Below are 72,089 nucleotides of genomic sequence, written 5' to 3'. Positions count from 1 at the left end.
ACTGTTTCAGGGCAAGAGATTGTGTTTTAGACTAAAAGGGAATGCATTATAAGAAGAATCTTTACTTTGAAACTGTTCTTTACCTTTTTCACACTATGAAACAGCTTTGTATTCACCTTAAACACTGTTTCAGGGCAAGAGATTGTATTTTAGACTAAAAGGGAATGCATTATAAGAAGAATCTTTACTTTGAAACTCTGTTCTTTACCTTTTTCACACTACGAAACAGCTTTGTATTCAGCTTAAATACTGTTTCAGGGCAAGAGATTGTGTTTTACACTAAAAGGGAATGCATTATAAGAAGAATCTTTACATAGAAAGTCTGTCCTTTACCCTTTTCACACTACGAAACAGCTTTGTATTCACCTTAAACACTGTTTCAGGGCAAGATGATTGTGTTTTAGACTAAAAAGGAATGCATTATAAGAAGAATCTTTACTTTGAAACTCTGTTCTTTACCTTTTTCACACTACGAAACAGCTTTGTATTCACCTTAAACACTGTTTCAGGGCAAGAGATTGTGTTTTAGACTAAAAGGGAATGCATTATAAGAAGAATCTTTACTTTGAAACTGTTCTTTACCTTTTTCACACTATGAAACAGCTTTGTATTCACCTTAAACACTGTTTCAGGGCAAGAGATTGTGTTTTAGACTAAAAGGGAATGCATTATAAGAAGAATCTTTACATAGAAAGTCTGTTCTTTACCTTTTTCACACTACGAAACAGCTTTGTATTCACCTTAAACACTGTTTCAGGGCAAGAGATTGTGTTTTAGACTAAAAGGGAATGCATTATAAGAAGAATCTTTACTTTGAAACTCTGTTCTTTACCTTTTTCACACTACGAAACAGCTTTGTATTCACCTTAAACACTGTTTCAGGGCAAGAGATTGTGTTTTAGACTAAAAGGGAATGCATTATAAGAAGAATCTTTACTTTGAAACTGTTCTTTACCTTTTTCACACTATGAAACAGCTTTGTATTCAACTTAAACACTGTGTCAGGGCAAGAGATTGTATTTTAGACTAAAAGGGAAAGCATTATAAGAAGAATCTTTAATTTGAAACTCTGTTCTTTACCTCTTTCACACTATGAAACAGCTTTGTATTCAACTTAAACACTGTCAGGGCAAGAGATTGTGTTTTAGACTAAAAGGGAATGCATTATAAGAAGAATCTTTACTTTGAAACTCTGTTCTTTACCTTTTTCACACTATGAAACAGCTTTGTATTCAACTTAAACACTGTTTCAGGGCAAGAGATTGTGTTTTAGACTAAAAGGGAATGCATTATAAGAAGAATCTTTACATAGAAAGTCTGTTCTTTACCTTTTTCACACGACGAAACACCTTTGTAAACACTGTTTCAGGGCAAGAGATTGTGTTTTAGACTAAAAGGGAATGCATTATAAGAAGAATCTTTACTATGAAACTGTTCTTTACCTTTTTCACACAATGAAACAGCTTTGTATTCACCTTAAACACTGTTTCAGGGCAAGAGATTGTGTTTTAGACTAAAAGGGAATGCATTATAAGAAGAATCTTTACTTTGAAACTCTGTTCTTTACCTTTTTCACACTATGAAACAGGTTTGTATTCAACTTAAACACTGTTTCAGGGCAAGAGATTGTGTTTTAGAATAAAAGGGAATGCATTATAAGAAGAATCTTTACTTTGAAACTCTGTTCTTTACCTTTTTCACACTATGAAACAGCTTTGTATTCACCTTAAACACTGTTTCAGGGCAAGAGATTGTGTTTTAGACTAAAAGGGAATGCATTATAAGAAGAATCTTTACTTTGAAACTGTTCTTTACCTTTTTCACACTAGGAAACAGCTTTGTATTCACCTTAAACACTGTTTCAGGGCAAGAGATTGTATTTTAGACTAAAAGGGAATGCATTATAAGAAGAATCTTTACTTTGAAACTCTGTTCTTTACCTTTTTCACACTATGAAACAGCTTTGTATTCAACTTAAACACTGTGTCAGGGCAAGAGATTGTGTTTTAGACTAAAAGGGAATGCATTATAAGAAGAATCTTTACTTTGAAACTCTGTTGTTTACCTTTTTCACACTATGAAACAGCTTTGTATTCAACTTAAACACTGTGTCAGGGCAAGAGATTGTATTTTAGACTAAAAGGGAATGCATTATAAGAAGAATCTTTACTTTGAAACTCTTCTTTACCTTTTTCACACTATGAAACAGCTTTGTATTCACCTTAAACACTGTTTCAGGGCAAGAGATTGTGTTTTAGACTAAAAGGGAATGCATTATAAGAAGAATCTTTACTTTGAAACTGTTCTTTACCTTTTTCACACTATGAAACAGCTTTGTATTCACCTTAAACACTGTTTCAGGGCAAGAGATTGTGTTTTAGACTAAAAGGGAATGCATTATAAGAAGAATCTTTACATAGAAAGTCTGTCCTTTACCCTTTTCACACTACGAAACAGCTTTGTATTCACCTTAAACACTGTTTCAGGGCAAGATGATTGTGTTTTAGACTAAAAAGGAATGCATTATAAGAAGAATCTTTACATAGAAAGTCTGTTCTTTACCTTTTTCACACTACGAAACAGCTTTGTAAACACTGTTTCAGGGCAAGAGATTGTGTTTTAGACTAAAAGGGAATGCAATATAAGAAGAATCTATACTTTGAAACTCTGTTCTTTACCTTTTTCACACTACGAAACAGCTTTGTATTCAGCTTAAACACTGTTTCAGGGCAAGAGATTGTGTTTTACACTAAAAGGGAATGCATTATAAGAAGAATCTTTACATAGAAACTCTGTTCTTTACCTTTTTCACACTACGAAACAGCTTTGTATTCACCTTAAACACTGTTTCAGGGCAAGAGATTGTGTTTTAGACTAAAAGGGAATGCATTATAAGAAGAATCTTTACATAGAAAGTCTGTTCTTTACCTTTTTCACACTACGAAACAGCTTTGTATTCAACTTAAACACTGTCAGGGCAAGAGATTGTGTTTTAGACTAAAAGGGAATGCATTATAAGAAGAATCTTTACTTTGAAACTCTGTTCTTTACCTTTTTCACACTATGAAACAGCTTTGTATTCAACTTAAACACTGTTTCAGGGCAAGAGATTGTGTTTTAGACTAAAAGGGAATGCATTATAAGAAGAATCTATACTTTGAAACTCTGTTCTTTACCTTTTTCACACTACGAAACAGCTTTGTATTCAACTTAAACACTGTTTCAGGGCAAGAGATTGTGTTTTACACTAAAAGGGAATGCATTATAAGAAGAATCTTTACATAGAAACTCTGTTCTTTACCTTTTTCACACTACGAAACAGCTTTGTATTCACCTTAAACACTGTTTCAGGGCAAGAGATTGTGTTTTAGACTAAAAGGGAATGCATTATAAGAAGAATCTTTACTTTGAAACTCTGTTCTTTACCTTTTTCACACTATGAAACAGCTTTGTATTCAACTTAAACACTGTTTCAGGGCAAGAGATTGTGTTTTAGACTAAAAGGGAATGCATTATAAGAAGAATCTTTACTTTGAAACTGTTCTTTACCTTTTTCACACTATGAAACAGCTTTGTATTCACCTTAAACACTGTTTCAGGGCAAGAGATTGTGTTTTAGACTAAAAGGGAATGCATTATAAGAAGAATCTTTACTTTGAAACTCTGTTCTTTACCTTTTTCACACTATGAAACAGGTTTGTATTCAACTTAAACACTGTTTCAGGGCAAGAGATTGTGTTTTAGAATAAAAGGGAATGCATTATAAGAAGAATCTTTACTTTGAAACTCTGTTCTTTACCTTTTTCACACTATGAAACAGCTTTGTATTCACCTTAAACACTGTTTCAGGGCAAGAGATTGTGTTTTAGACTAAAAGGGAATGCATTATAAGAAGAATCTTTACTTTGAAACTGTTCTTTACCTTTTTCACACTATGAAACAGCTTTGTATTCAACTTAAACACTGTTTCAGGGCAAGAGATTGTGTTTTAGACTAAAAGGGAATGCATTATAAGAAGAATCTTTACTTTGAAACTGTTCTTTACCTTTTTCACACTATGAAACAGCTTTGTATTCACCTTAAACACTGTTTCAGGGCAAGAGATTGTATTTTAGACTAAAAGGGAATGCATTATAAGAAGAATCTTTACTTTGAAACTCTGTTCTTTACCTTTTTGACACTATGAAACAGCTTTGTATTCAGCTTAAACACTGTTTCAGGGCAAGAGATTGTGTTTTACACTAAAAGGGAATGCATTATAAGAAGAATCTTTACATAGAAAGTCTGTCCTTTACCCTTTTCACACTACGAAACAGCTTTGTATTCACCTTAAACACTGTTTCAGGGCAAGATGATTGTGTTTTAGACTAAAAAGGAATGCATTATAAGAAGAATCTTTACTTTGAAACTCTGTTCTTTACCTTTTTCACACTACGAAACAGCTTTGTATTCACCTTAAACACTGTTTCAGGGCAAGAGATTGTGTTTTAGACTAAAAGGGAATGCATTATAAGAAGAATCTTTACTTTGAAACTGTTCTTTACCTTTTTCACACTATGAAACAGCTTTGTATTCACCTTAAACACTGTTTCAGGGCAAGAGATTGTGTTTTAGACTAAAAGGGAATGCATTATAAGAAGAATCTTTACATAGAAAGTCTGTTCTTTAGCTTTTTCACACTACGAAACAGCTTTGTATTCACCTTAAACACTGTTTCAGGGCAAGAGATTGTGTTTTAGACTAAAAGGGAATGCATTATAAGAAGAATCTTTACTTTGAAACTCTGTTCTTTACCTTTTTCACACTACGAAACAGCTTTGTATTCACCTTAAACACTGTTTCAGGGCAAGAGATTGTGTTTTAGACTAAAAGGGAATGCATTATAAGAAGAATCTTTACTTTGAAACTGTTCTTTACCTTTTTCACACTATGAAACAGCTTTGTATTCAACTTAAACACTGTGTCAGGGCAAGAGATTGTATTTTAGACTAAAAGGGAATGCATTATAAGAAGAATCTTTAATTTGAAACTCTGTTCTTTACCTCTTTCACACTATGAAACAGCTTTGTATTCAACTTAAACACTGTCAGGGCAAGAGATTGTGTTTTAGACTAAAAGGGAATGCATTATAAGAATAATCTTTACTTTGAAACTCTGTTCTTTACCTTTTTCACACTATGAAACAGCTTTGTATTCAACTTAAACACTGTTTCAGGGTAAGAGATTGTGTTTTAGACTAAAAGGGAATGCATTATAAGAAGAATCTTTACATAGAAAGTCTGTTCTTTACCTTTTTCACACTACGAAACACCTTTGTAAACACTGTTTCAGGGCAAGAGATTGTGTTTTAGACTAAAAGGGAATGCAATATAAGAAGAATCAACACTTTGAAACTCTGTTCTTTACCTTTTTCACACTACGAAACAGCTTTGTATTCAGCTTAAACACTATTTCAGGGCAAGAGATTGTGTTTTACACTAAAAGGGAATGCATTATAAGAAGAATCTTTACATAGAAACTCTGTTCTTTACCTTTTTCACACTACGAAACAGCTTTGTATTCACCTTAAACACTGTTTCAGGGCAAGAGATTGTGTTTTAGACTAAAAGGGAATGCATTATAAGAAGAATCTTTACTTTGAAACTCTGTTCTTTACCTTTTTCACACTACGAAACAGCTTTGTATTCACCTTAAACACTGTTTCAGGGCAAGAGATTGTGTTTTAGACTAAAAGGGAATGCATTATAAGAAGAATCTTTACTTTGAAACTGTTCTTTACCTTTTTCACACTATGAAACAGCTTTGTATTCAACTTAAACACTGTGTCAGGGCAAGAGATTGTATTTTAGACTAAAAGGGAATGCATTATAAGAAGAATCTTTAATTTGAAACTCTGTTCTTTACCTCTTTCACACTATGAAACAGCTTTGTATTCAACTTAAACACTGTCAGGGCAAGAGATTGTGTTTTAGACTAAAAGGGAATGCATTATAAGAATAATCTTTACTTTGAAACTCTGTTCTTTACCTTTTTCACACTATGAAACAGCTTTGTATTCAACTTAAACACTGTTTCAGGGTAAGAGATTGTGTTTTAGACTAAAAGGGAATGCATTATAAGAAGAATCTTTACATAGAAAGTCTGTTCTTTACCTTTTTCACACTACGAAACACCTTTGTAAACACTGTTTCAGGGCAAGAGATTGTGTTTTAGACTAAAAGGGAATGCAATATAAGAAGAATCAACACTTTGAAACTCTGTTCTTTACCTTTTTCACACTACGAAACAGCTTTGTATTCAGCTTAAACACTGTTTCAGGGCAAGAGATTGTGTTTTACACTAAAAGGGAATGCATTATAAGAAGAATCTTTACATAGAAACTCTGTTCTTTACCTTTTTCACACTACGAAACAGCTTTGTATTCACCTTAAACACTGTTTCAGGGCAAGAGATTGTGTTTTAGACTAAAAGGGAATGCATTATAAGAAGAATCTTTACTTTGAAACTCTGTTCTTTACCTTTTTCACACTATGAAACAGCTTTGTATTCAACTTAAACACTGTTTCAGGGCAAGAGATTGTGTTTTAGATTAAAAGGGAATGCATTATAAGAAGAATCTTTACTTTGAAACTGTTCTTTACCTTTTTCACACTATGAAACAGCTTTGTATTCACCTTAAACACTGTTTCAGGGCAAGAGATTGTGTTTTAGACTAAAAGGGAATGCATTATAAGAAGAATCTTTACTTTGAAACTCTGTTCTTTACCTTTTTCACACTATGAAACAGGTTTGTATTCAACTTAAACACTGTTTCAGGGCAAGAGATTGTGTTTTAGAATAAAAGGGAATGCATTATAAGAAGAATCTTTACTTTGAAACTCTGTTCTTTACCTTTTTCACACTACGAAACAGCTTTGTATTCACCTTAAACACTGTTTCAGGGCAAGAGATTGTGTTTTAGACTAAAAGGGAATGCATTATAAGAAGAATCTTCACTTTGAAACTGTTCTTTACCTTTTTCACACTATGAAACAGCTTTGTATTCAACTTAAACACTGTTTCAGGGCAAGAGATTGTGTTTTAGACTAAAAGGGAATGCATTATAAGAAGAATCTTTACTTTGAAACTGTTCTTTACCTTTTTCACACTATGAAACAGCTTTGTATTCACCTTAAACACTGTTTCAGGGCAAGAGATTGTGTTTTAGACTAAAAGGGAATGCATTATAAGAAGAATCTTTACATAGAAAGTCTGGCCTTTACCCTTTTCACACTACGAAACAGCTTTGTATTCACCTTAAACACTGTTTCAGGGCAAGATGATTGTGTTTTAGACTAAAAAGGAATGCATTATAAGAAGAATCTTTACATAGAAAGTCTGTTCTTTACCTTTTTCACACTACGAAACAGCTTTGTAAACACTGTTTCAGGGCAAGAGATTGTGTTTTAGACTAAAAGGGAATGCAATATAAGAAGAATCTATACTTTGAAACTCTGTTCTTTACCTTTTTCACACTACGAAACAGCTTTGTATTCAGCTTAAACACTGTTTCAGGGCAAGAGATTGTGTTTTACACTAAAAGGGAATGCATTATAAGAAGAATCTTTACATAGAAACTCTGTTCTTTACCTTTTTCACACTACGAAACAGCTTTGTATTCACCTTAAACACTGTTTCAGGGCAAGAGATTGTGTTTTAGACTAAAAGGGAATGCATTATAAGAAGAATCTTTACATAGAAAGTCTGTTCTTTACCTTTTTCACACTACGAAACAGCTTTGTATTCAACTTAAACACTGTCAGGGCAAGAGATTGTGTTTTAGACTAAAAGGGAATGCATTATAAGAAGAATCTTTACTTTGAAACTCTGTTCTTTACCTTTTTCACACTATGAAACAGCTTTGTATTCAACTTAAACACTGTTTCAGGGCAAGAGATTGTGTTTTAGACTAAAAGGGAATGCATTATAAGAAGAATCTTTACATAGAAAGTCTGTTCTTTACCTTTTTCACACTACGAAACAGCTTTGTAAACACTGTTTCAGGGCAAGAGATTGTGTTTTAGACTAAAAGGGAATGCAATATAAGAAGAATCTATACTTTGAAACTCTGTTCTTTACCTTTTTCACACTACGAAACAGCTTTGTATTCAGCTTAAACACTGTTTCAGGGCAAGAGATTGTGTTTTACACTAAAAGGGAATGCATTATAAGAAGAATCTTTACATAGAAACTCTGTTCTTTACCTTTTTCACACTACGAAACAGCTTTGTATTCACCTTAAACACTGTTTCAGGGCAAGAGATTGTGTTTTAGACTAAAAGGGAATGCATTATAAGAAGAATCTTTACTTTGAAACTCTGTTCTTTACCTTTTTCACACTATGAAACAGCTTTGTATTCAGCTTAAACACTGTTTCAGGGCAAGAGATTGTGTTTTAGACTAAAAGGGAATGCATTATAAGAAGAATCTTTACTTTGAAACTGTTCTTTACCTTTTTCACACTATGAAACAGCTTTGTATTCACCTTAAACACTGTTTCAGGGCAAGAGATTGTGTTTTAGACTAAAAGGGAATGCATTATAAGAAGAATCTTTACTTTGAAACTCTGTTCTTTACCTTTTTCAAACTATGAAACAGGTTTGTATTCAACTTAAACACTGTTTCAGGGCAAGAGATTGTGTTTTAGAATAAAAGGGAATGCATTATAAGAAGAATCTTTACTTTGAAACTCTGTTCTTTACCTTTTTCACACTATGAAACAGCTTTGTATTCACCTTAAACACTGTTTCAGGGCAAGAGATTGTGTTTTAGACTAAAAGGGAATGCATTATAAGAAGAATCTTTACTTTGAAACTGTTCTTTACCTTTTTCACACTATGAAACAGCTTTGTATTCAACTTAAACACTGTTTCAGGGCAAGAGATTGTGTTTTAGACTAAAAGGGAATGCATTATAAGAAGAATCTTTACTTTGAAACTGTTCTTTACCTTTTTCACACTATGAAACAGCTTTGTATTCACCTTAAACACTGTTTCAGGGCAAGAGATTGTATTTTAGACTAAAAGGGAATGCATTATAAGAAGAATCTTTACTTTGAAACTCTGTTCTTTACCTTTTTCACACTACGAAACAGCTTTGTATTCAGCTTAAACACTGTTTCAGGGCAAGAGATTGTGTTTTACACTAAAAGGGAATGCATTATAAGAAGAATCTTTACATAGAAAGTCTGTCCTTTACCCTTTTCACACTACGAAACAGCTTTGTATTCACCTTAAACACTGTTTCAGGGCAAGATGATTGTGTTTTAGACTAAAAAGGAATGCATTATAAGAAGAATCTTTACTTTGAAACTCTGTTCTTTACCTTTTTCACACTACGAAACAGCTTTGTATTCACCTTAAACACTGTTTCAGGGCAAGAGATTGTGTTTTAGACTAAAAGGGAATGCATTATAAGAAGAATCTTTACTTTGAAACTGTTCTTTACCTTTTTCACACTATGAAACAGCTTTGTATTCACCTTAAACACTGTTTCAGGGCAAGAGATTGTGTTTTAGACTAAAAGGGAATGCATTATAAGAAGAATCTTTACATAGAAAGTCTGTTCTTTACCTTTTTCACACTACGAAACAGCTTTGTATTCACCTTAAACACTGTTTCAGGGCAAGAGATTGTGTTTTAGACTAAAAGGGAATGCATTATAAGAAGAATCTTTACTTTGAAACTCTGTTCTTTACCTTTTTCACACTACGAAACAGCTTTGTATTCACCTTAAACACTGTTTCAGGGCAAGAGATTGTGTTTTAGACTAAAAGGGAATGCATTATAAGAAGAATCTTTACTTTGAAACTGTTCTTTACCTTTTTCACACTATGAAACAGCTTTGTATTCAACTTAAACACTGTGTCAGGGCAAGAGATTGTATTTTAGACTAAAAGGGAATGCATTATAAGAAGAATCTTTAATTTGAAACTCTGTTCTTTACCTCTTTCACACTATGAAACAGCTTTGTATTCAACTTAAACACTGTCAGGGCAAGAGATTGTGTTTTAGACTAAAAGGGAATGCATTATAAGAATAATCTTTACTTTGAAACTCTGTTCTTTACCTTTTTCACACTATGAAACAGCTTTGTATTCAACTTAAACACTGTTTCAGGGCAAGAGATTGTGTTTTAGACTAAAAGGGAATGCATTATAAGAAGAATCTTTACATAGAAAGTCTGTTCTTTACCTTTTTCACACTACGAAACACCTTTGTAAACACTGTTTCAGGGCAAGAGATTGTGTTTTAGACTAAAAGGGAATGCAATATAAGAAGAATCAATACTTTGAAACTCTGTTCTTTACCTTTTTCACACTACGAAACAGCTTTGTATTCAGCTTAAACACTGTTTCAGGGCAAGAGATTGTGTTTTACACTAAAAGGGAATGCATTATAAGAAGAATCTTTACATAGAAACTCTGTTCTTTACCTTTTTCACACTACGAAACAGCTTTGTATTCACCTTAAACACTGTTTCAGGGCAAGAGATTGTGTTTTAGACTAAAAGGGAATGCATTATAAGAAGAATCTTTACTTTGAAACTCTGTTCTTTACCTTTTTCACACTATGAAACAGCTTTGTATTCAACTTAAACACTGTTTCAGGGCAAGAGATTGTGTTTTAGATTAAAAGGGAATGCATTATAAGAAGAATCTTTACTTTGAAACTGTTCTTTACCTTTTTCACACTATGAAACAGCTTTGTATTCACCTTAAACACTGTTTCAGGGCAAGAGATTGTGTTTTAGACTAAAAGGGAATGCATTATAAGAAGAATCTTTACTTTGAAACTCTGTTCTTTACCTTTTTCACACTATGAAACAGGTTTGTATTCAACTTAAACACTGTTTCAGGGCAAGAGATTGTGTTTTAGAATAAAAGGGAATGCATTATAAGAAGAATCTTTACTTTGAAACTCTGTTCTTTACCTTTTTCACACTACGAAACAGCTTTGTATTCACCTTAAACACTGTTTCAGGGCAAGAGATTGTGTTTTAGACTAAAAGGGAATGCATTATAAGAAGAATCTTTACATAGAAAGTCTGTTCTTTACCTTTTTCACACTACGAAACAGCTTTGTAAACACTGTTTCAGGGCAAGAGATTGTGTTTTAGACTAAAAGGGAATGCAATATAAGAAGAATCTATACTTTGAAACTCTGTTCTTTACCTTTTTCACACTACGAAACAGCTTTGTATTCAGCTTAAACACTATTTCAGGGCAAGAGATTGTGTTTTACACTAAAAGGGAATGCATTATAAGAAGAATCTTTACATAGAAACTCTGTTCTTTACCTTTTTCACACTACGAAACAGCTTTGTATTCACCTTAAACACTGTTTCAGGGCAAGAGATTGTGTTTTAGACTAAAAGGGAATGCATTATAAGAAGAATCTTTACATAGAAAGTCTGTTCTTTACCTTTTTCACACTACGAAACAGCTTTGTATTCAACTTAAACACTATCAGGGCAAGAGATTGTGTTTTAGACTAAAAGGGAATGCATTATAAGAAGAATCTTTACTTTGAAACTCTGTTCTTTACCTTTTTCACACTATGAAACAGCTTTGTATTCAACTTAAACACTGTTTCAGGGCAAGAGATTGTGTTTTAGACTAAAAGGGAATGCATTATAAGAAGAATCTTTACTTTGAAACTGTTCTTTACCTTTTTCACACTATGAAACAGCTTTGTATTCACCTTAAACACTGTTTCAGGGCAAGAGATTGTGTTTTAGACTAAAAGGGAATGCATTATAAGAAGAATCTTTACTTTGAAACTCTGTTCTTTACCTTTTTCACACTATGAAACAGGTTTGTATTCAACTTAAACACTGTTTCAGGGCAAGAGATTGTGTTTTAGAATAAAAGGGAATGCATTATAAGAAGAATCTTTACTTTGAAACTCTGTTCTTTACCTTTTTCACACTATGAAACAGCTTTGTATTCACCTTAAACACTGTTTCAGGGCAAGAGATTGTGTTTTAGACTAAAAGGGAATGCATTATAAGAAGAATCTTTACTTTGAAACTGTTCTTTACCTTTTTCACACTATGAAACAGCTTTGTATTCACCTTAAACACTGTTTCAGGGCAAGAGATTGTATTTTAGACTAAAAGGGAATGCATTATAAGAAGAATCTTTACTTTGAAAATGTTCTTTACCTTTTTCACACTATGAAACAGCTTTGTCTTCACCTTAAACACTGTTTCAGGGCAAGAGATTGTGTTTTAGACTAAAAGGGAATGCATTATAAGAAGAATCTTTAGATAGAAAGTCTGTCCTTTACCCTTTTCACACTACGAAACAGCTTTGTATTCACCTTAAACACTGTTTCAGGGCAAGATGATTGTGTTTTAGACTAAAAAGGAATGCATTATAAGAAGAATCTTTACTTTGAAACTCTGTTCTTTACCTTTTTCACACTATGAAACAGCTTTGTATTCAACTTAAACACTGTTTCAGGGCAAGAGATTGTGTTTTAGACTAAAAGGGAATGCATTATAAGAAGAATCTTTACTTTGAAACTCTGTTCTTTACCTTTGTCACACTATGAAACAGCTTTGTATTCACCTTAAACACTATTTCAGGGCAAGAGATTGTGTTTTACACTAAAAGGGAATGCATTATAAGAAGAATCTTTACATAGAAACTCTGTTCTTTACCTTTTTCACACTACGAAACAGCTTTGTATTCACCTTAAACACTGTTTCAGGGCAAGAGATTGTGTTTTAGACTAAAAGGGAATGCATTATAAGAAGAATCTTTACATAGAAAGTCTGTTCTTTACCTTTTTCACACTACGAAACAGCTTTGTATTCAACTTAAACACTATCAGGGCAAGAGATTGTGTTTTAGACTAAAAGGGAATGCATTATAAGAAGAATCTTTACTTTGAAACTCTGTTCTTTACCTTTTTCACACTATGAAACAGCTTTGTATTCAACTTAAACACTGTTTCAGGGCAAGAGATTGTGTTTTAGACTAAAAGGGAATGCATTATAAGAAGAATCTTTACTTTGAAACTGTTCTTTACCTTTTTCACACTATGAAACAGCTTTGTATTCACCTTAAACACTGTTTCAGGGCAAGAGATTGTGTTTTAGACTAAAAGGGAATGCATTATAAGAAGAATCTTTACTTTGAAACTCTGTTCTTTACCTTTTTCACACTATGAAACAGGTTTGTATTCAACTTAAACACTGTTTCAGGGCAAGAGATTGTGTTTTAGAATAAAAGGGAATGCATTATAAGAAGAATCTTTACTTTGAAACTCTGTTCTTTACCTTTTTCACACTATGAAACAGCTTTGTATTCACCTTAAACACTGTTTCAGGGCAAGAGATTGTGTTTTAGACTAAAAGGGAATGCATTATAAGAAGAATCTTTACTTTGAAACTGTTCTTTACCTTTTTCACACTATGAAACAGCTTTGTATTCACCTTAAACACTGTTTCAGGGCAAGAGATTGTATTTTAGACTAAAAGGGAATGCATTATAAGAAGAATCTTTACTTTGAAAATGTTCTTTACCTTTTTCACACTATGAAACAGCTTTGTCTTCACCTTAAACACTGTTTCAGGGCAAGAGATTGTGTTTTAGACTAAAAGGGAATGCATTATAAGAAGAATCTTTAGATAGAAAGTCTGTCCTTTACCCTTTTCACACTACGAAACAGCTTTGTATTCACCTTAAACACTGTTTCAGGGCAAGATGATTGTGTTTTAGACTAAAAAGGAATGCATTATAAGAAGAATCTTTACTTTGAAACTCTGTTCTTTACCTTTTTCACACTATGAAACAGCTTTGTATTCAACTTAAACACTGTTTCAGGGCAAGAGATTGTGTTTTAGACTAAAAGGGAATGCATTATAAGAAGAATCTTTACTTTGAAACTCTGTTCTTTACCTTTGTCACACTATGAAACAGCTTTGTATTCACCTTAAACACTGTTTCAGGGCAAGAGATTGTGTTTTAGACTAAAAGGGAATGCATTATAAGAAGAATCTTTACTTTGAAACTCTGTTCTTTACCTTTTTCACACTATGAAACAGCTTTGTATTTAACTTAAACACTGTGTCAGGGCAAGAGATTGTATTTTAGACTAAAAGGGAATGCATTATAAGAAGAATCTTTACTTTGAAACTCTGTTCTTTACCTTTTTCACACTATGAAACAGCTTTGTATTCAACTTAAACACTGTGTCAGGGCAAGAGATTGTGTTTTAGACTAAAAGGGAATGCATTATAAGAAGAATCTTCACTTTGAAACTCTGTTCTTTACCTTTTTCACACTATGAAACAGCTTTGTATTCAACTTAAACACTGTTTCAGGGCAAGAGATTGTGTTTTAGACTAAAAGGGAATGCATTATAAGAAGAATCTTTACTTTGAAACTCTGTTCTTTACCTTTTTCACACTATGAAACAGGTTTGTATTCAACTTAAACACTGTTTCAGGGCAAGAGATTGTGTTTTAGAATAAAAGGGAATGCATTATAAGAAGAATCTTTACTTTGAAACTCTGTTCTTTACCTTTTTCACACTATGAAACAGCTTTGTATTCACCTTAAACACTGTTTCAGGGCAAGAGATTGTGTTTTAGACTAAAAGGGAATGCATTATAAGAAGAATCTTTACTTTGAAACTGTTCTTTACCTTTTTCACACTATGAAACAGCTTTGTATTCACCTTAAACACTGTTTCAGGGCAAGAGATTGTATTTTAGACTAAAAGGGAATGCATTATAAGAAGAATCTTTACTTTGAAACTCTGTTCTTTACCTTTTTCACACTATGAAACAGCTTTGTATTCAACTTAAACACTGTGTCAGGGCAAGAGATTGTGTTTTAGACTAAAAGGGAATGCATTATAAGAAGAATCTTTACTTTGAAACTCTGTTGTTTACCTTTTTCACACTATGAAACAGCTTTGTATTCAACTTAAACACTGTGTCAGGGCAAGAGATTGTATTTTAGACTAAAAGGGAATGCATTATAAGAAGAATCTTTACTTTGAAACTCTTCTTTACCTTTTTCACACTATGAAACAGCTTTGTATTCACCTTAAACACTGTTTCAGGGCAAGAGATTGTGTTTTAGACTAAAAGGGAATGCATTATAAGAAGAATCTTTACTTTGAAACTGTTCTTTACCTTTTTCACACTATGAAACAGCTTTGTATTCACCTTAAACACTGTTTCAGGGCAAGAGATTGTGTTTTAGACTAAAAGGGAATGCATTATAAGAAGAATCTTTACATAGAAAGTCTGTCCTTTACCCTTTTCACACTACGAAACAGCTTTGTATTCACCTTAAACACTGTTTCAGGGCAAGATGATTGTGTTTTAGACTAAAAAGGAATGCATTATAAGAAGAATCTTTACATAGAAAGTCTGTTCTTTACCATTTTCACACTACGAAACAGCTTTGTAAACACTGTTTCAGGGCAAGAGATTGTGTTTTAGACTAAAAGGGAATGCAATATAAGAAGAATCTATACTTTGAAACTCTGTTCTTTACCTTTTTCACACTACGAAACAGCTTTGTATTCAGCTTAAACACTGTTTCAGGGCAAGAGATTGTGTTTTACACTAAAAGGGAATGCATTATAAGAAGAATCTTTACATAGAAACTCTGTTCTTTACCTTTTTCACACTACGAAACAGCTTTGTATTCACCTTAAACACTGTTTCAGGGCAAGAGATTGTGTTTTAGACTAAAAGGGAATGCATTATAAGAAGAATCTTTACTTTGAAACTCTGTTCTTTACCTTTTTCACACTATGAAACAGCTTTGTATTCACCTTAAACACTGTTTCAGGGCAAGAGATTGTGTTTTAGACTAAAAGGGAATGCATTATAAGAAGAATCTTTACTTTGAAACTCTGTTCTTTACCTTTTTCACACTATGAAACAGCTTTGTATTCAACTTAAACACTGTTTCAGGGCAAGAGATTGTGTTTTAGACTAAAAGGGAATGCATTATAAGAAGAATCTTTACTTTGAAACTCTGTTCTTTACCTTTTTCACACTATGAAACAGCTTTGTATTCAACTTAAACACTGTGTCAGGGCAAGAGATTGTGTTTTAGACTAAAAGGGAATGCATTATAAGAAGAATCTGTACATAGAAACTCTGTTCTTTACCTTTTTCACACTACGAAACAGCTTTGTATTCACCTTAAACACTGTTTCAGGGCAAGAGATTGTGTTTTAGACTAAAAGGGAATGCATTATAAGAAGAATCTTTACTTTGAAACTCTGTTCTTTACCTTTTTCACATTATGAAACAGCTTTGTATTCAACTTAAACACTATTTCAGGGCAAGAGATTGTGTTTTAGACTAAAAGGGAATGCATTATAAGAAGAATCTTTACTTTGAAACTGTTCTTTACCTTTTTCACACTATGAAACAGCTTTGTATTCACCTTAAACACTGTTTCAGGGCAAGAGATTGTGTTTTAGACTAAAAGGGAATGCATTATAAGAAGAATCTTTACTTTGAAACTCTGTTCTTTACCTTTTTCACACTATGAAACAGCTTTGTATTCAACTTAAACACTGTTTCAGGGCAAGAGATTGTGTTTTAGACTAAAAGGGAATGCATTATAAGAAGAATCTTTACTTTGAAACTGTTCTTTACCTTTTTCACACTATGAAACAGCTTTGTATTCACCTTAAACACTGTTTCAGGGCAAGAGATTGTGTTTTAGACTAAAAGGGAATGCATTATAAGAAGAATCTTTACATAGAAAGTCTGTTCTTTACCCTTTTCACACTACGAAACAGCTTTGTATTCACCTTAAACACTGTTTCAGGGCAAGGGATTGTGTTTCAGACTAAAAAGGAATGCATTATAAGAAGAATCTTTACATAGAAAGTCTGTTCTTTACCTTTTTCACACTACGAAACAGCTTTGTAAACACTGTTTCAGGGCAAGAGATTGTGTTTTAGACTAAAAGGGAATGCATTATAAGAAGAATCTTTACATAGAAAGTCTGTTCTTTACCTTTTTCACACTACGAAACAGCTTTGTATTCAGCTTAAACACTGTTTCAGGGCAAGAGATTGTGTTTTACACTAAAAGGGAATGCATTATAAGAAGAATCTTTACATAGAAACTCTGTTCTTTACCTTTTTCACACTACAAAACAGCGTTGTATTCACCTTAAACACTGTTTCAGGGCAAGAGATTGTGTTTTAGACTAAAAGGGAATGCATTATAAGAAGAATCTTTACTTTGAAACTCTGTTCTTTACCTTTTTCACACTATGAAACAGGTTTGTATTCACCTTAAACACTGTTTCAGGGCAAGAGATTGTGTTTTAGACTAAAAGGGAATGCATTATAAGAAGAATCTTTACTTTGAAACTGTTCTTTACCTTTTTCACACTATGAAACAGCTTTGTATTCACCTTAAACACTGTTTCAGGGCAAGAGATTGTATTTTAGACTAAAAGGGAATGCATTATAAGAAGAATCTTTACTTTGAAACTCTGTTCTTTACCTTTTTCACACTATGAAACAGCTTTGTATTCAACTTAAACACTGTGTCAGGGCAAGAGATTGTGTTTTAGACTAAAAGGGAATGCATTATAAGAAGAATCTTTACTTTGAAACTCTTCTTTACCTTTTTCACACTATGAAACAGCTTTGTATTCACCTTAAACACTGTTTCAGGGCAAGAGATTGTGTTTTAGACTAAAAGGGAATGCATTATAAGAAGAATCTTTACTTTGAAACTGTTCTTTACCTTTTTCACACTATGAAACAGCTTTGTATTCACCTTAAACACTGTTTCAGGGCAAGAGATTGTGTTTTAGACTAAAAGGGAATGCATTATAAGAAGAATCTTTACATAGAAAGTCTGGCCTTTACCCTTTTCACACTACGAAACAGCTTTGTATTCACCTTAAACACTGTTTCAGGGCAAGATGATTGTGTTTTAGACTAAAAAGGAATGCATTATAAGAAGAATCTTTACATAGAAAGTCTGTTCTTTACCTTTTTCACACTACGAAACAGCTTTGTAAACACTGTTTCAGGGCAAGAGATTGTGTTTTAGACTAAAAGGGAATGCAATATAAGAAGAATCTATACTTTGAAACTCTGTTCTTTACCTTTTTCACACTACGAAACAGCTTTGTATTCAGCTTAAACACTGTTTCAGGGCAAGAGATTGTGTTTTACACTAAAAGGGAATGCATTATAAGAAGAATCTTTACATAGAAACTCTGTTCTTTACCTTTTTCACACTACGAAACAACTTTGTATTCACCTTAAACACTGTTTCAGGGCAAGAGATTGTGTTTTAGACTAAAAGGGAATGCATTATAAGAAGAATCTTTACATAGAAAGTCTGTTCTTTACCTTTTTCACACTACGAAACAGCTTTGTATTCAACTTAAACACTATCAGGGCAAGAGATTGTGTTTTAGACTAAAAGGGAATGCATTATAAGAAGAATCTTTACTTTGAAACTCTGTTCTTTACCTTTTTCACACTATGAAACAGCTTTGTATTCAACTTAAACACTGTTTCAGGGCAAGAGATTGTGTTTTAGACTAAAAGGGAATGCATTATAAGAAGAATCTTTACTTTGAAACTGTTCTTTACCTTTTTCACACTATGAAACAGCTTTGTATTCACCTTAAACACTGTTTCAGGGCAAGAGATTGTGTTTTAGACTAAAAGGGAATGCATTATAAGAAGAATCTTTACTTTGAAACTCTGTTCTTTACCTTTTTCACACTATGAAACAGGTTTGTATTCAACTTAAACACTGTTTCAGGGCAAGAGATTGTGTTTTAGAATAAAATGGAATGCATTATAAGAAGAATCTTTACTTTGAAACTCTGTTCTTTACCTTTTTCACACTATGAAACAGCTTTGTATTCACCTTAAACACTGTTTCAGGGCAAGAGATTGTGTTTTAGACTAAAAGGGAATGCATTATAAGAAGAATCTTTACTTTGAAACTGTTCTTTACCTTTTTCACACTATGAAACAGCTTTGTATTCACCTTAAACACTGTTTCAGGGCAAGAGATTGTATTTTAGACTAAAAGGGAATGCATTATAAGAAGAATCTTTACTTTGAAAATGTTCTTTACCTTTTTCACACTATGAAACAGCTTTGTCTTCACCTTAAACACTGTTTCAGGGCAAGAGATTGTGTTTTAGACTAAAAGGGAATGCATTATAAGAAGAATCTTTAGATAGAAAGTCTGTCCTTTACCCTTTTCACACCACGAAACAGCTTTGTATTCACCTTAAACACTGTTTCAGGGCAAGATGATTGTGTTTTAGACTAAAAAGGAATGCATTATAAGAAGAATCTTTACATAGAAAGTCTGTTCTTTACCTTTTTCACACTACGAAACAGCTTTGTAAACACTGTTTCAGGGCAAGAGATTGTGTTTTAGACTAAAAGGGAATGCAATATAAGAAGAATCTATACTTTGAAACTCTGTTCTTTACCTTTTTCACACTACGAAACAGCTTTGTATTCAGCTTAAACACTGTTTCAGGGCAAGAGATTGTGTTTTACACTAAAAGGGAATGCATTATAAGAAGAATCTTTACATAGAAACTCTGTTCTTTACCTTTTTCACACTACGAAACAACTTTGTATTCACCTTAAACACTGTTTCAGGGCAAGAGATTGTGTTTTAGACTAAAAGGGAATGCATTATAAGAAGAATCTTTACATAGAAAGTCTGTTCTTTACCTTTTTCACACTACGAAACAGCTTTGTATTCAACTTAAACACTATCAGGGCAAGAGATTGTGTTTTAGACTAAAAGGGAATGCATTATAAGAAGAATCTTTACTTTGAAACTCTGTTCTTTACCTTTTTCACACTATGAAACAGCTTTGTATTCAACTTAAACACTGTTTCAGGGCAAGAGATTGTGTTTTAGACTAAAAGGGAATGCATTATAAGAAGAATCTTTACTTTGAAACTGTTCTTTACCTTTTTCACACTATGAAACAGCTTTGTATTCACCTTAAACACTGTTTCAGGGCAAGAGATTGTGTTTTAGACTAAAAGGGAATGCATTATAAGAAGAATCTTTACTTTGAAACTCTGTTCTTTACCTTTTTCACACTATGAAACAGGTTTGTATTCAACTTAAACACTGTTTCAGGGCAAGAGATTGTGTTTTAGAATAAAATGGAATGCATTATAAGAAGAATCTTTACTTTGAAACTCTGTTCTTTACCTTTTTCACACTATGAAACAGCTTTGTATTCACCTTAAACACTGTTTCAGGGCAAGAGATTGTGTTTTAGACTAAAAGGGAATGCATTATAAGAAGAATCTTTACTTTGAAACTGTTCTTTACCTTTTTCACACTATGAAACAGCTTTGTATTCACCTTAAACACTGTTTCAGGGCAAGAGATTGTATTTTAGACTAAAAGGGAATGCATTATAAGAAGAATCTTTACTTTGAAAATGTTCTTTACCTTTTTCACACTATGAAACAGCTTTGTCTTCACCTTAAACACTGTTTCAGGGCAAGAGATTGTGTTTTAGACTAAAAGGGAATGCATTATAAGAAGAATCTTTAGATAGAAAGTCTGTCCTTTACCCTTTTCACACCACGAAACAGCTTTGTATTCACCTTAAACACTGTTTCAGGGCAAGATGATTGTGTTTTAGACTAAAAAGGAATGCATTATAAGAAGAATCTTTACTTTGAAACTCTGTTCTTTACCTTTTTCACACTATGAAACAGCTTTGTATTCAACTTAAACACTGTTTCAGGGCAAGAGATTGTGTTTTAGACTAAAAGGGAATGCATTATAAGAAGAATCTTTACTTTGAAACTCTGTTCTTTACCTTTTTCACACTATGAAACAGCTTTGTATTCACATTAAACACTGTTTCAGGGCAAGAGATTGTGTTTTAGACTAAAAGGGAATGCATTATAAGAAGAATCTTTACTTTGAAACTCTGTTCTTTACCTTTTTCACACTATGAAACAGCTTTGTATTCAACTTAAACACTGTGTCAGGGCAAGAGATTGTATTTTAGACTAAAAGGGAATGCATTATAAGAAGAATCTTTACTTTGAAACTCTGTTCTTTACCTTTTTCACACTATGAAACAGCTTTGTATTCAACTTAAACACTGTGTCAGGGCAAGAGATTGTGTTTTAGACTAAAAGGGAATGCATTATAAGAAGAATCTTCACTTTGAAACTCTGTTCTTTACCTTTTTCACACTATGAAACAGCTTTGTATTCAACTTAAACACTGTTTCAGGGCAAGAGATTGTGTTTTAGACTAAAAGGGAATGCATTATAAGAAGAATCTTTACTTTGAAACTGTTCTTTACCTTTTTCACACTATGAAACAGCTTTGTATTCAACTTAAACACTGTGTCAGGGCAAGAGATTGTGTTTTAGACTAAAAGGGAATGCATTATAAGAAGAATCTTTACTTTGAAACTCTTCTTTACCTTTTTCACACTATGAAACAGCTTTGTATTCAACTTAAACACTGTGTCAGGGCAGAGATTGTGTTTTAGACTAAAAGGGAATGCATTATAAGAAGAATCTTTACATAGAAACTCTGTTCTTTACCTTTTTCACACTACGAAACAGCTTTGTATTCACCTTAAACACTGTTTCAGGGCAAGAGATTGTGTTTTAGACTAAAAGGGAATGCAATATAAGAAGAATCTTTACTTTGAAACTCTGTTCTTTACCTTTTTCACACTATGAAACAGGTTTGTATTCAACTTAAACACTGTTTCAGGGCAAGAGATTGTGTTTTAGAATAAAAGGGAATGCATTATAAGAAGAATCTTTACTTTGAAACTCTGTTCTTTACCTTTTTCACACTATGAAACAGCTTTGTATTCACCTTAAACACTGTTTCAGGGCAAGAGATTGTGTTTTAGACTAAAAGGGAATGCATTATAAGAAGAATCTTTACTTTGAAACTGTTCTTTACCTTTTTCACACTATGAAACAGCTTTGTATTCACCTTAAACACTGTTTCAGGGCAAGAGATTGTGTTTTAGACTAAAAGGGAATGCATTATAAGAAGAATCTTTACTTTGAAACTCTGTTCTTTACCTTTTTCACACTATGAAACAGGTTTGTATTCAACTTAAACACTGTTTCAGGGCAAGAGATTGTGTTTTAGAATAAAATGGAATGCATTATAAGAAGAATCTTTACTTTGAAACTCTGTTCTTTACCTTTTTCACACTATGAAACAGCTTTGTATTCACCTTAAACACTGTTTCAGGGCAAGAGATTGTGTTTTAGACTAAAAGGGAATGCATTATAAGAAGAATCTTTACTTTGAAACTGTTCTTTACCTTTTTCACACTATGAAACAGCTTTGTATTCACCTTAAACACTGTTTCAGGGCAAGAGATTGTATTTTAGACTAAAAGGGAATGCATTATAAGAAGAATCTTTACTTTGAAAATGTTCTTTACCTTTTTCACACTATGAAACAGCTTTGTCTTCACCTTAAACACTGTTTCAGGGCAAGAGATTGTGTTTTAGACTAAAAGGGAATGCATTATAAGAAGAATCTTTAGATAGAAAGTCTGTCCTTTACCCTTTTCACACTACGAAACAGCTTTGTATTCACCTTAAACACTGTTTCAGGGCAAGATGATTGTGTTTTAGACTAAAAAGGAATGCATTATAAGAAGAATCTTTACTTTGAAACTCTGTTCTTTACCTTTTTCACACTATGAAACAGCTTTGTATTCAACTTAAACACTGTTTCAGGGCAAGAGATTGTGTTTTAGACTAAAAGGGAATGCATTATAAGAAGAATCTTTACTTTGAAACTCTGTTCTTTACCTTTTTCACACTATGAAACAGCTTTGTATTCACATTAAACACTGTTTCAGGGCAAGAGATTGTGTTTTAGACTAAAAGGGAATGCATTATAAGAAGAATCTTTACTTTGAAACTCTGTTCTTTACCTTTTTCACACTATGAAACAGCTTTGTATTCAACTTAAACACTGTGTCAGGGCAAGAGATTGTATTTTAGACTAAAAGGGAATGCATTATAAGAAGAATCTTTACTTTGAAACTCTGTTCTTTACCTTTTTCACACTATGAAACAGCTTTGTATTCAACTTAAACACTGTGTCAGGGCAAGAGATTGTGTTTTAGACTAAAAGGGAATGCATTATAAGAAGAATCTTCACTTTGAAACTCTGTTCTTTACCTTTTTCACACTATGAAACAGCTTTGTATTCAACTTAAACACTGTTTCAGGGCAAGAGATTGTGTTTTAGACTAAAAGGGAATGCATTATAAGAAGAATCTTTACTTTGAAACTGTTCTTTACCTTTTTCACACTATGAAACAGCTTTGTATTCAACTTAAACACTGTGTCAGGGCAAGAGATTGTGTTTTAGACTAAAAGGGAATGCATTATAAGAAGAATCTTTACTTTGAAACTCTTCTTTACCTTTTTCACACTATGAAACAGCTTTGTATTCAACTTAAACACTGTGTCAGGGCAGAGATTGTGTTTTAGACTAAAAGGGAATGCATTATAAGAAGAATCTTTACATAGAAACTCTGTTCTTTACCTTTTTCACACTACGAAACAGCTTTGTATTCACCTTAAACACTGTTTCAGGGCAAGAGATTGTGTTTTAGACTAAAAGGGAATGCAATATAAGAAGAATCTTTACTTTGAAACTCTGTTCTTTACCTTTTTCACACTATGAAACAGGTTTGTATTCAACTTAAACACTGTTTCAGGGCAAGAGATTGTGTTTTAGAATAAAAGGGAATGCATTATAAGAAGAATCTTTACTTTGAAACTCTGTTCTTTACCTTTTTCACACTATGAAACAGCTTTGTATTCACCTTAAACACTGTTTCAGGGCAAGAGATTGTGTTTTAGACTAAAAGGGAATGCATTATAAGAAGAATCTTTACTTTGAAACTGTTCTTTACCTTTTTCACACTATGAAACAGCTTTGTATTCACCTTAAACACTGTTTCAGGGCAAGAGATTGTATTTTAGACTAAAAGGGAATGCATTATAAGAAGAATCTTTACTTTGAAACTCTGTTCTTTACCTTTTTCACACTATGAAACAGCTTTGTATTCAACTTAAACACTGTGTCAGGGCAAGAGATTGTGTTTTAGACTAAAAGGGAATGCATTATAAGAAGAATCTTTACTTTGAAACTCTGTTGTTTACCTTTTTCACACTATGAAACAGCTTTGTATTCAACTTAAACACTGTGTCAGGGCAAGAGATTGTATTTTAGACTAAAAGGGAATGCATTATAAGAAGAATCTTTACTTTGAAACTCTTCTTTACCTTTTTCACACTATGAAACAGCTTTGTATTCACCTTAAACACTGTTTCAGGGCAAGAGATTGTGTTTTAGACTAAAAGGGAATGCATTATAAGAAGAATCTTTACTTTGAAACTGTTCTTTACCTTTTTCACACTATGAAACAGCTTTGTATTCACCTTAAACACTGTTTCAGGGCAAGAGATTGTGTTTTAGACTAAAAGGGAATGCATTATAAGAAGAATCTTTACATAGAAAGTCTGTCCTTTACCCTTTTCACACTACGAAACAGCTTTGTATTCACCTTAAACACTGTTTCAGGGCAAGATGATTGTGTTTTAGACTAAAAAGGAATGCATTATAAGAAGAATCTTTACATAGAAAGTCTGTTCTTTACCATTTTCACACTACGAAACAGCTTTGTAAACACTGTTTCAGGGCAAGAGATTGTGTTTTAGACTAAAAGGGAATGCAATATAAGAAGAATCTATACTTTGAAACTCTGTTCTTTACCTTTTTCACACTACGAAACAGCTTTGTATTCAGCTTAAACACTGTTTCAGGGCAAGAGATTGTGTTTTACACTAAAAGGGAATGCATTATAAGAAGAATCTTTACATAGAAACTCTGTTCTTTACCTTTTTCACACTACGAAACAGCTTTGTATTCAACTTAAACACTGTTTCAGGGCAAGAGATTGTGTTTTAGATTAAAAGGGAATGCATTATAAGAAGAATCTTTACTTTGAAACTCTGTTCTTTACCTTTTTCACACTATGAAACAGCTTTGTATTCACCTTAAACACTGTTTCAGGGCAAGAGATTGTGTTTTAGACTAAAAGGGAATGCATTATAAGAAGAATCTTTACTTTGAAACTCTGTTCTTTACCTTTTTCACACTATGAAACAGGTTTGTATTCAACTTAAACACTGTTTCAGGGCAAGAGATTGTGTTTTACACTAAAAGGGAATGCATTATAAGAAGAATCTTTACTTTGAAACTCTGTTCTTTACCTTTTTCACACTATGAAACAGCTTTGTATTCACCTTAAACACTGTTTCAGGGCAAGAGATTGTGTTTTAGACTAAAAGGGAATGCATTATAAGAAGAATCTTTACATAGAAAGTCTGTCCTTTACCCTTTTCACACTACGAAACAGCTTTGTATTCACCTTAAACACTGTTTCAGGGCAAGATGATTGTGTTTTAGACTAAAAAGGAATGCATTATAAGAAGAATCTTTACTTTGAAACTCTGTTCTTTACCTTTTTCACACTATGAAACAGCTTTGTATTCAACTTAAACACTGTGTCAGGGCAAGAGATTGTGTTTTAGACTAAAAGGGAATGCATTATAAGAAGAATCTTCACTTTGAAACTCTGTTCTTTACCTTTTTCACACTATGAAACAGCTTTGTATTCAACTTAAACACTGTTTCAGGGCAAGAGATTGTGTTTTAGACTAAAAGGGAATGCATTATAAGAAGAATCTTTACTTTGAAACTCTGATCTTTACCTTTTTCACACTATGAAACAGCTTTGTATTCAACTTAAACACTATTTCAGGGCAAGAGATTGTGTTTTAGACTAAAAGGGAATGCATTATAAGAAGAATCTTTACTTTGAAACTGTTCTTTACCTTTTTCACACTATGAAACAGCTTTGTATTCACCTTAAACACTGTTTCAGGGCAAGAGATTGTGTTTTAGACTAAAAGGGAATGCATTATAAGAAGAATCTTTACATAGAAAGTCTGTTCTTTACCCTTTTCACACTACGAAACAGCTTTGTATTCACCTTAAACACTGTTTCAGGGCAAGGGATTGTGTTTCAGACTAAAAAGGAATGCATTATAAGAAGAATCTTTACATAGAAAGTCTGTTCTTTACCTTTTTCACACTACGAAACAGCTTTGTAAACACTGTTTCAGGGCAAGAGATTGTGTTTTAGACTAAAAGGGAATGCATTATAAGAAGAATCTTTACATAGAAAGTCTGTTCTTTACCTTTTTCACACTACGAAACAGCTTTGTATTCAGCTTAAACACTGTTTCAGGGCAAGAGATTGTGTTTTACACTAAAAGGGAATGCATTATAAGAAGAATCTTTACATAGAAACTCTGTTCTTTACCTTTTTCACACTACAAAACAGCGTTGTATTCACCTTAAACACTGTTTCAGGGCAAGAGATTGTGTTTTAGACTAAAAGGGAATGCATTATAAGAAGAATCTTTACTTTGAAACTGTTATTTACCTTTTTCACACTATGAAACAGCTTTGTATTCAACTTAAACACTGTGTCAGGGCAAGAGATTGTGTTTTAGACTAAAAGGGAATTCATTATAAGAAGAATCTTTACTTTGAAACTGTTCTTTACCTTTTTCACACTATGAAACAGCTTTGTATTCAACTTAAACACTGTTTCAGGGCAAGAGATTGTGTTTTAGACTAAAAGGGAATGCATTATAAGAAGAATCTTTACTTTGAAACTCTGTTCTTTACCTTTTTCACACTATGAAACAGCTTTGTATTCACCTTAAACACTGTTTCAGGGCAAGAGATTGTGTTTTAGACTAAAAGGGAATGCATTATAATAAGAATCTTTACTTTGAAACTGTTCTTTACCTTTTTCACACTATGAACAGCTTTGTATTCACCTTAAACACTGTATCAGGGCAAGAGATTGTGTTTTAGACTAAAAGGGAATGCATTATAAGAAGAATCTTTACATTGAAACTCTGTTCTTTACCTTTTTCACACTACGAAACAGCTTTGTATTCACCTTAAACACTGTTTCAGGGCAAGAGATTGTGTTTTAGACTAAAAGGGAATGCATTATAAGAAGAATCTTTACATAGAAACTGTACCTTTTTCACACTACGAAACAGCTTTGTATTCACCTTAAACACTGTTTCAGGGCAAGAGATTGTGTTTTAGACTAAAAGGGAATGCATTATAAGAAGAATCTTTACATAGAAACTCTGTTTACCTTTTTCACACTACGAAACAGCTTTGTATTCAACTTAAACACTGTTTCAGGGCAAGAGATTGTGTTTTAGACTAAAAGGGAATGCATTATAAGAAGAATCTTTACTTTGAAACTGTTCTTTACCTTTTTCACACTATGAAACAGCTTTGTATTCACCTTAAACACTGTTTCAGGGCAAGAGATTGTGTTTTAGACTAAAAGGGAATGCATTATAAGAAGAATCTTTACATACAAAGTCTGTTCTTTACCTTTTTCACACTACGAAACCGCTTTGTATTCACCTTAAACACTGTTTCAGGGCAAGAGATTGTGTTTTAGACTAAAAGGGAATGCATTATAAGAAGAATCTTTACTTTGAAACTCTATTCTTTACCTTTTTCACACTACGAAACAGCTTTGTATTCACCTTAAACACTGTTTCAGGGCAAGAGATTGTGTTTTAGACTAAAAGGGAATGCATTATAAGAAGAATCTTTACTTTGAAACTGTTCTTTACCTTTTTCACACTATGAAACAGCTTTGTATTCAACTTAAACACTGTGTCAGGGCAAGAGATTGTATTTTAGACTAAAAGGGAATGCATTATAAGAAGAATCTTTACTTTGAAACTCTGTTCTTTACCTTTTTCACACTATGAAACAGCTTTGTATTCAACTTAAACACTGTTTCAGGGCAAGAGATTGTGTTTTAGACTAAAAGGGAATGCATTATAAGAAGAATCTTTACTTTGAAACTCTGTTCTTTACCTTTTTCACACTATGAAACAGCTTTGTATTCAACTTAAACACTGTTTCAGGGCAATAGATTGTGTTTTAGACTAAAAAGGAATGCATTATAAGAAGAATCTTTACTTTGAAACTGTTCTTTACCTTTTTCACACTATGAAACAGCTTTGTATTCACCTTAAACACTGTTTCAGGGCAAGAGATTGTGTTTTAGACTAAAAGGGAATGCATTATAAGAAGAATCTTTACATAGAAAGTCTGTTCTTTACCTTTTTCACACTACGAAACAGCTTTGTAAACACTGTTTCAGGGCAAGAGATTGTGTTTTAGACTAAAAGGGAATGCATTATAAGAAGAATCTTTACTTTGAAACTGTTCTTTACCTTTTTCACACTACGAAACAGCTTTGTATTCAACTTAAACACTGTTTCAGGGCAAGAGATTGTGTTTTAGACTAAAAGGGAATGCATTATAAGAAGAATCTTTACATAGAAACTGTACCTTTTTCACACTACGAAACAGCTTTGTATTCACCTTAAACACTGTTTCAGGGCAAGAGATTGTGTTTTAGACTAAAAGGGAATGCATTATAAGAAGAATCTTTACATAGAAACTCTGTTTACCTTTTTCACACTACGAAACAGCTTTGTATTCAACTTAAACACTGTTTCAGGGCAAGAGATTGTGTTTTAGACTAAAAGGGAATGCATTATAAGAAGAATCTTTACTTTGAAACTGTTCTTTACCTTTTTCACACTATGAAACAGCTTTGTATTCACCTTAAACACTGTTTCAGGGCAAGAGATTGTGTTTTAGACTAAAAGGGAATGCATTATAAGAAGAATCTTTACATACAAAGTCTGTTCTTTACCTTTTTCACACTACGAAACCGCTTTGTATTCACCTTAAACACTGTTTCAGGGCAAGAGATTGTGTTTTAGACTAAAAGGGAATGCATTATAAGAAGAATCTTTACTTTGAAACTCTGTTCTTTACCTTTTTCACACTACGAAACAGCTTTGTATTCACCTTAAACACTGTTTCAGGGCAAGAGATTGTGTTTTAGACTAAAAGGGAATGCATTATAAGAAGAATCTTTACTTTGAAACTGTTCTTTACCTTTTTCACACTATGAAACAGCTTTGTATTCAACTTAAACACTGTGTCAGGGCAAGAGATTGTATTTTAGACTAAAAGGGAATGCATTATAAGAAGAATCTTTACTTTGAAACTCTGTTCTTTACCTTTTTCACACTATGAAACAGCTTTGTATTCAACTTAAACACTGTTTCAGGGCAAGAGATTGTGTTTTAGACTAAAAGGGAATGCATTATAAGAAGAATCTTTACTTTGAAACTCTGTTCTTTACCTTTTTCACACTATGAAACAGCTTTGTATTCAACTTAAACACTGTTTCAGGGCAATAGATTGTGTTTTAGACTAAAAAGGAATGCATTATAAGAAGAATCTTTACTTTGAAACTGTTCTTTACCTTTTTCACACTATGAAACAGCTTTGTATTCACCTTAAACACTGTTTCAGGGCAAGAGATTGTGTTTTAGACTAAAAGGGAATGCATTATAAGAAGAATCTTTACATAGAAAGTCTGTTCTTTACCTTTTTCACACTACGAAACAGCTTTGTAAACACTGTTTCAGGGCAAGAGATTGTGTTTTAGACTAAAAGGGAATGCATTATAAGAAGAATCTTTACTTTGAAACTGTTCTTTACCTTTTTCACACTACGAAACAGCTTTGTATTCAACTTAAACACTGTTTCAGGGCAAGAGATTGTGTTTTAGACTAAAAGGGAATGCATTATAAGAAGAATCTTTACATAGAAAGTCTGTCCTTTACCCTTTTCACACTACGAAACAGCTTTGTATTCACCTTAAACACTGTTTCAGGGCAAGATGATTGTGTTTTAGACTAAAAAGGAATGCATTATAAGAAGAATCTTTACATAGAAAGTCTGTTCTTTACCATTTTCACACTACGAAACAGCTTTGTAAACACTGTTTCAGGGCAAGAGATTGTGTTTTAGACTAAAAGGGAATGCAATATAAGAAGAATCTATACTTTGAAACTCTGTTCTTTACCTTTTTCACACTACGAAACAGCTTTGTATTCAGCTTAAACACTGTTTCAGGGCAAGAGATTGTGTTTTACACTAAAAGGGAATGCATTATAAGAAGAATCTTTACATAGAAACTCTGTTCTTTACCTTTTTCACACTACGAAACAGCTTTGTATTCAACTTAAACACTGTTTCAGGGCAAGAGATTGTGTTTTAGATTAAAAGGGAATGCATTATAAGAAGAATCTTTACTTTGAAACTCTGTTCTTTACCTTTTTCACACTATGAAACAGCTTTGTATTCACCTTAAACACTGTTTCAGGGCAAGAGATTGTGTTTTAGACTAAAAGGGAATGCATTATAAGAAGAATCTTTACTTTGAAACTCTGTTCTTTACCTTTTTCACACTATGAAACAGGTTTGTATTCAACTTAAACACTGTTTCAGGGCAAGAGATTGTGTTTTACACTAAAAGGGAATGCATTATAAGAAGAATCTTTACTTTGAAACTCTGTTCTTTACCTTTTTCACACTATGAAACAGCTTTGTATTCACCTTAAACACTGTTTCAGGGCAAGAGATTGTGTTTTAGACTAAAAGGGAATGCATTATAAGAAGAATCTTTACATAGAAAGTCTGTCCTTTACCCTTTTCACACTACGAAACAGCTTTGTATTCACCTTAAACACTGTTTCAGGGCAAGATGATTGTGTTTTAGACTAAAAAGGAATGCATTATAAGAAGAATCTTTACTTTGAAACTCTGTTCTTTACCTTTTTCACACTATGAAACAGCTTTGTATTCAACTTAAACACTGTGTCAGGGCAAGAGATTGTGTTTTAGACTAAAAGGGAATGCATTATAAGAAGAATCTTCACTTTGAAACTCTGTTCTTTACCTTTTTCACACTATGAAACAGCTTTGTATTCAACTTAAACACTGTTTCAGGGCAAGAGATTGTGTTTTAGACTAAAAGGGAATGCATTATAAGAAGAATCTTTACTTTGAAACTCTGTTCTTTACCTTTTTCACACTATGAAACAGCTTTGTATTCAACTTAAACACTATTTCAGGGCAAGAGATTGTGTTTTAGACTAAAAGGGAATGCATTATAAGAAGAATCTTTACTTTGAAACTGTTCTTTACCTTTTTCACACTATGAAACAGCTTTGTATTCACCTTAAACACTGTTTCAGGGCAAGAGATTGTGTTTTAGACTAAAAGGGAATGCATTATAAGAAGAATCTTTACTTTGAAACTGTTCTTTACCTTTTTCACACTATGAAACAGCTTTGTATTCAACTTAAACACTGTTTCAGGGCAAGAGATTGTGTTTTAGACTAAAAGGGAATGCATTATAAGAAGAATCTTTACTTTGAAACTCTGTTCTTTACCTTTTTCACACTATGAAACAGCTTTGTATTCAACTTAAACACTATTTCAGGGCAAGAGATTGTGTTTTAGACTAAAAGGGAATGCATTATAAGAAGAATCTTTACTTTGAAACTGTTCTTTACCTTTTTCACACTATGAAACAGCTTTGTATTCACCTTAAACACTGTTTCAGGGCAAGAGATTGTGTTTTAGACTAAAAGGGAATGCATTATAAGAAGAATCTTTACTTTGAAACTCTGTTCTTTACCTTTTTCACACTATGAAACAGCTTTGTATTCAACTTAAACACTGTTTCAGGGCAAGAGATTGTGTTTTAGACTAAAAGGGAATGCATTATAAGAAGAATCTTTACTTTGAAACTGTTCTTTACCTTTTTCACACTATGAAACAGCTTTGTATTCACCTTAAACACTGTTTCAGGGCAAGAGATTGTGTTTTAGACTAAAAGGGAATGCATTATAAGAAGAATCTTTACATAGAAAGTCTGTTCTTTACCCTTTTCACACTACGAAACAGCTTTGTATTCACCTTAAACACTGTTTCAGGGCAAGGGATTGTGTTTCAGACTAAAAAGGAATGCATTATAAGAAGAATCTTTACATAGAAAGTCTGTTCTTTACCTTTTTCACACTACGAAACAGCTTTGTAAACACTGTTTCAGGGCAAGAGATTGTGTTTTAGACTAAAAGGGAATGCATTATAAGAAGAATCTTTACATAGAAAGTCTGTTCTTTACCTTTTTCACACTACGAAACAGCTTTGTATTCAGCTTAAACACTGTTTCAGGGCAAGAGATTGTGTTTTACACTAAAAGGGAATGCATTATAAGAAGAATCTTTACATAGAAACTCTGTTCTTTACCTTTTTCACACTACAAAACAGCGTTGTATTCACCTTAAACACTGTTTCAGGGCAAGAGATTGTGTTTTAGACTAAAAGGGAATGCATTATAAGAAGAATCTTTACTTTGAAACTGTTATTTACCTTTTTCACACTATGAAACAGCTTTGTATTCAACTTAAACACTGTGTCAGGGCAAGAGATTGTGTTTTAGACTAAAAGGGAATTCATTATAAGAAGAATCTTTACTTTGAAACTGTTCTTTACCTTTTTCACACTATGAAACAGCTTTGTATTCAACTTAAACACTGTTTCAGGGCAAGAGATTGTGTTTTAGACTAAAAGGGAATGCATTATAAGAAGAATCTTTACTTTGAAACTCTGTTCTTTACCTTTTTCACACTATGAAACAGCTTTGTATTCACCTTAAACACTGTTTCAGGGCAAGAGATTGTGTTTTAGACTAAAAGGGAATGCATTATAATAAGAATCTTTACTTTGAAACTGTTCTTTACCTTTTTCACACTATGAACAGCTTTGTATTCACCTTAAACACTGTATCAGGGCAAGAGATTGTGTTTTAGACTAAAAGGGAATGCATTATAAGAAGAATCTTTACATTGAAACTCTGTTCTTTACCTTTTTCACACTACGAAACAGCTTTGTATTCACCTTAAACACTGTTTCAGGGCAAGAGATTGTGTTTTAGACTAAAAGGGAATGCATTATAAGAAGAATCTTTACATAGAAACTGTACCTTTTTCACACTACGAAACAGCTTTGTATTCACCTTAAACACTGTTTCAGGGCAAGAGATTGTGTTTTAGACTAAAAGGGAATGCATTATAAGAAGAATCTTTACATAGAAACTCTGTTTACCTTTTTCACACTACGAAACAGCTTTGTATTCAACTTAAACACTGTTTCAGGGCAAGAGATTGTGTTTTAGACTAAAAGGGAATGCATTATAAGAAGAATCTTTACTTTGAAACTGTTCTTTACCTTTTTCACACTATGAAACAGCTTTGTATTCACCTTAAACACTGTTTCAGGGCAAGAGATTGTGTTTTAGACTAAAAGGGAATGCATTATAAGAAGAATCTTTACATACAAAGTCTGTTCTTTACCTTTTTCACACTACGAAACCGCTTTGTATTCACCTTAAACACTGTTTCAGGGCAAGAGATTGTGTTTTAGACTAAAAGGGAATGCATTATAAGAAGAATCTTTACTTTGAAACTCTATTCTTTACCTTTTTCACACTACGAAACAGCTTTGTATTCACCTTAAACACTGTTTCAGGGCAAGAGATTGTGTTTTAGACTAAAAGGGAATGCATTATAAGAAGAATCTTTACTTTGAAACTGTTCTTTACCTTTTTCACACTATGAAACAGCTTTGTATTCAACTTAAACACTGTGTCAGGGCAAGAGATTGTATTTTAGACTAAAAGGGAATGCATTATAAGAAGAATCTTTACTTTGAAACTCTGTTCTTTACCTTTTTCACACTATGAAACAGCTTTGTATTCAACTTAAACACTGTTTCAGGGCAAGAGATTGTGTTTTAGACTAAAAGGGAATGCATTATAAGAAGAATCTTTACTTTGAAACTCTGTTCTTTACCTTTTTCACACTATGAAACAGCTTTGTATTCAACTTAAACACTGTTTCAGGGCAATAGATTGTGTTTTAGACTAAAAAGGAATGCATTATAAGAAGAATCTTTACTTTGAAACTGTTCTTTACCTTTTTCACACTATGAAACAGCTTTGTATTCACCTTAAACACTGTTTCAGGGCAAGAGATTGTGTTTTAGACTAAAAGGGAATGCATTATAAGAAGAATCTTTACATAGAAAGTCTGTTCTTTACCTTTTTCACACTACGAAACAGCTTTGTAAACACTGTTTCAGGGCAAGAGATTGTGTTTTAGACTAAAAGGGAATGCATTATAAGAAGAATCTTTACTTTGAAACTGTTCTTTACCTTTTTCACACTACGAAACAGCTTTGTATTCAACTTAAACACTGTTTCAGGGCAAGAGATTGTGTTTTAGACTAAAAGGGAATGCATTATAAGAAGAATCTTTACATAGAAACTGTACCTTTTTCACACTACGAAACAGCTTTGTATTCACCTTAAACACTGTTTCAGGGCAAGAGATTGTGTTTTAGACTAAAAGGGAATGCATTATAAGAAGAATCTTTACATAGAAACTCTGTTTACCTTTTTCACACTACGAAACAGCTTTGTATTCAACTTAAACACTGTTTCAGGGCAAGAGATTGTGTTTTAGACTAAAAGGGAATGCATTATAAGAAGAATCTTTACTTTGAAACTGTTCTTTACCTTTTTCACACTATGAAACAGCTTTGTATTCACCTTAAACACTGTTTCAGGGCAAGAGATTGTGTTTTAGACTAAAAGGGAATGCATTATAAGAAGAATCTTTACATACAAAGTCTGTTCTTTACCTTTTTCACACTACGAAACCGCTTTGTATTCACCTTAAACACTGTTTCAGGGCAAGAGATTGTGTTTTAGACTAAAAGGGAATGCATTATAAGAAGAATCTTTACTTTGAAACTCTGTTCTTTACCTTTTTCACACTACGAAACAGCTTTGTATTCACCTTAAACACTGTTTCAGGGCAAGAGATTGTGTTTTAGACTAAAAGGGAATGCATTATAAGAAGAATCTTTACTTTGAAACTGTTCTTTACCTTTTTCACACTATGAAACAGCTTTGTATTCAACTTAAACACTGTGTCAGGGCAAGAGATTGTATTTTAGACTAAAAGGGAATGCATTATAAGAAGAATCTTTACTTTGAAACTCTGTTCTTTACCTTTTTCACACTATGAAACAGCTTTGTATTCAACTTAAACACTGTTTCAGGGCAAGAGATTGTGTTTTAGACTAAAAGGGAATGCATTATAAGAAGAATCTTTACTTTGAAACTCTGTTCTTTACCTTTTTCACACTATGAAACAGCTTTGTATTCAACTTAAACACTGTTTCAGGGCAATAGATTGTGTTTTAGACTAAAAAGGAATGCATTATAAGAAGAATCTTTACTTTGAAACTGTTCTTTACCTTTTTCACACTATGAAACAGCTTTTTATTCACCTTAAACACTGTTTCAGGGCAAGAGATTGTGTTTTAGACTAAAAGGGAATGCATTATAAGAAGAATCTTTACATAGAAAGTCTGTTCTTTACCTTTTTCACACTACGAAACAGCTTTGTAAACACTGTTTCAGGGCAAGAGATTGTGTTTTAGACTAAAAGGGAATGCATTATAAGAAGAATCTTTACTTTGAAACTGTTCTTTACCTTTTTCACACTACGAAACAGCTTTGTATTCAACTTAAACACTGTTTCAGGGCAAGAGATTGTGTTTTAGACTAAAAGGGAATGCATTATAAGAAGAATCTTTACTTTGAAACTGTTCTTTACCTTTTTCACACTATGAAACAGCTTTGTATTCACCTTAAACACTGTTTCAGGGCAAGAGATTGTGTTTTAGACTAAAAGGGAATGCATTATAAGAAGAATCTTTACATACAACGTCTGTTCTTTACCTTTTTCACACTACGAAACCGCTTTGTATTCACCTTAAACACTGTTTCAGGGCAAGAGATTGTGTTTTAGACTAAAAGGGAATGCATTATAAGAAGAATCTTTACTTTGAAACTGTTCTTTACCTTTTTCACACTATGAAACAGCTTTGTATTCAACTTAAACACTGTGTCAGGGCAAGAGATTGTATTTTAGACTAAAAGGGAATCCATTATAAGAAGAATCTTTACTTTGAAACTCTGTTCTTTACCTTTTTCACACTATGAAACAGCTTTGTATTCAACTTAAACACTGTTTCAGGGCAAGAGATTGTGTTTTAGACTAAAAGGGAATGCATTATAAGAAGAATATTTACTTTGAAACTCTGTTCTTTACCTTTTTCACACTATGAAACAGCTTTGTATTCAACTTAAACACTGTTTCAGGGCAATAGATTGTGTTTTAGACTAAAAAGGAATGCATTATAAGAAGAATCTTTACTTTGAAACTGTTCTTTACCTTTTTCACACTATGAAACAGCTTTGTTTTCACCTTAAACACTGTTTCAGGGCAAGAGATTGTGTTTTAGACTAAAGGGGAATGCATTATAAGAAGAATCTTTACATAGAAAGTCTGTTCTTTACCTTTTTCACACTACGAAACAGCTTTGTAAACACTGTTTCAGGGCAAGAGATTGTGTTTTAGACTAAAAGGGAATGCATTATAAGAAGAATCTTTACTTTGAAACTCTGTTCTTTACCTTTTTCACACTACGAAACAGCTTTGTATTCACCTTAAACACTGTTTCAGGGCAAGAGATTGTGTTTTAGACTAAAAGGGAATGCATTATAAGAAGAATCTTTACTTTGAAACTGTTCTTTACCTTTTTCACACTATGAAACAGCTTTGTATTCAACTTAAACACTGTGTCAGGGCAAGAGATTGTATTTTAGACTAAAAGGGAATGCATTATAAGAAGAATCTTTACTTTGAAACTCTGTTCTTTACCTTTTTCACACTATGAAACAGCTTTGTATTCACCTTAAACACTGTGTCAGGGCAAGAGATTGTGTTTTAGACTAAAAGGGAATGCATTATAAGAAGAATCTTTACTTTGAAACTCTGTTCTTTACCTTTTTCACACTATGAAACAGCTTTGTATTCACCTTAAACACTGTATCAGGGCAAGAGATTGTGTTTTAGACTAAAAGGGAATGCATTATAAGAAGAATCTTTACTTTGAAACTGTTCTTTACCTTTTTCACACTATGAAACAGCTTTGTATTCACCTTAAACACTGTTTCAGGGCAAGAGATTGTGTTTTAGACTAAAAGGGAATGCATTATAAGAAGAATCTTTACTTTGAAACTCTGTTCTTTACCTTTTTCACACTACGAAACAGCTTTGTAAACACTGTTTCAGGGCAAGAGATTGTGTTTTAGACTAAAAGAGAATGCATTATAAGAAGAATCTTTACTTTGAAACTGTTCTTTACCTTTTTCACACTATGAAACAGCTTTGTATTCAACTTAAACACTGTGTCAGGGCAAGAGATTGTATTTTAGACTAAAAGGGAATGCATTATAAGAAGAATCTTTACTTTGAAACTCTGTTCTTTACCTTTTTCACACTATGAAACAGCTTTGTATTCAACTTAAACACTGTGTCAGGGCAAGAGATTGTATTTTAGACTAAAAGGGAATGCATTATAAGAAGAATCTTTACATAGAAAGTCTGTTCTTTACCTTTTTCACACTACGAAACAGCTTTGTAAACACTGTTTCAGGGCAAGAGATTGTGTTTTAGACTAAAAGGGAATGCATTATAAGAAGAATCTTTACATAGAAAGTCTGTTCTTTACCTTTTTCACACTACGAAACAGCTTTGTAAACACTGTTTCAGGGCAAGAGATTGTGTTTTAGACTAAAAGGGAATGCATTATAAGAAGAATCTTTACTTTGAAACTCTGTTCTTTACCTTTTTCACACTACAAAACAGCGTTGTATTCACCTTAAACACTGTTTCAGGGCAAGAGATTTTGTTTTAGACTAAAAGGGAATGCATTATAAGAAGAATCTTTACTTTGAAACTGTTCTTTACCTTTTTCACACTATGAAACAGCTTTGTATTCAACTTAAACACAGTGTCAGGGCAAGAGATTGTGTTTTAGACTAAAAGGGAATGCATTATAAGAAGAATCTTTACATAGAAACTGTACCTTTTTCACACTACGAAACAGCTTTGTATTCACCTTAAACACTGTTTCAGGGCAAGAGATTGTGTTTTAGACTAAAAGGGAATGCATTATAAGAAGAATCTTTACATAGAAACTCTGTTTACCTTTTTCACACTACGAAACAGCTTTGTATTCAACTTAAACACTGTTTCAGGGCAAGAGATTGTGTTTTAGACTAAAAGGGAATGCATTATAAGAAGAATCTTTACTTTGAAACTGTTCTTTACCTTTTTCACACTATGAAACAGCTTTGTATTCACCTTAAACACTGTTTCAGGGCAAGAGATTGTGTTTTAGACTAAAAGGGAATGCATTATAAGAAGAATCTTTACATACAAAGTCTGTTCTTTACCTTTTTCACACTACGAAACCGCTTTGTATTCACCTTAAACACTGTTTCAGGGCAAGAGATTGTGTTTTAGACTAAAAGGGAATGCATTATAAGAAGAATCTTTACTTTGAAACTCTGTTCTTTACCTTTTTCACACTACGAAACAGCTTTGTATTCACCTTAAACACTGTTTCAGGGCAAGAGATTGTGTTTTAGACTAAAAGGGAATGCATTATAAGAAGAATCTTTACTTTGAAACTGTTCTTTACCTTTTTCACACTATGAAACAGCTTTGTATTCAACTTAAACACTGTGTCAGGGCAAGAGATTGTATTTTAGACTAAAAGGGAATGCATTATAAGAAGAATCTTTACTTTGAAACTCTGTTCTTTACCTTTTTCACACTATGAAACAGCTTTGTATTCAACTTAAACACTGTTTCAGGGCAAGAGATTGTGTTTTAGACTAAAAGGGAATGCATTATAAGAAGAATCTTTACTTTGAAACTCTGTTCTTTACCTTTTTCACACTATGAAACAGCTTTGTATTCAACTTAAACACTGTTTCAGGGCAATAGATTGTGTTTTAGACTAAAAAGGAATGCATTATAAGAAGAATCTTTACTTTGAAACTGTTCTTTACCTTTTTCACACTATGAAACAGCTTTGTATTCACCTTAAACACTGTTTCAGGGCAAGAGATTGTGTTTTAGACTAAAAGGGAATGCATTATAAGAAGAATCTTTACATAGAAAGTCTGTTCTTTACCTTTTTCACACTACGAAACAGCTTTGTAAACACTGTTTCAGGGCAAGAGATTGTGTTTTAGACTAAAAGGGAATGCATTATAAGAAGAATCTTTACTTTGAAACTGTTCTTTACCTTTTTCACACTACGAAACAGCTTTGTATTCAACTTAAACACTGTTTCAGGGCAAGAGATTGTGTTTTAGACTAAAAGGGAATGCATTATAAGAAGAATCTTTACATAGAAACTGTACCTTTTTCACACTACGAAACAGCTTTGTATTCACCTTAAACACTGTTTCAGGGCAAGAGATTGTGTTTTAGACTAAAAGGGAATGCATTATAAGAAGAATCTTTACATAGAAACTCTGTTTACCTTTTTCACACTACGAAACAGCTTTGTATTCAACTTAAACACTGTTTCAGGGCAAGAGATTGTGTTTTAGACTAAAAGGGAATGCATTATAAGAAGAATCTTTACTTTGAAACTGTTCTTTACCTTTTTCACACTATGAAACAGCTTTGTATTCACCTTAAACACTGTTTCAGGGCAAGAGATTGTGTTTTAGACTAAAAGGGAATGCATTATAAGAAGAATCTTTACATACAAAGTCTGTTCTTTACCTTTTTCACACTACGAAACCGCTTTGTATTCACCTTAAACACTGTTTCAGGGCAAGAGATTGTGTTTTAGACTAAAAGGGAATGCATTATAAGAAGAATCTTTACTTTGAAACTCTTTTCTTTACCTTTTTCACACTACGAAACAGCTTTGTATTCACCTTAAACACTGTTTCAGGGCAAGAGATTGTGTTTTAGACTAAAAGGGAATGCATTATAAGAAGAATCTTTACTTTGAAACTGTTCTTTACCTTTTTCACACTATGAAACAGCTTTGTATTCAACTTAAACACTGTGTCAGGGCAAGAGATTGTATTTTAGACTAAAAGGGAATGCATTATAAGAAGAATCTTTACTTTGAAACTCTGTTCTTTACCTTTTTCACACTATGAAACAGCTTTGTATTCAACTTAAACACTGTTTCAGGGCAAGAGATTGTGTTTTAGACTAAAAGGGAATGCATTATAAGAAGAATCTTTACTTTGAAACTCTGTTCTTTACCTTTTTCACACTATGAAACAGCTTTGTATTCAACTTAAACACTGTTTCAGGGCAATAGATTGTGTTTTAGACTAAAAAGGAATGCATTATAAGAAGAATCTTTACTTTGAAACTGTTCTTTGCCTTTTTCACACTATGAAACAGCTTTGTTTTCACCTTAAACACTGTTTCAGGGCAAGAGATTGTGTTTTAGACTAAAGGGGAATGCATTATAAGAAGAATCTTTACATAGAAAGTCTGTACTTTACCTTTTTCACACTACGAAACAGCTTTGTAAACACTGTTTCAGGGCAAGAGATTGTGTTTTAGACTAAAAGGGAATGCATTATAAGAAGAATCTTTACTTTGAAACTCTGTTCTTTACCTTTTTCACACTACGAAACAGCTTTGTATTCACCTTAAATACTGTTTCAGGGCAAGAGATTGTGTTTTAGACTAAAAGGGAATGCATTATAAGAAGAATCTTTACTTTGAAACTGTTCTTTACCTTTTTCACACTACGAAACAGCTTTGTATTCAACTTAAACACTGTTTCAGGGCAAGAGATTGTGTTTTAGACTAAAAGGGAATGCATTATAAGAAGAATCTTTACTTTGAAACTGTTCTTTACCTTTTTCACACTATGAAACAGCTTTGTATTCACCTTAAACACTGTTTCAGGGCAAGAGATTGTGTTTTAGACTAAAAGGGAATGCATTATAAGAAGAATCTTTACATACAAAGTCTGTTCTTTACCTTTTTCACACTACGAAACCGCTTTGTATTCACCTTAAACACTGTTTCAGGGCAAGAGATTGTGTTTTAGACTAAAAGGGAATGCATTATAAGAAGAATCTTTACTTTGAAACTGTTCTTTACCTTTTTCACACTATGAAACAGCTTTGTATTCAACTTAAACACTGTGTCAGGGCAAGAGATTGTATTTTAGACTAAAAGGGAATGCATTATAAGAAGAATCTTTACTTTGAAACTCTGTTCTTTACCTTTTTCACACTATGAAACAGCTTTGTATTCAACTTAAACACTGTTTCAGGGCAAGAGATTGTGTTTTAGACTAAAAGGGAATGCATTATAAGAAGAATATTTACTTTGAAACTCTGTTCTTTACCTTTTTCACACTATGAAGCAGCTTTGTATTCAACTTAAACACTGTTTCAGGGCAATAGATTGTGTTTTAGACTAAAAAGGAATGCATTATAAGAAGAATCTTTACTTTGAAACTGTTCTTTACCTTTTTCACACTATGAAACAGCTTTGTTTTCACCTTAAACACTGTTTCAGGGCAAGAGATTGTGTTTTAGACTAAAAGGGAATGCATTATAAGAAGAATCTTTACATAGAAAGTCTGTTCTTTACCTTTTTCACACTACGAAACAGCTTTGTAAACACTGTTTCAGGGCAAGAGATTGTGTTTTAGACTAAAAGGGAATGCATTATAAGAAGAATCTTTACTTTGAAACTCTGTTCTTTACCTTTTTCACACTATGAAACAGCTTTGTATTCACCTTAAACACTGTGTCAGGGCAAGAGATTGTGTTTTAGACTAAAAGGGAATGCATTATAAGAAGAATCTTTACTTTGAAACTCTGTTCTTTACCTTTTTCACACTATGAAACAGCTTTGTATTCACCTTAAACACTGTATCAGGGCAAGAGATTGTGTTTTAGACTAAAAGGGAATGCATTATAAGAAGAATCTTTACTTTGAAACTGTTCTTTACCTTTTTCACACTATGAAACAGCTTTGTATTCACCTTAAACACTGTTTCAGGGCAAGAGATTGTGTTTTAGACTAAAAGGGAATGCATTATAAGAAGAATCTTTACTTTGAAACTCTGTTCTTTACCTTTTTCACACTACGAAACAGCTTTGTAAACACTGTTTCAGGGCAAGAGATTGTGTTTTAGACTAAAAGAGAATGCATTATAAGAAGAATCTTTACTTTGAAACTGTTCTTTACCTTTTTCACACTATGAAACAGCTTTGTATTCAACTTAAACACTATTTCAGGGCAAGAGATTGTGTTTTAGACTAAAAGGGAATGCATTATAAGAAGAATCTTTACTTTGAAACTGTTCTTTACCTTTTTCACACTATGAAACAGCTTTGTATTCACCTTAAACACTGTTTCAGGGCAAGAGATTGTGTTTTAGACTAAAAGGGAATGCATTATAAGAAGAATCTTTACTTTGAAACTCTGTTCTTTACCTTTTTCACACTATGAAACAGCTTTGTATTCAACTTAAACACTGTTTCAGGGCAAGAGATTGTGTTTTAGACTAAAAGGGAATGCATTATAAGAAGAATCTTTACTTTGAAACTGTTCTTTACCTTTTTCACACTATGAAACAGCTTTGTATTCACCTTAAACACTGTTTCAGGGCAAGAGATTGTGTTTTAGACTAAAAGGGAATGCATTATAAGAAGAATCTTTACATAGAAAGTCTGTTCTTTACCCTTTTCACACTACGAAACAGCTTTGTATTCACCTTAAACACTGTTTCAGGGCAAGGGATTGTGTTTCAGACTAAAAAGGAATGCATTATAAGAAGAATCTTTACATAGAAAGTCTGTTCTTTACCTTTTTCACACTACGAAACAGCTTTGTAAACACTGTTTCAGGGCAAGAGATTGTGTTTTAGACTAAAAGGGAATGCATTATAAGAAGAATCTTTACATAGAAAGTCTGTTCTTTACCTTTTTCACACTACGAAACAGCTTTGTATTCAGCTTAAACACTGTTTCAGGGCAAGAGATTGTGTTTTACACTAAAAGGGAATGCATTATAAGAAGAATCTTTACATAGAAACTCTGTTCTTTACCTTTTTCACACTACAAAACAGCGTTGTATTCACCTTAAACACTGTTTCAGGGCAAGAGATTGTGTTTTAGACTAAAAGGGAATGCATTATAAGAAGAATCTTTACTTTGAAACTGTTATTTACCTTTTTCACACTATGAAACAGCTTTGTATTCAACTTAAACACTGTGTCAGGGCAAGAGATTGTGTTTTAGACTAAAAGGGAATTCATTATAAGAAGAATCTTTACTTTGAAACTGTTCTTTACCTTTTTCACACTATGAAACAGCTTTGTATTCAACTTAAACACTGTTTCAGGGCAAGAGATTGTGTTTTAGACTAAAAGGGAATGCATTATAAGAAGAATCTTTACTTTGAAACTCTGTTCTTTACCTTTTTCACACTATGAAACAGCTTTGTATTCACCTTAAACACTGTTTCAGGGCAAGAGATTGTGTTTTAGACTAAAAGGGAATGCATTATAATAAGAATCTTTACTTTGAAACTGTTCTTTACCTTTTTCACACTATGAACAGCTTTGTATTCACCTTAAACACTGTATCAGGGCAAGAGATTGTGTTTTAGACTAAAAGGGAATGCATTATAAGAAGAATCTTTACATTGAAACTCTGTTCTTTACCTTTTTCACACTACGAAACAGCTTTGTATTCACCTTAAACACTGTTTCAGGGCAAGAGATTGTGTTTTAGACTAAAAGGGAATGCATTATAAGAAGAATCTTTACATAGAAACTGTACCTTTTTCACACTACGAAACAGCTTTGTATTCACCTTAAACACTGTTTCAGGGCAAGAGATTGTGTTTTAGACTAAAAGGGAATGCATTATAAGAAGAATCTTTACATAGAAACTCTGTTTACCTTTTTCACACTACGAAACAGCTTTGTATTCAACTTAAACACTGTTTCAGGGCAAGAGATTGTGTTTTAGACTAAAAGGGAATGCATTATAAGAAGAATCTTTACTTTGAAACTGTTCTTTACCTTTTTCACACTATGAAACAGCTTTGTATTCACCTTAAACACTGTTTCAGGGCAAGAGATTGTGTTTTAGACTAAAAGGGAATGCATTATAAGAAGAATCTTTACATACAAAGTCTGTTCTTTACCTTTTTCACACTACGAAACCGCTTTGTATTCACCTTAAACACTGTTTCAGGGCAAGAGATTGTGTTTTAGACTAAAAGGGAATGCATTATAAGAAGAATCTTTACTTTGAAACTCTATTCTTTACCTTTTTCACACTACGAAACAGCTTTGTATTCACCTTAAACACTGTTTCAGGGCAAGAGATTGTGTTTTAGACTAAAAGGGAATGCATTATAAGAAGAATCTTTACTTTGAAACTGTTCTTTACCTTTTTCACACTATGAAACAGCTTTGTATTCAACTTAAACACTGTGTCAGGGCAAGAGATTGTATTTTAGACTAAAAGGGAATGCATTATAAGAAGAATCTTTACTTTGAAACTCTGTTCTTTACCTTTTTCACACTATGAAACAGCTTTGTATTCAACTTAAACACTGTTTCAGGGCAAGAGATTGTGTTTTAGACTAAAAGGGAATGCATTATAAGAAGAATCTTTACTTTGAAACTCTGTTCTTTACCTTTTTCACACTATGAAACAGCTTTGTATTCAACTTAAACACTGTTTCAGGGCAATAGATTGTGTTTTAGACTAAAAAGGAATGCATTATAAGAAGAATCTTTACTTTGAAACTGTTCTTTACCTTTTTCACACTATGAAACAGCTTTGTATTCACCTTAAACACTGTTTCAGGGCAAGAGATTGTGTTTTAGACTAAAAGGGAATGCATTATAAGAAGAATCTTTACATAGAAAGTCTGTTCTTTACCTTTTTCACACTACGAAACAGCTTTGTAAACACTGTTTCAGGGCAAGAGATTGTGTTTTAGACTAAAAGGGAATGCATTATAAGAAGAATCTTTACTTTGAAACTGTTCTTTACCTTTTTCACACTACGAAACAGCTTTGTATTCAACTTAAACACTGTTTCAGGGCAAGAGATTGTGTTTTAGACTAAAAGGGAATGCATTATAAGAAGAATCTTTACATAGAAACTGTACCTTTTTCACACTACGAAACAGCTTTGTATTCACCTTAAACACTGTTTCAGGGCAAGAGATTGTGTTTTAGACTAAAAGGGAATGCATTATAAGAAGAATCTTTACATAGAAACTCTGTTTACCTTTTTCACACTACGAAACAGCTTTGTATTCAACTTAAACACTGTTTCAGGGCAAGAGATTGTGTTTTAGACTAAAAGGGAATGCATTATAAGAAGAATCTTTACTTTGAAACTGTTCTTTACCTTTTTCACACTATGAAACAGCTTTGTATTCACCTTAAACACTGTTTCAGGGCAAGAGATTGTGTTTTAGACTAAAAGGGAATGCATTATAAGAAGAATCTTTACATACAAAGTCTGTTCTTTACCTTTTTCACACTACGAAACCGCTTTGTATTCACCTTAAACACTGTTTCAGGGCAAGAGATTGTGTTTTAGACTAAAAGGGAATGCATTATAAGAAGAATCTTTACTTTGAAACTCTGTTCTTTACCTTTTTCACACTACGAAACAGCTTTGTATTCACCTTAAACACTGTTTCAGGGCAAGAGATTGTGTTTTAGACTAAAAGGGAATGCATTATAAGAAGAATCTTTACTTTGAAACTGTTCTTTACCTTTTTCACACTATGAAACAGCTTTGTATTCAACTTAAACACTGTGTCAGGGCAAGAGATTGTATTTTAGACTAAAAGGGAATGCATTATAAGAAGAATCTTTACTTTGAAACTCTGTTCTTTACCTTTTTCACACTATGAAACAGCTTTGTATTCAACTTAAACACTGTTTCAGGGCAAGAGATTGTGTTTTAGACTAAAAGGGAATGCATTATAAGAAGAATCTTTACTTTGAAACTCTGTTCTTTACCTTTTTCACACTATGAAACAGCTTTGTATTCAACTTAAACACTGTTTCAGGGCAATAGATTGTGTTTTAGACTAAAAAGGAATGCATTATAAGAAGAATCTTTACTTTGAAACTGTTCTTTACCTTTTTCACACTATGAAACAGCTTTTTATTCACCTTAAACACTGTTTCAGGGCAAGAGATTGTGTTTTAGACTAAAAGGGAATGCATTATAAGAAGAATCTTTACATAGAAAGTCTGTTCTTTACCTTTTTCACACTACGAAACAGCTTTGTAAACACTGTTTCAGGGCAAGAGATTGTGTTTTAGACTAAAAGGGAATGCATTATAAGAAGAATCTTTACTTTGAAACTGTTCTTTACCTTTTTCACACTACGAAACAGCTTTGTATTCAACTTAAACACTGTTTCAGGGCAAGAGATTGTGTTTTAGACTAAAAGGGAATGCATTATAAGAAGAATCTTTACTTTGAAACTGTTCTTTACCTTTTTCACACTATGAAACAGCTTTGTATTCACCTTAAACACTGTTTCAGGGCAAGAGATTGTGTTTTAGACTAAAAGGGAATGCATTATAAGAAGAATCTTTACATACAACGTCTGTTCTTTACCTTTTTCACACTACGAAACCGCTTTGTATTCACCTTAAACACTGTTTCAGGGCAAGAGATTGTGTTTTAGACTAAAAGGGAATGCATTATAAGAAGAATCTTTACTTTGAAACTGTTCTTTACCTTTTTCACACTATGAAACAGCTTTGTATTCAACTTAAACACTGTGTCAGGGCAAGAGATTGTATTTTAGACTAAAAGGGAATGCATTATAAGAAGAATCTTTACTTTGAAACTCTGTTCTTTACCTTTTTCACACTATGAAACAGCTTTGTATTCAACTTAAACACTGTTTCAGGGCAAGAGATTGTGTTTTAGACTAAAAGGGAATGCATTATAAGAAGAATATTTACTTTGAAACTCTGTTCTTTACCTTTTTCACACTATGAAACAGCTTTGTATTCAACTTAAACACTGTTTCAGGGCAATAGATTGTGTTTTAGACTAAAAAGGAATGCATTATAAGAAGAATCTTTACTTTGAAACTGTTCTTTACCTTTTTCACACTATGAAACAGCTTTGTTTTCACCTTAAACACTGTTTCAGGGCAAGAGATTGTGTTTTAGACTAAAGGGGAATGCATTATAAGAAGAATCTTTACATAGAAAGTCTGTTCTTTACCTTTTTCACACTACGAAACAGCTTTGTAAACACTGTTTCAGGGCAAGAGATTGTGTTTTAGACTAAAAGGGAATGCATTATAAGAAGAATCTTTACTTTGAAACTCTGTTCTTTACCTTTTTCACACTACGAAACAGCTTTGTATTCACCTTAAACACTGTTTCAGGGCAAGAGATTGTGTTTTAGACTAAAAGGGAATGCATTATAAGAAGAATCTTTACTTTGAAACTGTTCTTTACCTTTTTCACACTATGAAACAGCTTTGTATTCAACTTAAACACTGTGTCAGGGCAAGAGATTGTATTTTAGACTAAAAGGGAATGCATTATAAGAAGAATCTTTACTTTGAAACTCTGTTCTTTACCTTTTTCACACTATGAAACAGCTTTGTATTCACCTTAAACACTGTGTCAGGGCAAGAGATTGTGTTTTAGACTAAAAGGGAATGCATTATAAGAAGAATCTTTACTTTGAAACTCTGTTCTTTACCTTTTTCACACTATGAAACAGCTTTGTATTCACCTTAAACACTGTATCAGGGCAAGAGATTGTGTTTTAGACTAAAAGGGAATGCATTATAAGAAGAATCTTTACTTTGAAACTGTTCTTTACCTTTTTCACACTATGAAACAGCTTTGTATTCACCTTAAACACTGTTTCAGGGCAAGAGATTGTGTTTTAGACTAAAAGGGAATGCATTATAAGAAGAATCTTTACTTTGAAACTCTGTTCTTTACCTTTTTCACACTACGAAACAGCTTTGTAAACACTGTTTCAGGGCAAGAGATTGTGTTTTAGACTAAAAGAGAATGCATTATAAGAAGAATCTTTACTTTGAAACTGTTCTTTACCTTTTTCACACTATGAAACAGCTTTGTATTCAACTTAAACACTGTGTCAGGGCAAGAGATTGTATTTTAGACTAAAAGGGAATGCATTATAAGAAGAATCTTTACTTTGAAACTCTGTTCTTTACCTTTTTCACACTATGAAACAGCTTTGTATTCAACTTAAACACTGTGTCAGGGCAAGAGATTGTATTTTAGACTAAAAGGGAATGCATTATAAGAAGAATCTTTACATAGAAAGTCTGTTCTTTACCTTTTTCACACTACGAAACAGCTTTGTAAACACTGTTTCAGGGCAAGAGATTGTGTTTTAGACTAAAAGGGAATGCATTATAAGAAGAATCTTTACTTTGAAACTCTGTTCTTTACCTTTTTCACACTACAAAACAGCGTTGTATTCACCTTAAACACTGTTTCAGGGCAAGAGATTTTGTTTTAGACTAAAAGGGAATGCATTATAAGAAGAATCTTTACTTTGAAACTGTTCTTTACCTTTTTCACACTATGAAACAGCTTTGTATTCAACTTAAACACAGTGTCAGGGCAAGAGATTGTGTTTTAGACTAAAAGGGAATGCATTATAAGAAGAATCTTTACATAGAAACTGTACCTTTTTCACACTACGAAACAGCTTTGTATTCACCTTAAACACTGTTTCAGGGCAAGAGATTGTGTTTTAGACTAAAAGGGAATGCATTATAAGAAGAATCTTTACATAGAAACTCTGTTTACCTTTTTCACACTACGAAACAGCTTTGTATTCAACTTAAACACTGTTTCAGGGCAAGAGATTGTGTTTTAGACTAAAAGGGAATGCATTATAAGAAGAATCTTTACTTTGAAACTGTTCTTTACCTTTTTCACACTATGAAACAGCTTTGTATTCACCTTAAACACTGTTTCAGGGCAAGAGATTGTGTTTTAGACTAAAAGGGAATGCATTATAAGAAGAATCTTTACATACAAAGTCTGTTCTTTACCTTTTTCACACTACGAAACCGCTTTGTATTCACCTTAAACACTGTTTCAGGGCAAGAGATTGTGTTTTAGACTAAAAGGGAATGCATTATAAGAAGAATCTTTACATAGAAAGTCTGTTCTTTACCTTTTTCACACTACGAAACAGCTTTGTAAACACTGTTTCAGGGCAAGAGATTGTGTTTTAGACTAAAAGGGAATGCATTATAAGAAGAATCTTTACTTTGAAACTCTGTTCTTTACCTTTTTCACACTACGAAACAGCTTTGTATTCACCTTAAACACTGTTTCAGGGCAAGAGATTGTGTTTTAGACTAAAAGGGAATGCATTATAAGAAGAATCTTTACTTTGAAACTGTTCTTTACCTTTTTCACACTATGAAACAGCTTTGTATTCAACTTAAACACTGTGTCAGGGCAAGAGATTGTATTTTAGACTAAAAGGGAATGCATTATAAGAAGAATCTTTACTTTGAAACTCTGTTCTTTACCTTTTTCACACTATGAAACAGCTTTGTATTCACCTTAAACACTGTGTCAGGGCAAGAGATTGTGTTTTAGACTAAAAGGGAATGCATTATAAGAAGAATCTTTACTTTGAAACTCTGTTCTTTACCTTTTTCACACTATGAAACAGCTTTGTATTCACCTTAAACACTGTATCAGGGCAAGAGATTGTGTTTTAGACTAAAAGGGAATGCATTATAAGAAGAATCTTTACTTTGAAACTGTTCTTTACCTTTTTCACACTATGAAACAGCTTTGTATTCACCTTAAACACTGTTTCAGGGCAAGAGATTGTGTTTTAGACTAAAAGGGAATGCATTATAAGAAGAATCTTTACTTTGAAACTCTGTTCTTTACCTTTTTCACACTACGAAACAGCTTTGTAAACACTGTTTCAGGGCAAGAGATTGTGTTTTAGACTAAAAGAGAATGCATTATAAGAAGAATCTTTACTTTGAAACTGTTCTTTACCTTTTTCACACTATGAAACAGCTTTGTATTCAACTTAAACACTGTGTCAGGGCAAGAGATTGTATTTTAGACTAAAAGGGAATGCATTATAAGAAGAATCTTTACTTTGAAACTCTGTTCTTTACCTTTTTCACACTATGAAACAGCTTTGTATTCAACTTAAACACTGTGTCAGGGCAAGAGATTGTATTTTAGACTAAAAGGGAATGCATTATAAGAAGAATCTTTACATAGAAAGTCTGTTCTTTACCTTTTTCACACTACGAAACAGCTTTGTAAACACTGTTTCAGGGCAAGAGATTGTGTTTTAGACTAAAAGGGAATGCATTATAAGAAGAATCTTTACATAGAAAGTCTGTTCTTTACCTTTTTCACACTACGAAACAGCTTTGTAAACACTGTTTCAGGGCAAGAGATTGTGTTTTAGACTAAAAGGGAATGCATTATAAGAAGAATCTTTACTTTGAAACTCTGTTCTTTACCTTTTTCACACTACAAAACAGCGTTGTATTCACCTTAAACACTGTTTCAGGGCAAGAGATTTTGTTTTAGACTAAAAGGGAATGCATTATAAGAAGAATCTTTACTTTGAAACTGTTCTTTACCTTTTTCACACTATGAAACAGCTTTGTATTCAACTTAAACACAGTGTCAGGGCAAGAGATTGTGTTTTAGACTAAAAGGGAATGCATTATAAGAAGAATCTTTACATAGAAACTGTACCTTTTTCACACTACGAAACAGCTTTGTATTCACCTTAAACACTGTTTCAGGGCAAGAGATTGTGTTTTAGACTAAAAGGGAATGCATTATAAGAAGAATCTTTACATAGAAACTCTGTTTACCTTTTTCACACTACGAAACAGCTTTGTATTCAACTTAAACACTGTTTCAGGGCAAGAGATTGTGTTTTAGACTAAAAGGGAATGCATTATAAGAAGAATCTTTACTTTGAAACTGTTCTTTACCTTTTTCACACTATGAAACAGCTTTGTATTCACCTTAAACACTGTTTCAGGGCAAGAGATTGTGTTTTAGACTAAAAGGGAATGCATTATAAGAAGAATCTTTACATACAAAGTCTGTTCTTTACCTTTTTCACACTACGAAACCGCTTTGTATTCACCTTAAACACTGTTTCAGGGCAAGAGATTGTGTTTTAGACTAAAAGGGAATGCATTATAAGAAGAATCTTTACTTTGAAACTCTGTTCTTTACCTTTTTCACACTACGAAACAGCTTTGTATTCACCTTAAACACTGTTTCAGGGCAAGAGATTGTGTTTTAGACTAAAAGGGAATGCATTATAAGAAGAATCTTTACTTTGAAACTGTTCTTTACCTTTTTCACACTATGAAACAGCTTTGTATTCAACTTAAACACTGTGTCAGGGCAAGAGATTGTATTTTAGACTAAAAGGGAATGCATTATAAGAAGAATCTTTACTTTGAAACTCTGTTCTTTACCTTTTTCACACTATGAAACAGCTTTGTATTCAACTTAAACACTGTTTCAGGGCAAGAGATTGTGTTTTAGACTAAAAGGGAATGCATTATAAGAAGAATCTTTACTTTGAAACTCTGTTCTTTACCTTTTTCACACTATGAAACAGCTTTGTATTCAACTTAAACACTGTTTCAGGGCAATAGATTGTGTTTTAGACTAAAAAGGAATGCATTATAAGAAGAATCTTTACTTTGAAACTGTTCTTTACCTTTTTCACACTATGAAACAGCTTTGTATTCACCTTAAACACTGTTTCAGGGCAAGAGATTGTGTTTTAGACTAAAAGGGAATGCATTATAAGAAGAATCTTTACATAGAAAGTCTGTTCTTTACCTTTTTCACACTACGAAACAGCTTTGTAAACACTGTTTCAGGGCAAGAGATTGTGTTTTAGACTAAAAGGGAATGCATTATAAGAAGAATCTTTACTTTGAAACTGTTCTTTACCTTTTTCACACTACGAAACAGCTTTGTATTCAACTTAAACACTGTTTCAGGGCAAGAGATTGTGTTTTAGACTAAAAGGGAATGCATTATAAGAAGAATCTTTACATAGAAACTGTACCTTTTTCACACTACGAAACAGCTTTGTATTCACCTTAAACACTGTTTCAGGGCAAGAGATTGTGTTTTAGACTAAAAGGGAATGCATTATAAGAAGAATCTTTACATAGAAACTCTGTTTACCTTTTTCACACTACGAAACAGCTTTGTATTCAACTTAAACACTGTTTCAGGGCAAGAGATTGTGTTTTAGACTAAAAGGGAATGCATTATAAGAAGAATCTTTACTTTGAAACTGTTCTTTACCTTTTTCACACTATGAAACAGCTTTGTATTCACCTTAAACACTGTTTCAGGGCAAGAGATTGTGTTTTAGACTAAAAGGGAATGCATTATAAGAAGAATCTTTACATACAAAGTCTGTTCTTTACCTTTTTCACACTACGAAACCGCTTTGTATTCACCTTAAACACTGTTTCAGGGCAAGAGATTGTGTTTTAGACTAAAAGGGAATGCATTATAAGAAGAATCTTTACTTTGAAACTCTGTTCTTTACCTTTTTCACACTACGAAACAGCTTTGTATTCACCTTAAACACTGTTTCAGGGCAAGAGATTGTGTTTTAGACTAAAAGGGAATGCATTATAAGAAGAATCTTTACTTTGAAACTGTTCTTTACCTTTTTCACACTATGAAACAGCTTTGTATTCAACTTAAACACTGTGTCAGGGCAAGAGATTGTATTTTAGACTAAAAGGGAATGCATTATAAGAAGAATCTTTACTTTGAAACTCTGTTCTTTACCTTTTTCACACTATGAAACAGCTTTGTATTCAACTTAAACACTGTTTCAGGGCAAGAGATTGTGTTTTAGACTAAAAGGGAATGCATTATAAGAAGAATCTTTACTTTGAAACTCTGTTCTTTACCTTTTTCACACTATGAAACAGCTTTGTATTCAACTTAAACACTGTTTCAGGGCAATAGATTGTGTTTTAGACTAAAAAGGAATGCATTATAAGAAGAATCTTTACTTTGAAACTGTTCTTTACCTTTTTCACACTATGAAACAGCTTTGTTTTCACCTTAAACACTGTTTCAGGGCAAGAGATTGTGTTTTAGACTAAAGGGGAATGCATTATAAGAAGAATCTTTACATAGAAAGTCTGTACTTTACCTTTTTCACACTACGAAACAGCTTTGTAAACACTGTTTCAGGGCAAGAGATTGTGTTTTAGACTAAAAGGGAATGCATTATAAGAAGAATCTTTACTTTGAAACTCTGTTCTTTACCTTTTTCACACTACGAAACAGCTTTGTATTCACCTTAAATACTGTTTCAGGGCAAGAGATTGTGTTTTAGACTAAAAGGGAATGCATTATAAGAAGAATCTTTACTTTGAAACTGTTCTTTACCTTTTTCACACTACGAAACAGCTTTGTATTCAACTTAAACACTGTTTCAGGGCAAGAGATTGTGTTTTAGACTAAAAGGGAATGCATTATAAGAAGAATCTTTACTTTGAAACTGTTCTTTACCTTTTTCACACTATGAAACAGCTTTGTATTCACCTTAAACACTGTTTCAGGGCAAGAGATTGTGTTTTAGACTAAAAGGGAATGCATTATAAGAAGAATCTTTACATACAAAGTCTGTTCTTTACCTTTTTCACACTACGAAACCGCTTTGTATTCACCTTAAACACTGTTTCAGGGCAAGAGATTGTGTTTTAGACTAAAAGGGAATGCATTATAAGAAGAATCTTTACTTTGAAACTGTTCTTTACCTTTTTCACACTATGAAACAGCTTTGTATTCAACTTAAACACTGTGTCAGGGCAAGAGATTGTATTTTAGACTAAAAGGGAATGCATTATAAGAAGAATCTTTACTTTGAAACTCTGTTCTTTACCTTTTTCACCCTATGAAACAGCTTTGTATTCAACTTAAACACTGTTTCAGGGCAAGAGATTGTGTTTTAGACTAAAAGGGAATGCATTATAAGAAGAATATTTACTTTGAAACTCTGTTCTTTACCTTTTTCACACTATGAAGCAGCTTTGTATTCAACTTAAACACTGTTTCAGGGCAATAGATTGTGTTTTAGACTAAAAAGGAATGCATTATAAGAAGAATCTTTACTTTGAAACTGTTCTTTACCTTTTTCACACTATGAAACAGCTTTGTTTTCACCTTAAACACTGTTTCAGGGCAAGAGATTGTGTTTTAGACTAAAAGGGAATGCATTATAAGAAGAATCTTTACATAGAAAGTCTGTTCTTTACCTTTTTCACACTACGAAACAGCTTTGTAAACACTGTTTCAGGGCAAGAGATTGTGTTTTAGACTAAAAGGGAATGCATTATAAGAAGAATCTTTACTTTGAAACTCTGTTCTTTACCTTTTTCACACTATGAAACAGCTTTGTATTCACCTTAAACACTGTGTCAGGGCAAGAGATTGTGTTTTAGACTAAAAGGGAATGCATTATAAGAAGAATCTTTACTTTGAAACTCTGTTCTTTACCTTTTTCACACTATGAAACAGCTTTGTATTCACCTTAAACACTGTATCAGGGCAAGAGATTGTGTTTTAGACTAAAAGGGAATGCATTATAAGAAGAATCTTTACTTTGAAACTGTTCTTTACCTTTTTCACACTATGAAACAGCTTTGTATTCACCTTAAACACTGTTTCAGGGCAAGAGATTGTGTTTTAGACTAAAAGGGAATGCATTATAAGAAGAATCTTTACTTTGAAACTCTGTTCTTTACCTTTTTCACACTACGAAACAGCTTTGTAAACACTGTTTCAGGGCAAGAGATTGTGTTTTAGACTAAAAGAGAATGCATTATAAGAAGAATCTTTACTTTGAAACTGTTCTTTACCTTTTTCACACTATGAAACAGCTTTGTATTCAACTTAAACACTGTGTCAGGGCAAGAGATTGTATTTTAGACTAAAAGGGAATGCATTATAAGAAGAATCTTTACTTTGAAACTCTGTTCTTTACCTTTTTCACACTATGAAACAGCTTTGTATTCATCTTAAACACTGTGTCAGGGCAAGAGATTGTGTTTTAGACTAAAAGGGAATGCATTATAAGAAGAATCTTTACTTTGAAACTCTGTTCTTTACCTTTTTCAGACTATGAAACAGCTTTGTATTCACCTTAAACACTGTTTCAGGGCAAGAGATTGTGTTTTAGACTAAAAGGGAATGCATTATAAGAAGAATCTTTACATAGAAAGTCTGTTCTTTACCTTTTTCACACTACGAAACAGCTTTGTAAACACTGTTTCAGGGCAAGAGATTGTGTTTTAGACTAAAAGGGAATGCATTATAAGAAGAATCTTTACTTTGAAACTCTGTTCTTTACCTTTTTCACACTACAAAACAGCGTTGTATTCACCTTAAACACTGTTTCAGGGCAAGAGATTTTGTTTTAGACTAAAAGGGAATGCATTATAAGAAGAATCTTTACTTTGAAACTGTTCTTTACCTTTTTCACACTATGAAACAGCTTTGTATTCAACTTAAACACAGTGTCAGGGCAAGAGATTGTGTTTTAGACTAAAAGGGAATGCATTATAAGAAGAATCTTTACATAGAAACTGTACCTTTTTCACACTACGAAACAGCTTTGTATTCACCTTAAACACTGTTTCAGGGCAAGAGATTGTGTTTTAGACTAAAAGGGAATGCATTATAAGAAGAATCTTTACATAGAAACTCTGTTTACCTTTTTCACACTACGAAACAGCTTTGTATTCAACTTAAACACTGTTTCAGGGCAAGAGATTGTGTTTTAGACTAAAAGGGAATGCATTATAAGAAGAATCTTTACTTTGAAACTGTTCTTTACCTTTTTCACACTATGAAACAGCTTTGTATTCACCTTAAACACTGTTTCAGGGCAAGAGATTGTGTTTTAGACTAAAAGGGAATGCATTATAAGAAGAATCTTTACTTTGAAACTCTGTTCTTTACCTTTTTCACACTACGAAACAGCTTTGTATTCACCTTAAACACTGTTTCAGGGCAAGAGATTGTGTTTTAGACTAAAAGGGAATGCATTATAAGAAGAATCTTTACTTTGAAACTGTTCTTTACCTTTTTCACACTATGAAACAGCTTTGTATTCAACTTAAACACTGTGTCAGGGCAAGAGATTGTATTTTAGACTAAAAGGGAATGCATTATAAGAAGAATCTTTACTTTGAAACTCTGTTCTTTACCTTTTTCACACTATGAAACAGCTTTGTATTCAACTTAAACACTGTTTCAGGGCAAGAGATTGTGTTTTAGACTAAAAGGGAATGCATTATAAGAAGAATCTTTACTTTGAAACTCTGTTCTTTACCTTTTTCACACTATGAAACAGCTTTGTATTCAACTTAAACACTGTTTCAGGGCAATAGATTGTGTTTTAGACTAAAAAGGAATGCATTATAAGAAGAATCTTTACTTTGAAACTGTTCTTTACCTTTTTCACACTATGAAACAGCTTTGTTTTCACCTTAAACACTGTTTCAGGGCAAGAGATTGTGTTTTAGACTAAAGGGGAATGCATTATAAGAAGAATCTTTACATAGAAAGTCTGTACTTTACCTTTTTCACACTACGAAACAGCTTTGTAAACACTGTTTCAGGGCAAGAGATTGTGTTTTAGACTAAAAGGGAATGCATTATAAGAAGAATCTTTACTTTGAAACTCTGTTCTTTACCTTTTTCACACTACGAAACAGCTTTGTATTCACCTTAAATACTGTTTCAGGGCAAGAGATTGTGTTTTAGACTAAAAGGGAATGCATTATAAGAAGAATCTTTACTTTGAAACTGTTCTTTACCTTTTTCACACTACGAAACAGCTTTGTATTCAACTTAAACACTGTTTCAGGGCAAGAGATTGTGTTTTAGACTAAAAGGGAATGCATTATAAGAAGAATCTTTACTTTGAAACTGTTCTTTACCTTTTTCACACTATGAAACAGCTTTGTATTCACCTTAAACACTGTTTCAGGGCAAGAGATTGTGTTTTAGACTAAAAGGGAATGCATTATAAGAAGAATCTTTACATACAAAGTCTGTTCTTTACCTTTTTCACACTACGAAACCGCTTTGTATTCACCTTAAACACTGTTTCAGGGCAAGAGATTGTGTTTTAGACTAAAAGGGAATGCATTATAAGAAGAATCTTTACTTTGAAACTGTTCTTTACCTTTTTCACACTATGAAACAGCTTTGTATTCAACTTAAACACTGTGTCAGGGCAAGAGATTGTATTTTAGACTAAAAGGGAATGCATTATAAGAAGAATCTTTACTTTGAAACTCTGTTCTTTACCTTTTTCACACTATGAAACAGCTTTGTATTCAACTTAAACACTGTTTCAGGGCAAGAGATTGTGTTTTAGACTAAAAGGGAATGCATTATAAGAAGAATATTTACTTTGAAACTCTGTTCTTTACCTTTTTCACACTATGAAGCAGCTTTGTATTCAACTTAAACACTGTTTCAGGGCAATAGATTGTGTTTTAGACTAAAAAGGAATGCATTATAAGAAGAATCTTTACTTTGAAACTGTTCTTTACCTTTTTCACACTATGAAACAGCTTTGTTTTCACCTTAAACACTGTTTCAGGGCAAGAGATTGTGTTTTAGACTAAAAGGGAATGCATTATAAGAAGAATCTTTACATAGAAAGTCTGTTCTTTACCTTTTTCACACTACGAAACAGCTTTGTAAACACTGTTTCAGGGCAAGAGATTGTGTTTTAGACTAAAAGGGAATGCATTATAAGAAGAATCTTTACTTTGAAACTCTGTTCTTTACCTTTTTCACACTATGAAACAGCTTTGTATTCACCTTAAACACTGTGTCAGGGCAAGAGATTGTGTTTTAGACTAAAAGGGAATGCATTATAAGAAGAATCTTTACTTTGAAACTCTGTTCTTTACCTTTTTCACACTATGAAACAGCTTTGTATTCACCTTAAACACTGTATCAGGGCAAGAGATTGTGTTTTAGACTAAAAGGGAATGCATTATAAGAAGAATCTTTACTTTGAAACTGTTCTTTACCTTTTTCACACTATGAAACAGCTTTGTATTCACCTTAAACACTGTTTCAGGGCAAGAGATTGTGTTTTAGACTAAAAGGGAATGCATTATAAGAAGAATCTTTACTTTGAAACTCTGTTCTTTACCTTTTTCACACTACGAAACAGCTTTGTAAACACTGTTTCAGGGCAAGAGATTGTGTTTTAGACTAAAAGAGAATGCATTATAAGAAGAATCTTTACTTTGAAACTGTTCTTTACATTTTTCACACTATGAAACAGCTTTGTATTCAACTTAAACACTGTGTCAGGGCAAGAGATTGTATTTTAGACTAAAAGGGAATGCATTATAAGAAGAATCTTTACTTTGAAACTCTGTTCTTTACCTTTTTCACACTATGAAACAGCTTTGTATTCATCTTAAACACTGTGTCAGGGCAAGAGATTGTGTTTTAGACTAAAAGGGAATGCATTATAAGAAGAATCTTTACTTTGAAACTCTGTTCTTTACCTTTTTCAGACTATGAAACAGCTTTGTATTCACCTTAAACACTGTTTCAGGGCAAGAGATTGTGTTTTAGACTAAAAGGGAATGCATTATAAGAAGAATCTTTACATAGAAAGTCTGTTCTTTACCTTTTTCACACTACGAAACAGCTTTGTAAACACTGTTTCAGGGCAAGAGATTGTGTTTTAGACTAAAAGGGAATGCATTATAAGAAGAATCTTTACATAGAAAGTCTGTTCTTTACCTTTTTCACACTACGAAACAGCTTTGTAAACACTGTTTCAGGGCAAGAGATTGTGTTTTAGACTAAAAGGGAATGCATTATAAGAAGAATCTTTACTTTGAAACTCTGTTCTTTACCTTTTTCACACTACAAAACAGCGTTGTATTCACCTTAAACACTGTTTCAGGGCAAGAGATTTTGTTTTAGACTAAAAGGGAATGCATTATAAGAAGAATCTTTACTTTGAAACTGTTCTTTACCTTTTTCACACTATGAAACAGCTTTGTATTCAACTTAAACACAGTGTCAGGGCAAGAGATTGTGTTTTAGACTAAAAGGGAATGCATTATAAGAAGAATCTTTACATAGAAACTGTACCTTTTTCACACTACGAAACAGCTTTGTATTCACCTTAAACACTGTTTCAGGGCAAGAGATTGTGTTTTAGACTAAAAGGGAATGCATTATAAGAAGAATCTTTACATAGAAACTCTGTTTACCTTTTTCACACTACGAAACAGCTTTGTATTCAACTTAAACACTGTTTCAGGGCAAGAGATTGTGTTTTAGACTAAAAGGGAATGCATTATAAGAAGAATCTTTACTTTGAAACTGTTCTTTACCTTTTTCACACTATGAAACAGCTTTGTATTCACCTTAAACACTGTTTCAGGGCAAGAGATTGTGTTTTAGACTAAAAGGGAATGCATTATAAGAAGAATCTTTACATACAAAGTCTGTTCTTTACCTTTTTCACACTACGAAACCGCTTTGTATTCACCTTAAACACTGTTTCAGGGCAAGAGATTGTGTTTTAGACTAAAAGGGAATGCATTATAAGAAGAATCTTTACTTTGAAACTCTGTTCTTTACCTTTTTCACACTACGAAACAGCTTTGTATTCACCTTAAACACTGTTTCAGGGCAAGAGATTGTGTTTTAGACTAAAAGGGAATGCATTATAAGAAGAATCTTTACTTTGAAACTGTTCTTTACCTTTTTCACACTATGAAACAGCTTTGTATTCAACTTAAACACTGTGTCAGGGCAAGAGATTGTATTTTAGACTAAAAGGGAATGCATTATAAGAAGAATCTTTACTTTGAAACTCTGTTCTTTACCTTTTTCACACTATGAAACAGCTTTGTATTCAACTTAAACACTGTTTCAGGGCAAGAGATTGTGTTTTAGACTAAAAGGGAATGCATTATAAGAAGAATCTTTACTTTGAAACTCTGTTCTTTACCTTTTTCACACTATGAAACAGCTTTGTATTCAACTTAAACACTGTTTCAGGGCAATAGATTGTGTTTTAGACTAAAAAGGAATGCATTATAAGAAGAATCTTTACTTTGAAACTGTTCTTTACCTTTTTCACACTATGAAACAGCTTTGTATTCACCTTAAACACTGTTTCAGGGCAAGAGATTGTGTTTTAGACTAAAAGGGAATGCATTATAAGAAGAATCTTTACATAGAAAGTCTGTTCTTTACCTTTTTCACACTACGAAACAGCTTTGTAAACACTGTTTCAGGGCAAGAGATTGTGTTTTAGACTAAAAGGGAATGCATTATAAGAAGAATCTTTACTTTGAAACTGTTCTTTACCTTTTTCACACTACGAAACAGCTTTGTATTCAACTTAAACACTGTTTCAGGGCAAGAGATTGTGTTTTAGACTAAAAGGGAATGCATTATAAGAAGAATCTTTACATAGAAACTGTACCTTTTTCACACTACGAAACAGCTTTGTATTCACCTTAAACACTGTTTCAGGGCAAGAGATTGTGTTTTAGACTAAAAGGGAATGCATTATAAGAAGAATCTTTACATAGAAACTCTGTTTACCTTTTTCACACTACGAAACAGCTTTGTATTCAACTTAAACACTGTTTCAGGGCAAGAGATTGTGTTTTAGACTAAAAGGGAATGCATTATAAGAAGAATCTTTACTTTGAAACTGTTCTTTACCTTTTTCACACTATGAAACAGCTTTGTATTCACCTTAAACACTGTTTCAGGGCAAGAGATTGTGTTTTAGACTAAAAGGGAATGCATTATAAGAAGAATCTTTACATACAAAGTCTGTTCTTTACCTTTTTCACACTACGAAACCGCTTTGTATTCACCTTAAACACTGTTTCAGGGCAAGAGATTGTGTTTTAGACTAAAAGGGAATGCATTATAAGAAGAATCTTTACTTTGAAACTCTGTTCTTTACCTTTTTCACACTACGAAACAGCTTTGTATTCACCTTAAACACTGTTTCAGGGCAAGAGATTGTGTTTTAGACTAAAAGGGAATGCATTATAAGAAGAATCTTTACTTTGAAACTGTTCTTTACCTTTTTCACACTATGAAACAGCTTTGTATTCAACTTAAACACTGTGTCAGGGCAAGAGATTGTATTTTAGACTAAAAGGGAATGCATTATAAGAAGAATCTTTACTTTGAAACTCTGTTCTTTACCTTTTTCACACTATGAAACAGCTTTGTATTCAACTTAAACACTGTTTCAGGGCAAGAGATTGTGTTTTAGACTAAAAGGGAATGCATTATAAGAAGAATCTTTACTTTGAAACTCTGTTCTTTACCTTTTTCACACTATGAAACAGCTTTGTATTCAACTTAAACACTGTTTCAGGGCAATAGATTGTGTTTTAGACTAAAAAGGAATGCATTATAAGAAGAATCTTTACTTTGAAACTGTTCTTTACCTTTTTCACACTATGAAACAGCTTTGTTTTCACCTTAAACACTGTTTCAGGGCAAGAGATTGTGTTTTAGACTAAAGGGGAATGCATTATAAGAAGAATCTTTACATAGAAAGTCTGTACTTTACCTTTTTCACACTACGAAACAGCTTTGTAAACACTGTTTCAGGGCAAGAGATTGTGTTTTAGACTAAAAGGGAATGCATTATAAGAAGAATCTTTACTTTGAAACTCTGTTCTTTACCTTTTTCACACTACGAAACAGCTTTGTATTCACCTTAAATACTGTTTCAGGGCAAGAGATTGTGTTTTAGACTAAAAGGGAATGCATTATAAGAAGAATCTTTACTTTGAAACTGTTCTTTACCTTTTTCACACTACGAAACAGCTTTGTATTCAACTTAAACACTGTTTCAGGGCAAGAGATTGTGTTTTAGACTAAAAGGGAATGCATTATAAGAAGAATCTTTACTTTGAAACTGTTCTTTACCTTTTTCACACTATGAAACAGCTTTGTATTCACCTTAAACACTGTTTCAGGGCAAGAGATTGTGTTTTAGACTAAAAGGGAATGCATTATAAGAAGAATCTTTACATACAAAGTCTGTTCTTTACCTTTTTCACACTACGAAACCGCTTTGTATTCACCTTAAACACTGTTTCAGGGCAAGAGATTGTGTTTTAGACTAAAAGGGAATGCATTATAAGAAGAATCTTTACTTTGAAACTGTTCTTTACCTTTTTCACACTATGAAACAGCTTTGTATTCAACTTAAACACTGTGTCAGGGCAAGAGATTGTATTTTAGACTAAAAGGGAATGCATTATAAGAAGAATCTTTACTTTGAAACTCTGTTCTTTACCTTTTTCACACTATGAAACAGCTTTGTATTCAACTTAAACACTGTTTCAGGGCAAGAGATTGTGTTTTAGACTAAAAGGGAATGCATTATAAGAAGAATATTTACTTTGAAACTCTGTTCTTTACCTTTTTCACACTATGAAGCAGCTTTGTATTCAACTTAAACACTGTTTCAGGGCAATAGATTGTGTTTTAGACTAAAAAGGAATGCATTATAAGAAGAATCTTTACTTTGAAACTGTTCTTTACCTTTTTCACACTATGAAACAGCTTTGTTTTCACCTTAAACACTGTTTCAGGGCAAGAGATTGTGTTTTAGACTAAAAGGGAATGCATTATAAGAAGAATCTTTACATAGAAAGTCTGTTCTTTACCTTTTTCACACTACGAAACAGCTTTGTAAACACTGTTTCAGGGCAAGAGATTGTGTTTTAGACTAAAAGGGAATGCATTATAAGAAGAATCTTTACTTTGAAACTCTGTTCTTTACCTTTTTCACACTACGAAACAGCTTTGTATTCACCTTAAACACTGTTTCAGGGCAAGAGATTGTGTTTTAGACTAAAAGGGAATGCATTATAAGAAGAATCTTTACTTTGAAACTGTTCTTTACCTTTTTCACACTATGAAACAGCTTTGTATTCAACTTAAACACTGTGTCAGGGCAAGAGATTGTATTTTAGACTAAAAGGGAATGCATTATAAGAAGAATCTTTACTTTGAAAGTCTGTTCTTTACCTTTTTCACACTATGAAACAGCTTTGTATTCAACTTAAACACTGTGTCAGGGCAAGAGATTGTGTTTTAGACTAAAAGGGAATGCATTATAAGAAGAATCTTTACTTTGAAACTCTGTTCTTTACCTTTTTCACACTATGAAACAGCTTTGTATTCACCTTAAACACTGTATCAGGGCAAGAGATTGTGTTTTAGACTAAAAGGGAATGCATTATAAGAAGAATCTTTACTTTGAAACTCTGTTCTTTACCTTTTTCACACTACGAAACAGCTTTGTATTCACCTTAAACACTGTTTCAGGGCAAGAGATTGTGTTTTAGACTAAAAGGGAATGCATTATAAGAAGAATCTTTACTTTGAAACTCTGTTCTTTACCTTTTTCACACTACGAAACAGCTTTGTAAACACTGTTTCAGGGCAAGAGATTGTGTTTTAGACTAAAAGAGAATGCATTATAAGAAGAATCTTTACTTTGAAACTGTTCTTTACCTTTTTCACACTATGAAACAGCTTTGTATTCAACTTAAACACTGTGTCAGGGCAAGAGATTGTGTTTTAGACTAAAAGGGAATGCATTATAAGAAGAATCTTTACTTTGAAACTCTGTTCTTTACCTTTTTCAGACTATGAAACAGCTTTGTATTCACCTTAAACACTGTTTCAGGGCAAGAGATTGTGTTTTAGACTAAAAGGGAATGCATTATAAGAAGAATCTTTACATAGAAAGTCTGTTCTTTACCTTTTTCACACTACGAAACAGCTTTGTAAACAATGTTTCTGGGCAAGAGATTGTGTTTTAGACTAAAAGGGAATGCATTATAAGAAGAATCTTTACATAGAAAGTCTGTTCTTTACCTTTTTCACACTACGAAACAGCTTTGTAAACACTGTTTCAGGGCAAGAGATTGTGTTTTAGACTAAAAGGGAATGCATTATAAGAAGAATCTTTACTTTGAAACTCTGTTCTTTACCTTTTTCACACTACAAAACAGCGTTGTATTCACCTTAAACACTGTTTCAGGGCAAGAGATTTTGTTTTAGACTAAAAGGGAATGCATTATAAGAAGAATCTTTACTTTGAAACTCTGTTCTTTACCTTTTTCACACTACGAAACAGCTTTGTATTCACCTTAAACACTGTTTCAGGGCAAGAGATTGTGTTTTAGACTAAAAGGGAATGCATTATAAGAAGAATCTTTACTTTGAAACTCTGTTCTTTACCTTTTTCACACTACGAAACAGCTTTGTAAACACTGTTTCAGGGCAAGAGATTGTGTTTTAGACTAAAAGGGAATGCATTATAAGAAGAATCTTTACTTTGAAACTCTGTTCTTTACCTTTTTCACACTATGAAACAGCTTTGTATTCAACTTAAACACTGTTTCAGGGCAATAGATTGTGTTTTAGACTAAAAAGGAATGCATTATAAGAAGAATCTTTACTTTGAAACTGTTCTTTACCTTTTTCACACTATGAAACAGCTTTGTATTCACCTTAAACACTGTTTCAGGGCAAGAGATTGTGTTTTAGACTAAAAGGGAATGCATTATAAGAAGAATCTTTACATAGAAAGTCTGTTCTTTACCTTTTTCACACTACGAAACAGCTTTGTAAACACTGTTTCAGGGCAAGAGATTGTGTTTTAGACTAAAAGGGAATGCATTATAAGAAGAATCTTTACTTTGAAACTCTGTTCTTTACCTTTTTCACACTACGAAACAGCTTTGTATTCACCTTAAACACTGTTTCAGGGCAAGAGATTGTGTTTTAGACTAAAAGGGAATGCATTATAAGAAGAATCTTTACTTTGAAACTCTGTGCTTTACCTTTTTCACACTACGAAACAGCTTTGTAAACACTGTTTCAGGGCAAGAGATTGTGTTTTAGACTAAAAGAGAATGCATTATAAGAAGAATCTTTACTTTGAAACTGTTCTTTACCTTTTTCACACTATGAAACAGCTTTGTATTCAACTTAAACATTGTGTCAGGGCAAGAGATTGTATTTTAGACTAAAAGGGAATGCATTATAAGAAGAATCTTTACTTTGAAACTCTGTTCTTTACCTTTTTCACACTATGAAACAGCTTTGTATTCATCTTAAACACTGTGTCAGGGCAAGAGATTGTGTTTTAGACTAAAAGGGAATGCATTATAAGAAGAATCTTTACTTTGAAACTCTGTTCTTTACCTTTTTCAGACTATGAAACAGCTTTGTATTCACCTTAAACACTGTTTCAGGGCAAGAGATTGTGTTTTAGACTAAAAGGGAATGCATTATAAGAAGAATCTTTACATAGAAAGTCTGTTCTTTACCTTTTTCACACTACGAAACAGCTTTGTAAACAATGTTTCAGGGCAAGAGATTGTGTTTTAGACTAAAAGGGAATGCATTATAAGAAGAATCTTTACATAGAAAGTCTGTTCTTTACCTTTTTCACACTACGAAACAGCTTTGTAAACACTGTTTCAGGGCAAGAGATTGTGTTTTAGACTAAAAGGGAATGCATTATAAGAAGAATCTTTACTTTGAAACTCTGTTCTTTACCTTTTTCACACTACGAAACAGCTTTGTATTCACCTTAAACACTGTTTCAGGGCAAGAGATTGTGTTTTAGACTAAAAGGGAATGCATTATAAGAAGAATCTTTACTTTGAAACTCTGTGCTTTACCTTTTTCACACTACGAAACAGCTTTGTAAACACTGTTTCAGGGCAAGAGATTGTGTTTTAGACTAAAAGAGAATGCATTATAAGAAGAATCTTTACTTTGAAACTGTTCTTTACCTTTTTCACACTATGAAACAGCTTTGTATTCAACTTAAACATTGTGTCAGGGCAAGAGATTGTATTTTAGACTAAAAGGGAATGCATTATAAGAAGAATCTTTACTTTGAAACTCTGTTCTTTACCTTTTTCACACTATGAAACAGCTTTGTATTCATCTTAAACACTGTGTCAGGGCAAGAGATTGTGTTTTAGACTAAAAGGGAATGCATTATAAGAAGAATCTTTACTTTGAAACTCTGTTCTTTACCTTTTTCAGACTATGAAACAGCTTTGTATTCACCTTAAACACTGTTTCAGGGCAAGAGATTGTGTTTTAGACTAAAAGGGAATGCATTATAAGAAGAATCTTTACATAGAAAGTCTGTTCTTTACCTTTTTCACACTACGAAACAGCTTTGTAAACAATGTTTCAGGGCAAGAGATTGTGTTTTAGACTAAAAGGGAATGCATTATAAGAAGAATCTTTACATAGAAAGTCTGTTCTTTACCTTTTTCACACTACGAAACAGCTTTGTAAACACTGTTTCAGGGCAAGAGATTGTGTTTTAGACTAAAAGGGAATGCATTATAAGAAGAATCTTTACTTTGAAACTCTGTTCTTTACCTTTTTCACACTATGAAACAGCTTTGTATTCAACTTAAACACTGTTTCAGGGCAATAGATTGTGTTTTAGACTAAAAAGGAATGCATTATAAGAAGAATCTTTACTTTGAAACTGTTCTTTACCTTTTTCACACTATGAAACAGCTTTGTATTCACCTTAAACACTGTTTCAGGGCAAGAGATTGTGTTTTAGACTAAAAGGGAATGCATTATAAGAAGAATCTTTACATAGAAAGTCTGTTCTTTACCTTTTTCACACTACGAAACAGCTTTGTAAACACTGTTTCAGGGCAAGAGATTGTGTTTTAGACTAAAAGGGAATGCATTATAAGAAGAATCTTTACATAGAAAGTCTGTTCTTTACCTTTTTCACACTACGAAACAGCTTTGTAAACAATGTTTCTGGGCAAGAGATTGTGTTTTAGACTAAAAGGGAATGCATTATAAGAAGAATCTTTACATAGAAAGTCTGTTCTTTACCTTTTTCACACTACGAAACAGCTTTGTAAACACTGTTTCAGGGCAAGAGATTGTGTTTTAGACTAAAAGGGAATGCATTATAAGAAGAATCTTTACTTTGAAACTCTGTTCTTTACCTTTTTCACACTACAAAACAGCGTTGTATTCACCTTAAACACTGTTTCAGGGCAAGAGATTTTGTTTTAGACTAAAAGGGAATGCATTATAAGAAGAATCTTTACTTTGAAACTGTTCTTTACCTTTTTCACACTATGAAACAGCTTTGTATTCAACTTAAACACTGTGTCAGGGCAAGAGATTGTGTTTTAGACTAAAAGGGAATGCATTATAAGAAGAATCTTTACTTTGAAACTCTGTTCTTTACCTTTTTCACACTATGAAACAGCTTTGTATTCAACTTAAACACTGTTTCAGGGCAATAGATTGTGTTTTAGACTAAAAAGGAATGCATTATAAGAAGAATCTTTACTTTGAAACTGTTCTTTACCGTTTTCACACTATGAAACAGCTTTGTATTCACCTTAAACACTGTTTCAGGGCAAGAGATTGTGTTTTAGACTAAAAGGGAATGCATTATAAGAAGAATCTTTACATAGAAAGTCTGTTCTTTACCTTTTTCACACTACGAAACAGCTTTGTAAACACTGTTTCAGGGCAAGAGATTGTGTTTTAGACTAAAAGGGAATGCATTATAAGAAGAATCTTTACTTTGAAACTCTGTTCTTTACCTTTTTCACACTACGAAACAGCTTTGTATTCACCTTAAACACTGTTTCAGGGCAAGAGATTGTGTTTTAGACTAAAAGGGAATGCATTATAAGAAGAATCTTTACTTTGAAACTCTGTGCTTTACCTTTTTCACACTACGAAACAGCTTTGTAAACACTGTTTCAGGGCAAGAGATTGTGTTTTAGACTAAAAGAGAATGCATTATAAGAAGAATCTTTACTTTGAAACTGTTCTTTACCTTTTTCACACTATGAAACAGCTTTGTATTCAACTTAAACACTGTGTCAGGGCAAGAGATTGTATTTTAGACTAAAAGGGAATGCATTATAAGAAGAATCTTTACTTTGAAACTCTGTTCTTTACCTTTTTCACACTATGAAACAGCTTTGTATTCATCTTAAACACTGTGTCAGGGCAAGAGATTGTGTTTTAGACTAAAAGGGAATGCATTATAAGAAGAATCTTTACTTTGAAACTCTGTTCTTTACCTTTTTCAGACTATGAAACAGCTTTGTATTCACCTTAAACACTGTTTCAGGGCAAGAGATTGTGTTTTAGACTAAAAGGGAATGCATTATAAGAAGAATCTTTACATAGAAAGTCTGTTCTTTACCTTTTTCACACTACGAAACAGCTTTGTAAACAATGTTTCAGGGCAAGAGATTGTGTTTTAGACTAAAAGGGAATGCATTATAAGAAGAATCTTTACATAGAAAGTCTGTTCTTTACCTTTTTCACACTACGAAACAGCTTTGTAAACACTGTTTCAGGGCAAGAGATTGTGTTTTAGACTAAAAGGGAATGCATTATAAGAAGAATCTTTACTTTGAAACTCTGTTCTTTACCTTTTTCACACTATGAAACAGCTTTGTATTCAACTTAAACACTGTTTCAGGGCAATAGATTGTGTTTTAGACTAAAAAGGAATGCATTATAAGAAGAATCTTTACTTTGAAACTGTTCTTTACCTTTTTCACACTATGAAACAGCTTTGTATTCACCTTAAACACTGTTTCAGGGCAAGAGATTGTGTTTTAGACTAAAAGGGAATGCATTATAAGAAGAATCTTTACATAGAAAGTCTGTTCTTTACCTTTTTCACACTACGAAACAGCTTTGTAAACACTGTTTCAGGGCAAGAGATTGTGTTTTAGACTAAAAGGGAATGCATTATAAGAAGAATCTTTACTTTGAAACTCTGTTCTTTACCTTTTTCACACTACGAAACAGCTTTGTATTCAACTTAAACACTGTTTCAGGGCAAGAGATTGTGTTTTAGACTAAAAGGGAATGCATTATAAGAAGAATCTTTACATAGAAACTGTACCTTTTTCACACTACGAAACAGCTTTGTATTCACCTTAAACACTGTTTCAGGGCAAGAGATTGTGTTTTAGACTAAAAGGGAATGCATTATAAGAAGAATCTTTACATAGAAACTCTGTTTACCTTTTTCACACTACGAAACAGCTTTGTATTCAACTTAAACACTGTTTCAGGGCAAGAGATTGTGTTTTAGACTAAAAGGGAATGCATTATAAGAAGAATCTTTACTTTGAAACTGTTCTTTACCTTTTTCACACTATGAAACAGCTTTGTATTCACCTTAAACACTGTTTCAGGGCAAGAGATTGTGTTTTAGACTAAAAGGGAATGCATTATAAGAAGAATCTTTACATACAAAGTCTGTTCTTTACCTTTTTCACACTACGAAACCGCTTTGTATTCACCTTAAACACTGTTTCAGGGCAAGAGATTGTGTTTTAGACTAAAAGGGAATGCATTATAAGAAGAATCTTTACTTTGAAACTCTGTTCTTTACCTTTTTCACACTACGAAACAGCTTTGTATTCACCTTAAACACTGTTTCAGGGCAAGAGATTGTGTTTTAGACTAAAAGGGAATGCATTATAAGAAGAATCTTTACTTTGAAACTCTGTGCTTTACCTTTTTCACACTACGAAACAGCTTTGTAAACACTGTTTCAGGGCAAGAGATTGTGTTTTAGACTAAAAGAGAATGCATTATAAGAAGAATCTTTACTTTGAAACTGTTCTTTACCTTTTTCACACTATGAAACAGCTTTGTATTCAACTTAAACACTGTGTCAGGGTAAGAGATTGTATTTTAGACTAAAAGGGAATGCATTATAAGAAGAATCTTTACTTTGAAACTCTGTTCTTTACCTTTTTCACACTATGAAACAGCTTTGTATTCATCTTAAACACTGTGTCAGGGCAAGAGATTGTGTTTTAGACTAAAAGGGAATGCATTATAAGAAGAATCTTTACTTTGAAACTCTGTTCTTTACCTTTTTCAGACTATGAAACAGCTTTGTATTCACCTTAAACACTGTTTCAGGGCAAGAGATTGTGTTTTAGACTAAAAGGGAATGCATTATAAGAAGAATCTTTACATAGAAAGTCTGTTCTTTACCTTTTTCACACTACGAAACAGCTTTGTAAACAATGTTTCAGGGCAAGAGATTGTGTTTTAGACTAAAAGGGAATGCATTATAAGAAGAATCTTTACATAGAAAGTCTGTTCTTTACCTTTTTCACACTACGAAACAGCTTTGTAAACACTGTTTCAGGGCAAGAGATTGTGTTTTAGACTAAAAGGGAATGCATTATAAGAAGAATCTTTACTTTGAAACTCTGTTCTTTACCTTTTTCACACTATGAAACAGCTTTGTATTCAACTTAAACACTGTTTCAGGGCAATAGATTGTGTTTTAGACTAAAAAGGAATGCATTATAAGAAGAATCTTTACTTTGAAACTGTTCTTTACCTTTTTCACACTATGAAACAGCTTTGTATTCACCTTAAACACTGTTTCAGGGCAAGAGATTGTGTTTTAGACTAAAAGGGAATGCATTATAAGAAGAATCTTTACATAGAAAGTCTGTTCTTTACCTTTTTCACACTACGAAACAGCTTTGTAAACACTGTTTCAGGGCAAGAGATTGTGTTTTAGACTAAAAGGGAATGCATTATAAGAAGAATCTTTACTTTGAAACTCTGTTCTTTACCTTTTTCACACTACGAAACAGCTTTGTATTCAACTTAAACACTGTTTCAGGGCAAGAGATTGTGTTTTAGACTAAAAGGGAATGCATTATAAGAAGAATCTTTACATAGAAACTGTACCTTTTTCACACTACGAAACAGCTTTGTATTCACCTTAAACACTGTTTCAGGGCAAGAGATTGTGTTTTAGACTAAAAGGGAATGCATTATAAGAAGAATCTTTACTTTGAAACTGTTCTTTACCTTTTTCACACTATGAAACAGCTTTGTATTCACCTTAAACACTGTTTCAGGGCAAGAGATTGTGTTTTAGACTAAAAGGGAATGCATTATAAGAAGAATCTTTACATACAAAGTCTGTTCTTTACCTTTTTCACACTACGAAACCGCTTTGTATTCACCTTAAACACTGTTTCAGGGCAAGAGATTGTGTTTTAGACTAAAAGGGAATGCATTATAAGAAGAATCTTTACTTTGAAACTCTGTTCTTTACCTTTTTCACACTACTAAACAGCTTTGTATTCACCTTAAACACTGTTTCAGGGCAAGAGATTGTGTTTTAGACTAAAAGGGAATGCATTATAAGAAGAATCTTTACTTTGAAACTCTGTTCTTTACCTTTTTCACACTACGAAACAGCTTTGTAAACACTGTTTCAGGGCAAGAGATTGTGTTTTAGACTAAAAGGGAATGCATTATAAGAAGAATCTTTACTTTGAAACTGTTCTTTACCTTTTTCACACTACGAAACAGCTTTGTATTCACCTTAAACACTGTTTCAGGGCAAGAGATTGTGTTTTAGACTAAAAGAGAATGCATTATAAGAAGAATCTTTACTTTGAAACTGTTCTTTACCTTTTTCACACTATGAAACAGCTTTGTATTCACCTTAAACACTGTTTCAGGGCAAGAGATTGTGTTTTAGACTAAAAGGGAATGCATTATAAGAAGAATCTTTACATAGAAAGTCTGTTCTTTACCTTTTTCACACTACGAAACAGCTTTGTAAACACTGTTTCAGGGCAAGAGATTGTGTTTTAGACTAAAAGGGAATGCATTATAAGAAGAATCTTTAGATAGAAAGTCTGTTCTTTACCTTTTTCACACTACGAAACAGCTTTGTAAACACTGTTTCAGGGCAAGAGATTGTGTTTTGGACTAAAAGGGAATGCATT

This window comes from Electrophorus electricus, chromosome 17 (assembly GCF_041902795.1).
Source record: "Electrophorus electricus isolate QZ-2024a chromosome 17, ASM4190279v1, whole genome shotgun sequence".
NCBI lineage: Eukaryota > Metazoa > Chordata > Actinopteri > Gymnotiformes > Gymnotidae > Electrophorus > Electrophorus electricus.
Note: the sequence above shows the minus strand (reverse complement) of the source record.